The sequence below is a fragment of the Trichosurus vulpecula genome, chromosome 8 (assembly GCF_011100635.1).
Source record: "Trichosurus vulpecula isolate mTriVul1 chromosome 8, mTriVul1.pri, whole genome shotgun sequence".
In the NCBI taxonomy this organism is placed as follows: domain Eukaryota; kingdom Metazoa; phylum Chordata; class Mammalia; order Diprotodontia; family Phalangeridae; genus Trichosurus; species Trichosurus vulpecula.
In genome coordinates, this window is record NC_050580.1 from 76,686,679 (window position 1) to 76,737,619 (window position 50,941).

The window sequence follows — 50,941 nt, forward strand, 5'->3', positions numbered from 1 at the left end:
CTAGCCACAACCACAGCTTGGGTCCTCATTGCCACCAGCCTGGGCTCTCACAATGGTTGCCTCATTAGTTTCCCTACCTTGGGCTTCTCCCCCATGGCTGCCAAAAACACAGTCTGAACATTGCCATTCTAGGCCTACTCAGGCAAGTACAGTAGCTCCCTGTTGCCTTTTGGCTGAAAGATCAACCTTTCTGCTTAGTTCTTAAACCCCTCCCCACACTCTACAATTCTGCCACACTGGCCCATGTGTGGCAGCCCATCTCCATCTGTGCCCTGGCTCTGGCCTTCCCTCCTCACATCATTTCATAGCACCCCCTTCTACATGAAGCCTTTCCTGATCCTCCCAACAGCAAGGGCCCCCAACTCCTCTGTCTTCATTTATTTTGTACTTATTCTATATATGTGCACCCGCTATCTCCCCGATATAACTGTAAGCTCCCTGGACGCAGAGATGATGTAATTTTTTATTATCTCCCCAGTGCCTAGTATGGTGCCTGGCACCTATCAGACACCTGATGAGAGCTTGTCGATTACCTGGTTACCCTTCTGCATCCACAAGGTTCGAGCCTTCTATGGCATGTGTTCCCCATATCTGCTCTTCTGCAATGGAAATGACAGAATCAAAGAGGTTGGTTCCACCGGGTCTCCTTCTACCTCAGGCATGCCAGTGAGGCTTTGAAATCAATCAGGGGCCTGGGAGTTGAATTGAGTCTTCCCATGAGATCAAAGGCAGCGAAGCTGCTCCAACAAAGTCAGGTTTGGGCACGATGAATAGTTGGCCATATGCAATCTATCTTTACTACCTTAAGCCTCTCAGCTCCTGGAAAAAGCCAAACACTCAAAAGGTCCTCTGGGCTCGTGGCATTCTGGACAAGTCTTATTACCTTGATTCATAGGGGCAAGGGTACAAGCAGTCCACAATGTTCAGACATCCCCCAATTAAGATGGAAAAGTTTGCATCTGGAATGCATTCCCCTTAGAAACAATGTGAGCCCTTAGACCGGCTCAGGAAAATTGGAATTGGGGCTGTTGTAACAGGATAGAGTATAAGGAGGTGAGGAGGCCAGAACTTCAAGCTGCAATATACCCTTGAAGGAAAAAGTTTTAGTCACAAGGTCCTCATTTCATTCCTTTCTCTTTTTTTCTCCCTTGGCCATAGAGAAAAACTCACCTGCTTCTCTTCTAGCTCTAAATCCGCTAACACTCTGGAGCATCACAAAGTGAATGATCATGAGAAGCGTCAGAGGAGGAAGAATTATGTCACAGCAAGAATAACCAAGATCAAAAGGGCCAGAAGGAGGTGGTCCAAAAGGTACAGCCTTGGAAGTCTTCTCAGAAGGATGGTTGAGTTCAGGACAAAACTCTCAAACAGAATTAGGGAATCTGAAAAATTGGGCTCTCTGATCTAAGGCTTCTATTTAGTAGGGCCTCTACTATAAAAAAAATAGACTCTTCTAAAAGGAAAACATAACTAGCAAAAAGAAATGCATTATGCAAACATAATCTCTGCATGCCAGATTTTCTAAGACCCTCCCCGGCTGAAGCTAAGCATTTCAACCATCCAAGAAGCATGAGTATGAAGAATGGAACTTGAGAGTGTGACGGAAACAGCTGGGGTGTCCTCTGTGATTAGAACATCTGGAGAGCACATGAGAGCACATCTGGTGCCTACGTGACCAAGCAGCTGGAGTGAGTTTGTAAGAACAGCTGCATCGGGTGCCATTCCTCTTTGGCTCTGGGTGGGTGGGTAGAAATGGCTACCTGTTCTTCAGTAGCCACTGCCAGGGTCACATGTCTGCTACGAGCCACAGAGACACACGGCAGGTGAGGTGGGGGGGGGGGTGCACTGAAAAACTCAAGTCCTGTCCAACCACCCACCTTACAGATGATGCACTAGGAAACCCAGCATATGCACCAGGCTGAAAAGGGACAGACGTACCCTACCAGGAAAATTCTGGAAAACATGAACTATGCCTTTCATTTCATAATTGGAATCAACACAACTTTCATATAATCTTTTGACTCCTTGGGTCCAGAAATTTAGGTCTTCTGCCCAGTGGTCCTGCTCACTACTGTCCACAAAGGCAGTGATGAGGCTCCAATTTACGCACAGATGTACAGTCAAATGACCTCCTCCAGCATATGAGTTAAAGGGCACGAAAAAGGCTTCTTCTGCCCCCCAATCTCTCTCCTACCCTGCCTGAAATTCTTCACTTAATTGCCAAGCAAAATGAAATTCCACTATTAAAGATTCATTTCTTTGAGTTAGAAAAGCACCCAATACTTCCAAGGTAAAGCAGAAGGACAATGAGGTATCCCAGTGCTAGACCTGGAGTCAAATCTGGAATCAAACACTAACCGTGTAGTCTTAAACAAGTCACTTAACCTCTGTCTGCTTCGGCTACCTCATCTGAAGAACAGCCACAGTACCAGCGCCCACCTCCCAGGGCGACCATGAGGATAAAATGAGACGATATTTGTAAAGCGCTTTATAAACGTTATCCATCATTACCACCATCATTATTGTTCCTATTATGAGGTATAATATTGCAGAAATAGAAACACACTAAGCCAAGAGTTCTTAACCTGGGGTCCCTTGTCTGTGGTTAGATTTCAGGTGGTCCGTGACCTCGAATGGGAAAAAAATACGTATTTATTTTTACTAATCTTTAACTGAAAGTTAGCACTTCCTTCTATTATGGTTTTTTTTAATTAATCTGAGAAGGGGCACCAGATTTCTAAAGGGGTTCATGATTCAAAAAAGCTTAAGAACCCTTTCACTAACTAGTATTAATCTTTCACATCTTGGTGTAGCCTAGTTTCAGTCAACTGATCAGGACTAAGAGAATTCCTATTTTGATGAGAAACAGGGAGGGAAGCAGGGAGGGGGGGAAGGATGATTTTTTCTGACATTACATTATAGGCCTCTAAATGAATCACATTATGGGCAGTGCCAGGGATAAAGGAAATGGGACTGGCAGGGCACAACAGGAAGTACAAGATAAGCCACTCTATTTGCCTCACAATTTTGCCCATGCCTGGCCCTTCTCATAGAGCCATATTGGAGAAGGATGGGGGTACAGGGAAGGTGATTGACAGATCACTGGTAGAACAACGTCTTGTGGTTTGTTTTTGGGGTGGGTCAATGTGGGAGTGACTAGGTCACTACTTGCTCCTGGCAGTAGTAGAACGTGTCAGGGTGAAGGAGTTCCATTTACCCCCTCAATAGCCCTTTCTGGGCTATGACCAAGTGTCCTTCCTCCTCCTTCCAGCAAGAAGACAGGAGGATGGAAATAGATTTAGAGCAAGCATGGTCTGGTCCAAGCCCCTCTGATTATGATGAAAAAATCCAAGGTCACACATGTAATAAGTAGCCCAGCCACAATGTAATCTCGGGTCTTCTGGCTTCAAATCCAGTACTTCTGCCCAGGTAAATAGGACAATACACAAAATAGAAACAGGCAGGACAGAAAACAGTGGGATGGACCACTGAGCACCATCCAAGTCCATGCCATCTCTGGAGCCAATACCCCCTCTCTCTCCTCCTATTCCTGATCCTATTCCCTGGCTTCCTTGGGGTCCCAGCTGAGGTCCCACTGTCCACAGGAAAGCCTTTCCTGATCACCCCTAATTCAGGAGCCTTCTCTCCAGTTCTCCCGTATGGATCCCATTTGTACCCAGATGTTTGGTCTTGTTCTCTCTATTAGACTGTAAGCTCCTCCAAGGCAGGGACTGTTTTCCACCTCTTTTTGTATCCCCAATGCTTAGCACCCTGCCTGGCACACAGTGGGTGCTTAATAAATGTGGGTCGACCAGCTGGCTCCTCCGCAGAAGGCCACATGGGTTGCCACTTATCAATTTGGGGAATTTTCCCTGAAAACTCTGCTCAGGTAAAACAGTTCTATTTGTGGACCATAGATTTAGAGCTGGCCGGGAGCCCGGGGTCGTGCAGTCCAGCCCCATGTTACAGAGGAGGAAACTGAGGCAAGATCACCCAGCCACTTGGTGCCTGTGGTGGGATTAGGGGTCTTCGGGACTCAGAGGATAGAGATGGATCTAGCAGGACCACACTGCCAGCCACAGCCAAGGCTCTCCTGACCTCGCCCCTCCCTGGAATGTTCATGGGATATGAAGATCTTCCCCGCCCATTAATAGACCTCACCTGGAGACCATTAAAGGAAGCTTGCTTAGGGGAGGCTTGCTTGTAGGAAGGCTTTCACACCTTTTGGTACTAGGTTGATTTGTCACTGAATCATGAGAGCCTCCGAGAAGTGAGTTGGTATTTTGCTTTGAGGGTTGGCTTATGAGAAGGACCTTGAGATTCCCTGGTGGAGACTCCGAGTAGCTGTATGTTCAGACCCCGCCCACCCCCCAGATGTGAAGGCTCTGTGTAGCAACAACACTGCTTTGATGGGGCAGCAGAGCCCTGTCTGTTGGTGTTCTCGCCCATCTCTCTGCTCCTATCTCCTCTGACAGTCAGGATGCGGACCCTTCCCCCAGAGACTGGTGAATGTAATTAAAAGTATGACCGTGAACCCTTCTTGAGCAGTCTTTCCTAGAAAAGCTGTACTAGCAGCCATCCTGGGTGTGCTGGGGGGTCTCGCTGCTACACCCCCCACCCCGACTAAGCCTGCGCCCGCCTTCCCCCCATCCCCCACACACTCATTATGTACAGGTGCTCTGTCTCCCCTACGCCATAAACTCCCTGAGGGGAGGAACTGGAAGTGGCTGTGAGCGGGGTGGCCCAGGTCACTTCCTCTCTGCCTCAGTTTCCTCACCTGTAAAGCGGGAGTGACAGTAACGGCGCGTGTGGTGAAGGGGCTGTGAGGTGATCAAGGCTTAAGCCCAGGCCAGACGCTCAGGGTCTCACACCTTTGAACCAATGAGCCCAGCGCGTGCTCCCTCGCCACCCTCCCCCCAGCGCGTGCTCCGCCCCCACCCCCACACACTCCTCAGCCTCAGGGGCTGCGCGCAGGGGCCGGCGGGGGCGGGGCGGGTGAAGGTCACGTGGCCCGCCGCCTGCGTCATGCGCTCGCTGCCGGAAGTTGGCCTGGCCGACCCGGGGTTCCACTGCAGGGACTGCGTCCGGGTACGTCCGTCCGTGTCCACCCCCTCGCTTTTCTCCTGCTCTCCTGGAGGGGCCGGGGCTGCGCGAGGGGCTTCTCCTGGGCAGGGGCGGGGGCACAGAGCAGGCGGACGGACACAAGTAGAGAGTCCCACACAGAGGCGTGGAGCCCATGCTCAGGTTGCAGCTAGCCTGTTCCTAAGGCTTTGGGAGAGCCCCTCCCCCAGGGCGGGGTAAAGGGGGTCAGGGACCTGCTTCCTGGGAGGCCCGAGGCTGGGGCTCTGCCGCCTATCGGCCGTGGGGGAGGGGAGGGGAGCGTCCAGAGCCCTCCCCTCCCCCCATCCCCTGGGAGCTCGAGGAAGCCTTTATTAATCCGCGAGCTCCGGCGGGGCCGCAGGGGGTGCAGGTCAGCTGACCGTGGGTACGGCGGCCTACCCAGGCCACGCCCAGAATCGTGCTGCTTGGCGCTTGCTTCGGTCCGCTCCCTACTGCGCTCCCAGCAGAACTTTGTCCATCCTTTGCGTACTTGCAGCACCAGCCGCGTTTTCCGATTGCCCCGCAGACTGATCACGGCCTCACCTTCTAACCACCTCCTGTTTATTCTGTACGCACTTAAAGGTGTATGTTATTTCCCCCAGTAAGAGGGATGCGCCTTGAGGGCAGGCGCCAGTTCGTTTTTTGGTCTTTGTACCCCTAGCAGAGCGCCTGGCACGTAGTAGGCACTGAATGATCGATGGACGGATGGTTTGAAAGGATCCGTAGAAGAGAGGTCATCCGAGTGATCGGCAGCGGGAGTCAGCAGACCTGGCTTCTCTTTCAGCCTGGCTACCAGCTCGCCTCATTTTACTTCCCCCCCCCCCCCCCGGGGCTCTCATTTCTTATTCTTAAAAATAACGGGGTTTAAACTAGATGGTTTCTAAAGAACCTTTCGGCTCCAGCATTGTAGGGGTGTAGGAAGCATTGGTGAGGAAGAATGGGTGTTTGGAGAGAAAACAGATTTCTTAATCCGGAGAATAGAAATGGGCTCTCTGGGACGTGGTTTCTAATCAATCAATTAATTAGTTAATTAGTAACTAATACATACCAGGTGCCTCCAAAATTTTAAGCTGTTAAAACTGCACTTAGATGCTTGGGACATCCTGTATATAGCACACTAAGGTGTGCAAAGCACTTTACATATGTTATCTTATTTCATCTTTACAACAGTCTGTGAAGTGAGTGCTATTATCAGCCCAGTTTTGCCAGTGAGGAAACTGAGAAAGAAGGAAGTTAAATGACTTTCCGGTAGCAACGGCCTGAGGAAGGCTTTGGCATCCTCAGAAGATAGGAGATCACAAAGAGCAGGGGATGGGAACTCCGGATGTATGGAGGGGTTGCGATGCACATTGTTAATTCCCACACCCATGAAATCACTGGATCCCCAAAGTAAGAGGAAATTAAGGTGATAGGGAGGGGCCGCTTTGGTTCTGGGGCTACTCGTGAATTTGGGGGCTTCATGAGTTTTGAGAATAGGAAATGTGTTAACCCCTTCTCCCTCTACTCCAGTCCAAGCAGCTGGATGTCCGTGTCCAGAAGCATTGATGGGGACATCCAAGAGTCTTTCCTTGACAGACCTCACTTGTCTTAAGCATCCTCCCCAGCCCCTGCTCCTGCCCCTGCCCCATTTTGTTTAGGTCTAAAATAGGGGGCATGAGAATGAAACACCGATTTTCCTTTGTGTTACGTACACTCCTGGAGGGCAGGATCTTTTGTCTTATACTGTATCCACAGCACCTGGAGAATGATAGGCCCCTAATAAAATGCTTTTTGAATTAATCAGGCGATCGTGATGTGTTCGCAGCAACAGGCCTTCACCACCAGACTGAGATGACTGCCCTGCCTGTCTAAACAGTTTACTGAACTTCCTCCTCCCTAGAGGACGACTGCTATCCCCTTCAAGGTAAAATTGACATCATGCTTGAAATCCTGCTGAGAAGAATGAGCTCTTATAGGAGGTCAAACCCACCTTTGCCAGGGATATGGGGAGCAACCAAGCTAGCTTCCATGGCTGTCAAGAGGCACCTCCTTGCCCAGGGAAAAACCCCATTCTTCAGGTCATGGCCATTCAGTGTCTCTTCTCCCAGGTCCCTAGATATTTAGAGCAGCTCATCACCAGGAGATTGGCTTCCAGGTGATGTGTTGGGGGAGAGTTTTGGCCACAGCAACCCATGAAACCCACCCCCAAAGGCACAGAGCGACTGTCATTTTTGGCACAGTGAATATGGTGCTAGACATGGATTCAGGGGAAGACCTGACTTCAAAATCGGCCTCAGACACTTACTGCCTGAGTAAGTCACTCAACAACTGTCCTCCTCAGTTGCCCCATCTGTAAAATGAAGCTATTAATGGCACCTCCTTTCCAGAGTTGTGGGGATTAAATGAGGGCATATTTGTAAAGTGTTTCAGACCTTACAGTGCTTTATAGATGTTAGCTATTATTATTATACATGGCAGAGTATATAATAATAATAATTAATAATATAATAAGACGGAGGCCAAGGAGAAGTCCAGACCAAGCGCTTTAGTAAAATTCAAAGTTGGAGAAAAAGAGTTGCAGCTGGGGAAGTTCAAGGAAGTCTTTATGAAGGAGCCATTCAGAGCTCAGCCTTAAACGAAGGGGAGGATTCTGAAAGGCAAAGGTGAGGAGGGAGGTTACATTCTTGGGACAGGGATGGACTGCGCAACAGGATGGAGGTGGCACACGGCGTGTGTACTGTGTGGAAGAGGTAATAGACTGGTTTAGCTAGAAAACGGCCTAAAGGGCAGCCCAGTGGATAGAACTCTGTGTTTGGTGTCAGAAGAACAAGAGTTTAAAAACTGCCTCGTATGCTTATTAGCAGTTTGACCTTGGGCAAATCACTTAACCTTTCTGTGCCTCAGTTTCCTCTTTTGTAAAATGAGGCCTCCAAGGTCCCTTCCTATGGTAGAAGTACAGTAACAGTATGGAAGAAAGCAGGAGTCGCCCAGAATGACACAGTGGGTGGGGCCCAAGAAGCCCTCCCTCCCAACTCTGACTTTGCCTGGAAGCCCCGAGGTCCCGTTGCATTGAGCCAGATTCTCAGGGGCTTTCACTGCCAGGCTAGGGAGTTGATTTCATGCTGACTGTGTGTGCTGGGCTGAGGATGCAAGGACAAAAATTGGAAGAGCCTTCCTCACCAGAAGCTCCTGGGGAGGCGAGAACATGCACTAATGCGAATAACCTAAACATCGAGAGAAGAGACACCGGGTGTATGCAAGGTTACCCAGTTCACGGTCGTTGGGGAGGGAAGGAAGGAGATGGAGAGGCTCCCTGCAGAAGATGGAAGCAAGGGGCTCTCAAGTGAAGACGGGCTGTATTCGAGGCATGTGGGACAGTGTAGAAGAGCGCGTGGAGAGCGGACTTTAGAGCTGCAAGATCTGGATTCAGATCCACCTGTGACCCTGGGCAAGGCATGAGGCATTCACCTGCTCAGCGCTGTCTGAGAGGCGGCTCTCTGCTGATTGCTGTCGGTAAAGGAAGTTTCTCAGCAGGAGCCGAGATTTCATGATAAAATCACTCGTCCAGAGATTTCGAACAGTGCAGCAACTTAGTCAGATTTGTGCATTTTGAAGATGATTTTAGGCAGCTATAGGAAAGATGGGTTGATTTATTTTCTTGTGGGTTTTTTAGTCTTTTTTTTCTTCTTGACCTTTCTATTCATTATTTTCTAAAGAGTCTTTCTGAGTGCCAGGTGTGTTAGGCTGGAAAGAGGCGGGTTACAGAGATAAATAAGAGATGACACTGACGTGGATTATTTCAGTGAACTCACAGGATCTCACCCGCTTGCTCTCCATCTTCATTTAAATGTGGCGCCGCCTGGAGGCAGGGGGACGGACCGGGTGACTTCTCAGAGTCCTGGTTTTCAAATCCCTGATTCTCCGGAGGGCTGCCTAAAGCCTCGGCTTCATTTATTCTGGGTCAGGGTGGGGTCTCCTCTTCACAAAGTAACTAGACCCTCGCTCTCGCCAGCTGTCTTCCAGGTACGAGCTGTCGGGGAAGGCCGACAGCTGCCGAGAGCCTGAACTTTCTCTCTCCCTGGCAGATGAAGTGTGTGCTGGTGGCCACGGAGGGGGCTGAGGTCCTGTTCTACTGGACCGACAAGGAGTTCGAAGACAGTCTCTGGCAGAAGTTTGGGCTGTCAGAGGACAAGGAAGGAGAGGTAAGAGGCAGGGATGGACAAAGTGCCGGCCACAACAAGACGAGGTCTTCGGTCTTCCTCCGGGCAGAGTCCTCTCCGTACTGTGTAACCAGGGTCTCCTTGGGAGACAGTGCAGGATAGCCACAAGCACAGTGGATCTCCGTTCTGTAGAGCGTAGCTTACAGCGTAGACCTCTTCTACTTGTTCCCTCTGGGCCTTTGGACTCTCTTCTGTCTTTAGAGATGAGTTTTCTCTGAAATGGACATACTAAAATTTTCCTTCATTTCCTCATCTCTGAAATGGGCCTAATAAAAATCACACTGCCTAACAGCTGGGTGGCTCAGTGGGTTGCGCTCTGAGCCTGGAATCAGGGAGACCTGGGTTCAAATGTGACCTCACATACTTCCTAGCAGTGTGACCCTGGGCAAGTCACTCAACCACTGCCTGCCTCAGTTTCTTCATCTATAAAATGGAGAGAATAATAGCTTCTCCTTCCCAGGGTTGTGAGGATCAGTGAGATAACACTTGTAAAGCACTCAGCACAGCGCCCAGCACACGATGGACAGTTAGTATGTGCCTAGTCCCTTCCCTGTGAAGGTTGTCGTCAGGGAAGCTGGGTGTGCTGTGCCTAGAACTCTTGACCTGGAGTCAGCAAGATCTGAATTCCAATCCAACCTCAGGCACTTACCAGCTGTGTGCTTCTGATCAAGTCGTTTGATGTCTCTTTGCCTCAGTTTCCTTACCTGTAAAATAGGGTTAATAATAGCATCAGCCTGCCACTGTTGCTGTTAGGATAAAATGAGACAGTTTTTGCAAAGTGCTGTATAAATGCTAATGATGATTATTAATCCCTATAATAATAGAAAAGCGTGCACTGTTCTCTTTCAGCCTTTTTCCACATATCTCATACCACCATCCTTAGAAAGGACCAAGATTCTATTGGAATTGAAACAACTTGAGTCACTCATCAGGCCATGATGATTCCTACTTAATCATTTTTTTTCTTACAAAAAAAGGTAGATCTTTGTTTTTCACGTCTAAGCTGTCATCTTCGCAGCTCAGAAAACCAAAGCCTTCATCGATAGACAGTGCACTTACACAAGTTAAAGCAAGAGTTTATTTTGAAGTCTTTTTCCAATAAATTTTGAAGCTGCGTTGAAAAAACTAAATGATTTAGCATCTCTCATCTGCCAAAGCCAACTGAAAGAGCTGTTCATAAAAGTCACTGTGAGGTGAATAATCTCCACTTCAAAAAATTAATTACAGATATCTGGGGCATTTCTGCCATGACAGTTGGCACAGTCACCTTCATCAAAATTAAACAGAAATTATTTCAGTTATAAATTTTTCAGTAGCTAACACATGTTATTTTAATAATTATTTAATAATTTTACCTTTTTTAGTTCTAAGGGTAACATGCAGAGATTTGTTGTGTTGTGGTGGTGTTTTACATCCTAGTTGAACATAAGCATCCTGAGGGCAGGGACTATCCTGCTTTCTATTTATGTCCCCAGAACATCACAGGCAATTAATAAATGCTTGTTGCTTGCTTGGTTGGTTTTTTTTTCTCAACAAAGTAGCAAAATATAAAGAGCCTATTGGAGGCACACAGACCTGGGCTGTCGTCCTGCTTGTCCCTGCGTCATTGGTATAACTTTGGACAGATTAATTCACCACTCTGAGCCTCGATTTCATAATCTATAAAACAGGAATAACAGCTAGACTGTGCGCTTCGCAGCATCAGTGCAGGGGCGAATGAAAACATAATGTTTGTCCGGTGCTTTTTAAACTGTAAAGAAACATGCAGCTGTCAGCAAAGACAGCAAAAACTTAAAACATTGGCTTATTTCTTCCTCTCCTTATTTGTTTGCAGGCTAAGAATAACGTAGACTTTTCTGCATTTTCAGTTCCCAAATGATTTTTCCATTTAGAATAAAATAGTCTAAGGAGAGAAAAGATTAAGCTTTAATAACTTAAAACTGCCCTAAGATATTTGAATGCCCTCTTTATATACAAATATGTGTATGCACACATTTGTTATAGTTGATATTACAGAGATTTTATTGTTATTGAGGGGGATAGGGGGCTAGGCATTGAGCCTGTATGCATGGGGAGCTCCCAGGTGAGGAAACTTTCTCTGCCAATACAATACCTCCTCTGCAGCTTAGAATCTTAGAGAGTTGCCTAGCCCATTAGTTCAGGGTTTTGCCCAGTCACACAGCCATTCAGTGTCAGTGGTGGGACTTGAACTCAGGTTTTTGTGGCTTTGAGACCAGAGCTCTTTCTCCCATACCCGCAGTGCCCCTCAGTTATTCCTATTAAGAGTGTTACTGTTGCCCACGTACACCTATCACCAGTTCTGTGGTGTCTGGATACAAACTGCTACCTAACACAAAGAACCTGTCAGGACAATAAATTGGTAATAAATAGTGCCTGCTCCGTTTGCATTTTTAATGCCCATGAATTGTCTCTGCTACTGCACATTTCTCCATCCGAGGCAAGGCTTCGTTCTGTTCCATGTTGGCCTGTACTCTGCAGGCATCAGGAGAGTCCCAGTGGGTTCTGCCCTTCTCCTCAGGGAGAGTGCTGAGAACTTTCCCAGTGGCTTCAGCTCAGGCCAGTTTTTCACAAAAGCATCCACCAGCCCTCCGGTGAATCAGGGGAGACATCATTGGCTCTTCTTGCTTTTTTCTGTGCCTGTGGCATCAGAATTGCTGCCATTTACTTCCCCCCCCTTTGATGGAGGGGGATAAAAAGCTGCATGGGGGATGCTTACTTGGGCTCCCTCGAGCTGCTTTAGGGTCCCTGAGACCCAACATGCCCAGGTTCTACTACTGGGTTTAAAGTACAGTAATGCTCATTTGACTGCGCAGTTAGATTGATAGAGAGAGGTCCAGGCTATTTTACAAACCACACCGAGTAGTACAAAATAGCTACAGAATCCAGCTTGGAAGATGTACTCTTCCTTGATCTGGATAAACCACTAGTATCTTCTCCCAGTATGGAACCTTTTTGATTGACTCCTGAGGTAGTTATATTTTTGCTTTCAAAAAAATTCCTTTGGCTGCTGAGAGGTCTCAGTCCAAGTTTTTTTCTACTTAAATTTCTCTGCCTCTCATCCTCTCCTTCTCTCCCTCTCCGTTCTTCCTCTCTCTCTTTCTCATCCTCTCCTCTCTCCTTTTCAACCCTCCTCTATCCCTCCTCTCTCCTTCCCTCTTTCCCCGTCTCTCCCATCTGTCTCTTAGTCTATCTCTGTCCGTCTGCCTACCTGTCTCTCCCTTTTCCTCTCCCAGTTTTTCCCTTACTACTTCTCAGGCTTTTCTTCCTCAAAATAAAAGATTATGCCCAGATCTACCCCATCCCAGACATGACTGAAATGACTGAACAACCACAGTCCTATCCTCAGTAAACTTCAATATGTTTGCTTTCTTGAGACTTTAAACTTTTAGAGAAAGGAGTTTGATTTAACAGATTCCAAAGAAACTAGGACTTACTATTTTTTATTCCCATGAATTTGTATTGAAGTTAATAAACATGTTATTTGCACAGACTCAACCCCACTGCTTTTTTAATGGATAGAAACCCACCGATTTAGACCTAGAAAGCACCTTAGTGATCATCTAGTCCTACCCCTCATTTTATAATGGAGGACACTGAAGCCTAGGGAGGTTAAGTGGTTTGTCCAATATCACACAGGTAGAAGTGTCAAAGGCTAGATTGGAACCCAGGTCTTCCAACACTGGAACCAGTGATTTTTCTACTGCACCATTGATTAATGGCAGAGCTAGGGAATGAACCTAGCCCTCCCAACTCCTTGGCCAGCCTTCTTTCCTGCTCTGCCACACTGCCTCATGGGGTCTCCTGGACTAGCTGACTTTGCTTCTCGTTGGATAGAGTGGCCTTCCTTAATCATCCTATATAATCTAGAGAAGAGCTCCTGGAAACCCCCCATAATATCCCTGATATGGGCCTTCTTGTGACCTCCTCTAAAGTTACAGGATGATGATATGATCTCAAATACTGTAGAATTAGAAGAGGTAATCCCACTTTCAGGACAGTATCTTGATCTTTAAAATGCTAAATTGAAACTCAATATGTAGAATTTTAGAAAAATTATAAAAATCCCATTGTGATTTTTTTGTCTGATTTTTGTCCACCCTGATGAGGAGCCCTATAATGAGAGGCACCAGGGTATAATTGACAAAGTGCTGGGAGCAGAACCAGAAAGACCTGGACACAGATCTAGCCTTAGACACTCACCCTGGCCAAGCCATTCAACCTCCTCAGCCTCACTTTCTTCATCCGTAAAATGGGGGTCATAATAACAGCATCTATTTCACAGGGTGGTTGTAAGGATCAAATGTGAAATCCTCTGCAAACCTTTACAGCACTATAAAAACGCAAGCAATTGTTGTCATTAATTGGTTAATGCTGATGATCCACTCTGTTTCATCTTCAAAAAAAAAAAATTAAGTCTTAGTCTTAGCATCACAGATTTAGAGCTGGACCAGGCCTCAGAACTCCCCTCATTTTACAAGAGGGGCAGTGGAGCCATACGAGGTTAAAGGCCTTGTCCGGGGTCACAGACACCCATACGTTGCCTGGAGAGGATTTAAACCCTGATGCAGTGCCCTGGTCAGAGCACTCCCTGACATGCCTTCCGGAGGCCTGGGGGGGTTCCTCTGAGGGATCATTCACTTTCTGGGGTCAGCTAAAGAGAGAGAGCTGCTACAGATGAAACACCACCAGCAGCTGGCATGCACTTCTGACCGGTCTCCTCCTCGTCTGCACCCCAGCGCCCTGCTCTGGAGGACCGCCTCAGCACGCTTTTTGCCCCTGTGATCATCTCCTGTACAACCATGCTAGAGAAACTCTCAGACACCTACACCTGCTTCTTGGCTGAGGAGAGCAATCATCTGTATGTCCTTCACCTGGTAAGCAGGCTGCCCGAGGCCTTTACCCCACAGGGAGTCGGGGTAGATGTCCTCTCTGCAGGCCCCCGGAGGGAAGAGCCTACCTCAGAGGCACACTGCAGAGAGGGGGTATGTCTAAGGGCCTTTGATGGTGATGAGGAAGGACTGGGGCTGGCTCAGGCTTAGTAGGGGAGAGGCACTCTTCAGTATTAGCCCTTCAGAAATCAATCAGCAAGACTTGATCATGCAGCTGCTCTGTGCTTGGCACTATACTAGACCCTGAGCTACCAGTTAGTCAACCAAACAATTATCAATTGCCTACTATATATACTAAGCACTAATTGCCTTCTATATACTAGGCACTGTGCTACAACAAGCATTCATTAAGCACGTACTGTGTGCCAGGCATGTGCTGTGTGCCGAGCCCTTGCCCTCAAGAGGTTTACGTTCTAAAGGCTGGGAAGTGGGTTGAGAAGAGATGAGGGAGGGTCTTTCAGAGTCGTAATTCACTTGACTGTGCTTACAGTTTGGTGAATGCCTGTTTATCGCCATCAATGGTGACGGCACAGAGAATGAGGACGAGCTGCGTCGGAAGGTGTATGTACTGAAGCATCTGTTTGAGATGCACTTTGGACTGGTCGCCCTGGACAGTCATCTCATCCGGAAGGAGTGAGTCTTCCATGTAGGGGAAGGGTCTGGTTTGGAGGCAGTTAGGGCGATTCATTGATGTTGTGAATATCCAGTGAGGAAACGCCTTCCACCAGTAGACATCTGCAGCCTGTGGTTCTACTAGGGGTCTTCATGGCTCACCTGGAATGCTGAGCACTTATGTTACTTTACTGGGGTCACACAGCAAGTATGAGGCAGAGACCAGAACTGAACCTAGTTCTTCCTGGCTCTGAGGCTGATTCTCTAACCAGATGGGCACGTTACCTTTCAAATCTCTTAGATCAGATTAAAGCCAAATGGAGTCAACCCTCTGCCAAGCACTGTTTCCCCAGGTTCTGAGCTGCTATTTCCAGATCCTCTTTGCCCTGGCCCTGGTCCCTAGATCTGCTTTCCCTAATCATTCCAGGGTATAGAGTCAGAGCCTAGACATGGAATTTGTAGGGCATTGGAGTAACCCGGCTCATCCTCCTCACTCCTGGGAAAGAAAAAGTGACTATAATTCTATATCTTAAAGAGACCTGTTACTATCCATCAGAGACATCAAGTGACTTGTGCTGTGGACTACAGAATTTTATGGCATTAATGTGTGCATTTATAAAAAGTTATGTTTTTTAAAAAGGGTTTCTTGTGGTGCCCAGCTCTGTGTGTGGTGCTCTGGGCATCTCTCTGTTCCTATCCCTGGTTCCAGCTCTCCACACTGAGTCTATTTGCCATCTGGTGCTCTTTGGATTCCCAAAGATGAGTAGCTATTCAGAGCAGATTCTCCTCTGGGCTCCACTTTCACAGGGGCTGAGGAGGGACTCTTTTCCAGCATCTGGGTAGTCTCCAAAGTCTCCTCCAGCTCCAAGTCTTCTGAGTCTATGAATGATCGTTCAGATAGAGGCCTCCAGGATTGTATAGCAGTGGGGAAATAGACTCTGGTTTGCTTAGATCCCAAAGAGGAAAAAGATAGCGGTGTGTCCACACTCAGGAGTGAGGGTTTGGGAAACTGGATCCTTTTTCATTTGCCACAACAGGAAATGATAAGTAAATGACCTGGGATAATAGGCTATTAGAGTTTTAAGAGACCTTAGAGATGACCTAGAGCAGGGGCTCCTCACCCTTTTTGTGTCCTGGACCCCTTTGGCAGCCTGGGGAAGCCTGCGGATCCCTTCTCAGAATGATGCAAAGAACAAAATACCTGGGATTATCAGTTTTAAAATGCATAAAACAAATTACAAGCATCATAAGAGAAACCAGTTATAATGAAATATAGTTTTCAAAATACTTTAAAAAACAAGTTCATCTGTGAAGTTTGAATGCAGATTGAGGCACACTTCATGCTCGCCTTTTTTCTTCTCTTTTGTTTTTGTTTTTGGGTTTTTTTTTTTTTTGGTTCTGTCTCTTCTTTCTCATGATTCACCCCATTGGTCATAATTCTTTTCCACAACTTGACTAGTGTATAAATTAATTCAATGCGAAGTTATACATGGTAGTTATATGAGATTCTATGCCGTCTTGGGGAGGGAGGGGAGAGGGAGGGGAGAAAATCTGAATCTCAAAATTATGTAGAACCGTGTGTTGTAAACTAAAAATAAAAAAAAATAAAATAAAATAAAAATAAAAAACAAGTTCATGAACCCCGGTTTAAGAAGTCCTGGTGTACTACAACCCTTGGTTTATCCTGAAAGCCGGGGTTGCCAAGGTCCCGCAGTCAGCAACAGAGCTGGAACTAGAAGACTGATCTCCTGACCTCCAAGTCTTGCTCTCTCCTCCTCACAGGCCTGTGCCCCTCAGATGATCCCTAGGTTTGGTGCAAGTGGTGCAGGCAGCCAGCTAGGTGACCCTGTGTCCTAAGCAGGGGAGTGGGATCCAGAGGCAGCTGCTGCCCTGGTCCCTGCTGCATGTTACTCACTCTCAGTGAATAAAGTACCTGCGCTTTGAAAGAGTTTGTATCTCTGCCGCTCTTCCCCAGAGCCCAGCACAGTCCCTGAAAAGCATGTCACCTATGCTTGTTGAGTCAAACTGCATTCAGGGAGAGCATTGGCAGCTGTTGGCTAGATGGTTTCTAAGAGCAGGGGTTCTTGCCCTCTTTGGGGCTAAAGACTCAATTCTCCCACAGCCTTTAGTTTTATTTTGTCTTGGTAGGAGGGACCCTGATCTTGTCCTTTCTTTCATCTCACTGGAATAAGGAGCTCTTGGTGTGGAAACTCCTTTCATTGATGCAGATCACAATTAGTCTGCAACTGATGGTCTTTGAGCAGGAGTTTGTGTCTGGTGAAGCCTGTGACCCCTTCTTAGAATAATGTTTTTAAATGCATAAAATAAGATACATGTCATGACAAAAGAAACCAATTATATTGAAATATAGTTATCAAAATATTTTCTTGAAAAGACAAATTCATAGACCCCAAGTTAAGAACCTACCTAGAGAAAGAAAGCAGGTGTGTGTGTGTGTGTGTGTGTGTGTGTGTGTGTGTGTGTGTGTGTGTGTGTGTTTGTGTGTTTGTGAGAGAGAGACAGAGAGAGAGACTGACTGAGCCTGGGTGTCTCTCTGCATAGGTCCTACATCTGTGTGCACATGTTCACTTGGGGAGCTCGAGGCATGCCCATCCCTCCTGCTCATGCCCTAGTTACTGTCTTGTGCCTCATGCTGAGATGGGGCTTGGGGTGAGGAAAGGGAAGCAGGGTGGATTTTCCCTTTACTTACTGAATGGATCTGGTCATTTAGGATTCAGGGTTTGCTTGGGCTTGCAGCTGACCTAGTTCTCTCCTATCATCCTTGACCTTGATCCACTTCTAGGCTCCGGCCCTCAGACCTGCAGAAACGCACTCAAGTGTGGGCCCTCTTCCAGGGCCTGCTCCATACATACAGCCGCCTCCGAGACCAAGAGCAGAGCTTTATGGTGGAGGTAACTTCTGTGGGGCCCTGAGGTGGGGGTGGGGCAGGCCGGGAGCCCTGCCCTGAACTTTCTGTGAAGTAAGATTCTAGACAGTCCAGCCCTGTGGGCCATTGCAATACCACCCAAGGAGAGATTGTTGTCAGACTGAAGCAAGGAACAGTGACAGTCCTGAAAATGGGCAGAAATCCGCAATCTGAATTCTCCTTGAGTGGTGATGCACCCTGGGTACCACTGAGCTCCTAGGAAAGATGGCAAGCTCTGGATTATAAGATCACTGATTTAGAGTCGTAGGGTCTTAGAGGCCATAGAGTTCAATCCCCTCATTTTCCAGTTGAGGAGACTGAGGCAAGGGGAGATCAAGAAAGGGTCCACAGCTAGTAAGTATCTGAGGCAGGACTTGGACCCAAGTCTTTTTAACCCCAGATCTAGTGTTCACCTGCCTGCTTTCCCATCCTTATTAAACGTGCATGTTTCTGTGCCAGGTAGTAACTGCACTCTCCATTGGAGGTGGTTTTCTTTAGAGTTTCTCAAGCCAAGCCGGGGCCCTGAAGTCCATATCATGCTCCTAAACTTCCAATGTTCTCTCCCTTCTTAGTCTTCCTGAGGCTGGATACCCACCATTGGCCTGGGTTACTGAAATAGGCTTGTGGTGGGGCACTCCTCTGCCATCACTGTGAGGGCCGGTCTCACTTAGCCACCATGTCATGGGTTGCAGGGGTTGATCATGTCACATCTTGGTGGTTTCTTTACCTGCACATCCTTTCTTCCTGGGTAGGCTGTCGAGAGGCTAATCCACCCCCAGCTCTGTGAACTATGTATTGAGGCCCTGGAAGAACGTATCGTTCACCACATCAATACCCGCTCTGAGAATGGTGGGGAGGAGGTCCTCCATGCCTTCCTGCTTGTCCACACCAAGCTGCTGGCCTTCTACTCCAGGTGAGTCCCACAACTCTCTACCGGTACAGAGATAGAAGTGCAATTTGGTTTTAAGCGGGAGGCCCCTGACTCCCCACTCTCTGCTCACAACCTCCTCCACCCCCAGCCCACTTCTTGAGTGCCTGGCTCCATATAGCCATATGGCCCTCACTGCTCTCTCCCTTCTCACCAGCTTTCAGTCTGGCCCTTGGTTAGAGTCTTATGTCCTAGTCTTTGTGTCACATACGAAGGTTCTAATCTTCCCAATAAAAGCATCACAGAATTTGAGGGGTTGGAAGGCACCTCAAAGGCTGTCTTGTCCTACCCAACCACAAAAGAGATCCCTACCGTAATGTGCCCAACAAAGTGAGGGGAGGTCATCTAGCCTTCTCTTAGAGATCTCCAAGGAAGGGAAACCCACTGCCTTTCAAGGAACCCCTTTCTACTTTGAACCAGTTTCTTATTTTTAACTAAGTTTAAAAGAATTAAGTAGCATTTCAAAGTTTTCAAAAAATATTTTCATATACTATCTCAGTTGAACCTCACAAAAATCCCATGAGGTAGCTACTAGAGGTTTTTATTGCTCCCATCTTACCAATGAGGAAACTGAGTGGTTAGGTGACTTGCCCAGGATCTCACAGCTACTGTCAGAGGTAGTTTGAACCCAGATCTTCTTGATTCCAAGCCTAGTGCTCTATCCACTCCTCCACCGTGACTCAGAAAAATCATGAGCTCTTTGAAAACAGGTGCCATGTCTTACACTGATTTCACGATATGTCCTGTATTTGTGTTTGTATTTTTAATCATCATATTGACTAGCCATGGCAATCCTATCTTCTCTTCACTCTCAGTGCAAGGGACGTTGTCCAAGACACAGCCCTCCCCAGTCTTCCATGCTGCACTTTGCTTAGTATTGTCCATACCTACCCATCCACAGAGCTCCCCAGCACTCAATCCGTGAACCATTTGGAAAGGGAAGGAGCATCCCATAGACCTTTCATAACTTGTTGACTCTTTCCCTGTGTTTGCAGCCATCACGCTAGTCCCCTACGCTCAGCAGATCTCCTCTCCCTCCTTCTCATGGTTCAGGACCTGTACCCCAGTAATGGCTCAATGGAAGAGAACAGCATTCAGGTTGCCTGTCCACTCCCTGGGTTGTAGCCTTTGCTGTGGGCTGTTGAACAGAAAATTGGCATGGGGGTCAGAGGTGGGGGCAGGGCATTGCTGGTGCAAGGGGGATGGGTCATAGAGTGAGGGGGGAAGGGAGGAGTGCATAACCCCCCTGCTCTCCCTAGGCCTGCCTGAGTATAGGTAGTGCTGGAAGGAACGATGCAGAGGCCAGGTATATTCCCATGGAACACACTTCTACTCAGCTTACCCACCATCCTCTATCTCAATTTCCTTAGGCTTCCCAAGGAAAGACATCTCACCAGAGACCCAGCAACAGCCAGAACATTCCTGTGCAGCAAATAAGAAGCCATAGCCCACATTCACCAACTAGGAAGAGTTCAGAGGAGACGGTGGGTGCAGTGGGTGTGAGGGGCCTTTCTGGAGCATCAGAGTCCCCTTGGGCCTAGGCACCCAATTCTCGCTACTCTCATCTCTCATAAACTTCCACCCTTCAGAAAAGAGCAAGGCAGCTTTGGGTGAGCCAGGTGATGCATGCCTGTGACCCCTGCTATGGGAGAGGCTGGTGGGTCTCTTGAGTTTGGACATCCTGAGCTGAACAGAACTATTCCAGTTGGGTGTCTGCAGTAACTAAGGTCAGCATTAACATGGTGAGCCCCCAGGTTGTTTAGGGAGAGGCAAACCAGCCCAGGTCAGAAATGGAGCAGGTCAAAGCTTCCATGCCAGCTAGTAGTAGGGTTGGGTCCATAAGTGGCTGCTATACCTCCATCCTGGTTAAGATGGTACCATTGCTAAAAAGGAGTCTTAGGAACACCCAGGTGAGAGCCACCTGGAAGAACCTACTTTGTTTTCTAGCCCTTGCTTCCTCCTTCTGTGTTACAGGAGACAGACAGTCTCTCAATGCCTGAGGAATATTACACTCCAGCACCCTCCCCTGGTGGACAGAGCTCAGGTAAGACCTAGAGCCACAGGAGAGAGAAAGGAAACCAAAAATCCAGTTGTGGAACCACACACACACACACACACACACCCCACCCCCATCCCTTCAGTGGAGTAACAGAGACAACAAAACAGAGAGGCACACCAGGAGCCTTGAGGTGCACAAGACCCTTCCTCCAAATTGTAATGACCCCTTCTGTGAAAGGGATAGAGGCAGCATGGTGTCATGGGAGTGAGCCTTGAACTGGGAGTCTGGAGACTTCAGTTTGAAATGCTCTCTATGACCTTGGGCATAGCGCTTCCATTCTCTCTCCAGGCCTCAGGGTGCTCATCTATGAAAGGAAGGGATTGGATGACCCAGTCTCTAAAATCTCTTCTGGCTTTAAATTTGTTTGATTGGCTGGTGTGCCTATAAATACAACTTGCCATCATGCTGATGACCTAAGAAGTGGACTGTGCTGCAAAGGTTCCTGACATAACTGCCTTTTGTTTGCTGCAGGTACTCCCCTTTCTTGAAGGTTCTTCTCTCCTTTGCTCTTTGCCTAGGCCCCTGTGTCCTGGGGGCTTTGCTCCCCTTGTCCATGCCCCTGGCTGCCTTGCCTCCATCGCAGGTCCTTCGGTCCTCCCTGGCTACGCCTCTCCAGCTTGGTTCCTCATTCTTAGTCTACAGGCACGTTCAAACTGTATGAATGCAAAGCTCAGTCTTCTTGGCCAAAGTGTGGCAACCCCTGAGCGAGAAAGTTTCAGCTAGCACACCATCGCTTCTTCTCCGGCTCTCCCCTCTACCTGTTCTGGCTGTGATGAAAGAAGCTTTGACGCCCAGAATTCCTTGACTTCTTTGAGCTTATAGGTATTTGCAAAGTCTCTTAGGATCTGCCTTTGCCCCTTCTATGGCAGACTGCTTTCCTTTCTGACTCAGCTCAGCTTGGCTCTGTGGGCCTTGCTGTGGGGTGAGAGTGTTGGAAGAGATGATCCCTACGGTCCTTCCAGCTCCGAACTCACTTTGGTAAATCTCTTCCTTCTTTCTCTTCAGCTCTTGTCTTGTGTATCCCTACTCACCTGGTGGGGATGGGGCCCACTGGTCTTAGATACATCCAACTTCCTCTTTGTGACCCTGGGCAAATTCCCCTCCCCACTCTAAGCCTCAGTTTCCTCATCTCTAGATGCAATGGAGAACATTGGCTAGAGAGCTGGCCTGAGTCAGAAAGCCTTGGCTTAGGACCCCTCCTCCGACAGTAGCTGTATGATCCCTTATCTCTAAAACAAGGGGCTTAGACTCAGAGGCCTCTTATGTCCCTTCCAACCCTGACTGTGCAATCCTAAGGATGTCATTTGTGTAAGCCAGAAAAAGTTATTTAGTCTCTCTCTGGACCTCAGTTTTATCAACTATAAAATATAATAATAATAAAACATGATATAAAGCTTTGAGCTGGGAGTGAGGAGACTTGGGTGTGAACCCCAGCCTTGCCAAAAATACTCTGTGTGACCTTGGGCAGATCCCTTCCATTCTGCAGGCTTCAGTGTCCTCATCTATGAAAGGAAGGGATTGGATGACCTGGTCTCTAAAATCTTTTCTGGCTTTAAATTTGTATGATTGGCTGGTTTTTCCCATAAATACAGCTTACCATCATGTCGGCTACACCATAAATGGACTGCTGTATGGCAATTATATAACACTTTCAGGCTTGGAAAGCACTTTACAAACATCTCATTTTATCCTCAGCAACTCCAGGAAGTAGGTGCTATTACCACACCCATTTTACAGACGAAGAAAGTGAGACTGATCATGCAGCTAGAAGTATCTGCGGCAGGATTTGAAGAAGTGCCTCAGGTCTTCCAGGCCTAGCAGCCCTCTCTACTGTGCCACTTAGCTGTAGATACTGACGTACCGATATTACTGGCTTCATAGGATTGTGGTAAAGAAAGTGTGCTTTTCAAACCCAGGAGCACTGTTGAAATTCTTAGAGGATGAATGAAGGGCTCAGGCACAAGCAGAAGGGTTGGTCTCAGCCAGAGAAAAGCCAGTTCACCATCAGAGGCTGGAGCAAAGGAAGAGAGAATGTAGAGGCATTTTAAGGCGTAAGAAGGGGAGAAGAGTAAGCTCATAACATACGACCTCTGTTTTCCTCAGTGAAGGAAGAGGTGAGGTCTTGTGCAGTGAGCACCCAGTAAGCTGTTTTACAGGCTATGAAGTCTCCAACTTACAGAGGAATTACTTCCAAAAGTTCATGTGTCAGTCATTTAAACTAAGCACACACTTTCCCCTAGACGCTGTGTTGTACGTAGTGGTTGTAGGCATTGAAAACAGCACTGTAACAAATACACAGCCAGTTACTTTTGATACTTTGTCCAATTACCGTCTTTTATTAAATAGACTTTTTTGCAAGCTGGCTTGTGACCTGAACCATGTACGACATCGTATGGAAAAATGCATTCTGTACTGAATATGAAGTTGCTAGAAACATCTACGTCATCCCTGCTTTGCAGCCACTGAGTGAATTGTGGGTGACAAGATGAGAGAGGGGCCTAAGGTGAAGCGCTATTGGGAAGGGAGTGCGAGGAGTTTTGGTGAAGAAACAAGTGCATGTGTGGAAAGTGAGGGGGAGGAGAGATGAGAGAGGAGCTGTGTTCCTGCTTAGAGCCCCAAGGCTGCAGGGCCTTTACAGGACTCCTGGCACCCCGACCTCTGCCTTAGCTGCATACATGTTTCCATTCTAACTCCCCCCAAGTACTTCTGTTGTGGTGACATACAGTGAGCAAGGAGCAAGAAGGAAATATGGTCACTTAAAAATGGCCTGAACTCCAGGAAATCGCATGGTGCACTTGAGTTTGAATTGTCTGGTAATGGGCTAGGACTGCCCTCTCGAGAGCCCCAGAGCAAGATGGCCTGTTCTGCCTATTTGTACAGGGGCCCCTTTGCCTCTTCCTGATGCTGTAGTTGTTGTCTTTGTCAGCAGATCTCTCTAACTGTCATTCTGTGCTGTGCATCTGAGCTCTCTCCTTTGGGAGAGGCAGACAAACAATTCCTCTGTAACTTACAGGAAGTGCCGTCTGGCTGGAGGGTGGGACTCCACCAGTTGGTGAGGATGCCGAAGCTGCCTTTGTCCAGGTAGGTTCCTCTTAGGGGATAAGTGGACTTAGCCTGGGACTTCAGTGGACCCCTTTGGGGACAGACTCGGGGTGTACACTTTTGTACCAAGGGAGACTCCCTCACTTCTTTCCCCTGTAGAACTCAGGGTCTTCCTCTTTGTGCGCACACATATTTCCAAAGTCCATTCCATCCCAGTCTGTGGATGAGCAGTTTAGGCCTAGGACAGATCCCTTCCCTAAGCCTGGCTCATTCTGGCAAAACATAACAGTTTCTTCCCAGAATTGTATAGTGTTAGGTAGAGCCCTGGACTTGAAATCAGGATTACCTGGCTTCAAAGCCCAGCTGATACTTAACCAGCTGTGTGACCCTTGGCAAATCATTGAACCTCTCTGAGCCTCCATTTATAAAATGAGAGGGCTGGACATGATGACCTCTAAGGGTGCTTCCATCCCTGACTCCATGGGTTTTTGAATCTCTGATATTCATATGATGAATTCATTGTTCCCAAGAGCTGGGGGACAGTTGGGGTGTACTTTCCCAAATAGTCTTCAACAGGTCTTAAATATGTTCCATCAAGAATTGAGGTTCAGTGTGGCTTTGTGGTTCAAGCCCACCCACTAGTCGTGACCATGTATTCTCTTTGTTCCCTAGTTTCCACTTGCACAATTAGTTATTTTTTGAGATACTCAAGAACTAAGAGAATAGCCGAGAGCTATATAAATATTTTAATTTTAAAATTAAGTTCTTAATTTCAAGCTGTTTTGATGTTCTGGAGAGACAAGATACTATGTGTCATTCTACCACATCTTCCAGTTTTCTCCACCTTTCCTATCCTATTTCTCTGCCCATCTCACCCCATTTTCCTACCTCCCCATATCAATCTTTTTTCCAGACTGTGAGGCAGAGTAGTGTACAGAAATCAGAAAGAACAGGGTGGTTATATCTTGGGAGGTTGAACTAGGAAGCAGTGACTTAAAAGCTGAACCATTTGCATCTGGAGATTATTTCCTCCGCACTCTCCACTCATGTCTCTGTCTTCCTGAATTAGATAGCAGAGGACACCTTGCAAACACTGGTCCCCCCTTCTCCTGCACCTTCCAATCCCAGAAGGATTTTCCTTGATGCCACTTTAAAGGAGAGCCATTGTGTTATGATGCCTCACACCATGTACTGCCTGCCTCTCTGGCCAGGCATCTCTATGGTGCTTCTGACCAAGGTAAGAGAGTTGGCTGCCTTGCCTCCTAGTGAGGGCGGGAGGCTCTTTAGACCCCTCATCCCCTCTGCTTTCTCCCTGCAGAGCCCTAGCTGCCACATGGCTCTCTCCCTTTACCACCTGCTGGATGGGTTTTCAGTACTAGAGAAGAAACTGAAGGAAAGGCAGGAAGCAGGGACTGCCCTTCGTTTCCAGCCCCTTCTGGGGGACCTACGCCAGAGGATGGACAGATTTGTGAAGAACCGAGGAGGACAAGATATTCAGGTCAGACTTAAGCCTCATAGGAAATCAGAACCAAAGCTCTGCCCCCCAGGGAGAAAGAAGGGACTCTTGTGCCCTTGGGGACACCAGTGAATTAGAAAACCAAAATAAAGAAGTCAGAGGGAAATGCAAAACTTTTACTCAAAACATTAAACCCTTGGGTTGAGGAATGAGGCATTTTTTTGTTAATCAAACAGTCTGGTTAACAGGATTATCATAAATTCCAGACATGACTCACCAATTATCAAATAACTTAAAATTCAGTTCACATGTATTTTTTTAAGTTACTATCATAGACTTTATATGTGCTATATGTAATGTTACTGTGTTTCAGTTACTTGGACTTTTTAAAAAATTCGTTTAATCTCTTCAGTTAACAAAAATCTATTCCCTCTCCCTTCCATCATTCTCCATTGGAAAAAAGAAAAAGGAAAAACCAAAACCGTTGTCACAAATATGCATAGTCAAGCAGATGCCTGCATTGGCCACATCTAAAAGTGTAAACCTCAGGCTCCACACTTAGCTCATCATCTCTCTGTCAGGGGGTGGGTGGGTGGGGAGCATGTTTCATCCGGAGTCCTCTGGAATCCTGGTTAGTCAGGTTGCATGTGTTTAGGAAACACCGATTTTGAGCCTACTACTGTGCAAGGTGCTGTGTGCACTCTCAAAAAACTAACAGTAGGCCATTGAGTAACTGTGTGCCAGCAGCGTATACCCTCAGCACTATGGAGAAGCGGGAGAGAGGGAAGATCAGGACAGGCTGGAGAAGTGGGGAGGGTATCGTGGAGATGATGGCCCTTGAACAGGGGCTTTGAAAGGGAGATGGTCTCAGGTGAGGAGAGCAGTGCAGTGGCCTTGCACTTAGTAGGCATTTAATAATTATGGATTAAATGGAAGTCAGCCATGCAGCAGGGCAGAGAAGGGGAGCTGTGCATGGCCTGCTTTGGGGAAGGTGGAGAAGACCTGCCAGGCTGAAAGAGAGAATGTGACAAGGAGCAGTGGGGAATAAAAATGGAGGAGGTCAGGTGGGGCCAGGCTAGAAAGGTCCTTGAATGCAAGGATGATAAGTTCAGGTTTTGTTCTTTTGGCAATGGGATGTTGATTGGAAATTTGTAAATAAAGGAATGAAGTAGTGAAGGTCATATTTTAGGAGGGTGAGCCTGATGTCACTGTGAAAAATGAAGTGGAGCAGTAGGAGGTAAAGTATTCGGAATATTAAAACACAGCTGAGTCTTTGATGATTCTGGAGGCATTTCAGGATCTTCTGCCTCAGGGCCAACGTCTTGAATGTGCATTAGCATTACATTAGATGGACAGATGAGCTGGCCGTCAGGATGGCATAGGAGATGTTTCCTGACTCAAAAGCGATCATAAACACTTAGGAAGCCCTGGGGTCTCAGGCCTAGCTACGGCATTGCTGGGGCAGCAGCAGATTCTTTGGGGCGGGGGGGGGGGGGGGGGGGGGGGGGGGGGGGGGGGGAGGGGGGGGGGGACGACTCTATATCCCCAAAGTTGTCTATCTTCATTTCAGAGCTCATGGCTAGAATTTAAGAACAAGGCTTTCTCCAGAAGTGACCAAGGATCATACTTGGAGTAAGCACGGGCACTAGAGGAAATGGGTTGGGGGCAGAGGGGAGGGTAGGTGGGAGGGAATAGTAAAGGTGAAAGTAATGGGAACCCTTGGATGGGCTGACTTCTGAGGGTCTATACTGCTCTCATTCTAAGATGACAGAGTGTTAAAAGACAGAAAGGAGCCATGGGGAGCTCAGTAAGCTCAGAGTAAAGAGAGAGAATTCCCAGGAAAGACTATGATCCAGGAAGAGAGAACACTGGGGACACCAAGGCTCTAGTATGTGGGAGAGGGAGTGGCCAAGAAAAATAGGCACAGCAGAACTAGGGGAAAAGGGGCTTGTCTACTCAGCATCAGCCTTCTCTTCAGTCCCAGCCCAGTCTTCCCCTCTGAGCTTATTGTCGGTCTGCTGTGTACTGGATTTACACATTGTCCCTCCCATTGGAATCTAAGCTTCTGGGGGGCAGGGACTGTGGCTAGCCTTTCTTGGAGTGCACAATAAGTGTTTAATGAGTATTTGCTGACTGATTTCTTGATTGTCAGGATCATCCAGGCCTGTGCAAAGGTAAGGCGGCAGCTTTGCTCCGTGTACCGAATCTACTTCCTGAGCCCAGTGCCTGGAGGGGGAGGGCCCTGTCTCCCCCAGAGCCTACAGAAACACGCCCAGAGTGTCATCCAGTAAGTAGGGGAATGACTGGAGGTGGGGCCTAAGCCTTGGGCTGGAGCCTACAGCCACAAAGTCATCTGTGCTTCTTCTGGTTTCTGACAGAGACATCCTGGTGGACTGGAAGGACTTTCTGATGGTGAAGAGTCAGAGAAACATCACCTTGGTATCATATCCTGACTAAGTAAGGGGGAGCCAGGGCAAGGAAGCGCCATGTTTAGGGTATCTCTTCTGCTTAATCTCTCAGAAGGGTCTACAGGGCATAACGTGACCTTTTTTATTATTATCATCATTCCACTCTTATCAATAACAAGCATGTTGGTCACTTACGAGAGGCTCCTCACTCTGTGCCAAGCGCTGGCCTTACAGGGAAAAAACCAAAACATTGTCTGCCTTCAGGCAGCTTCTGCAGTAAAGGGTGAGACGACCTGTACAGAACAGGCATACACAAGGTGTATGCAAAGCAAAGACAAGGTGACCTGAGCAGAGAGAAGACTGAATTTGAATCCTGCCTCAGACACTTATTAGCCATGTGACCCTGGACAAATCACTTAATGGAGCTCAGCCTCAGATTTCCTGATCCGTGAAATGGGGATAATTAATGGCACCTGCTTCACAGGGTCGTGAGAGTCAAATGAGATAATATCTGTAAAGTGCTTCACAAACCTTTAAGGGTGATACACAGACATATACACACAGTAGTATTTAGGGTATATATGTGTATATGTGTATATATGTGTGTGTTGAGTGTGGACATTTATTGAGATACGAAATATATAAAGAGATTGCATGTATATATATATACATAATATTGAGTATATATAAATGTATGTATATGCATGTATATGAGTATTGAGCACATTTGTTGTTCGGTCAGTCGTGTCCAGCTCTTCATGACTCCATTCAGGGTTTCCTTGGCAGATACTGGAGCGCTTTGCCATTTCCTTCTCCGGCTCATTTTACAGATGAGAAAATTGAGGCAAACAGGGTTAAGTGACTTGCCCAGGGTCACACAGCTAGTAAGTATCTGAGGTCTGATGTGAACTCAGGTCCCCTTGACTTCAGGGCCAGCACTGTATCCACTGTGCCACCTAACTGCCCCATTGAGTATTTTACATGGATATATCCGTATAATATATAGCTACAGTATCTGTCTATATATCTGTCTGTGTGTATATAGGCATATTTACATACTACCTGTTATTATTAGAGGGGAAGGCACTAGCAGCTGAGAAGGGACCCAGAAAGACCACCCTAGAATGTATTTTTGAGATGAGTCTTGAAGGTAGGCAGAGATGAGGAAGGGGAGCGTGTGGGCATGGGAGGCGACCAGGGCAGAGGCTCTCGGGTTAGTCTTCACGGTGAGCCTGCATGAACAGAGCCCTTCCTAGAGAAGCCTTCATGCAAAGGCCCCAGGGGCCTAGAGCTACAGTGGAAGGCTTCTGGTCCCACCTTCTCCAGGCCCAGGAAGGGGAAGCAACTTTCCCAGATCCTGTAACTTATGAGGAGCAGAGCCATTAGACTGTGTGAGCCTTGAGAACACAAGCTGGTTTTTGCTTTCTTTGTATCCCCAGTGCTTAGCACGTGGCATACAGTGGTGCTTAATAAATGCTTGTTGATTGACTAAGCCATTACTAGATATCCTGACACCCAGAATGGTGATGTTGCTCTTCCACCACACTGCCTCAGTTTTCATAAGCCATGAGGTGGTAAAATGCTAGGCCTAAAGTCAGGAAGACCTGAGTTCAAATCTGGTCTCAGACACTTCCTAGTTGGGTAACCCTGGGAAGGTCACGTAACCTCTTTTTGCCTCAGTTTCCTCGTCTGTGAAATGGGGCTATAATAGCACCTACCTCCTAAGGCTGTTGTGATGATCAAGTGAGATCTTATTTGTAAAGTGCCTAGCACAGCGCCTGACATTTGTAAATGCTTCTTCCCTCCCTTTACAGTATCAAGTACTGTCCTTTAGGCATAATTTCCTGAAATTTGTTGGGGAAAGATTTTTTTTTTCACTTTTTTAGAGGCGAGAAAGACAGAGGTCGCCCTGTGCCCAGGACATACCTGGCTAATGTTGGCCAAAGTGACTGTTTCTTTCTGTGGATGTTTGTTCTTTTATCTGTAAAATGAAGATGAACATCCTCCAGCCTGTGTCAAAGTGCTCAAGTTCCTGGATCAAGGGAACAGATCACATTTAAACTAATGGCATCAGCCAGAACCCTGTGCCCCGCCTGCTGTTGCAATGGCCTCAGCACATCGTGGTGGTGGGGGGGGGGGGGGGGCGGCGCTGTCGAAGTACAGAGGAGAGACCACACCTCTGATGGTCAGTGTCCCAGGAACAGGCCTGAAGAATCATCATGGTGATGACAGCTGCTGGTATTTATAAGATTTGCAGGTTGCTGTACATACATTGTCTCATTAGATCCTCACAACAGCCCTCCGAGGAAGGCTCAGGGATTATCCCCACCTTCAGATGAGGAGATTGGATCAGCCAGCAAGTGTCTGATGGCAGCATTCACACCCAGGTCCTGGTCTAACTCCAGCACTCAGTCTTCTAAGCCATTCTGTCTGGGTTAGAGCAGTTCATTAACTATCTCCCCTTAACCTGTCCCTCCTCTCAAATACATGAGTCTCAGACTTCTCATGGAACTCCCAAGACTGAGAATTAGCAGGAATTAAGAAAAGAAGAAGGGAAATGGAAGGGGTGCTCTGAGGAGAGGGATGAAGTGGAACTGGAATTCAGGTGAAAGGCACACCAGAGAGCTCCTGTCTCCTACTGCCTTTGGTGATGGCCTAGTGAATATAGGATTTTTCCTGGGATTGTCCCTAATGGCCAGGATTAAAACCTCCTTAACCTTGGCCTTCACTTACCTGGAAGACTTCCCAGGGTTGGTACATTTCATCTATGTGGATCGAACGTCGGGGCAAATGGTGGCTCCCTCCCTGAACGTCACTGAAAAAGCGACGTCAGAGTTGGGCAAGGGACCCCTGGCCGGCTTCATCAAAACCAAGGTAATCTCAGGCTCTCCCCTCTTTCTATTGCTGCTCCTAAATATCTGACATCCTGCCTGGTGTGGTCATTAGCAAGATTTCCTCAGCACCCTGGGCACACATAAAATTAGCTAAAGCAAATTTGAGACAAAAAAACCCAAAACAAAACCGTCATGCTATATTTGAGGAAACTGGAAATGTTCAGCCTGGAGAAGTAAAGACTTAAGTGACAACAGGAGGATCATCTTCAAGCGTTGGAAAGACAGTCCACCAAAGCGCAGAGCCTGTGACCCAGCCATAGCTTATGACACACAGCACTCCATTTCCCACCTCCATACCTTTGCACTAGCAGTCTCCCCCATCCCCTCCAGTACACTCCATCCTTACCTCCTACCTGTTAGAATCCCCGCTTAAGCCCAGCTGCCTAAATGCAGCCCTTCCTGAGCCTCCCAGCAACTCGTGCTTTCCCTCTCAGACTGCTTTACCTATAATTGTCCACATTGCATTGATTTGCACTCAATAGCCTTCATATTTATTCTGTACATAAAGAGGAAGCAGAGAGGAAGGGGGGCAATAAGCATTCATGCAGCACCTACTATGTGCTGAGCTCTGTGCTAAGCATGTTACACATGGCATCTCATTTGGTCCTTACGATAACCTTGGGAGATAGGTGCTATTATTATCCCCATTCTTCAGTTGAGGGAATTGGGGCAGACAGAGGTTAAGTGACTTGCCCAGGGTCACACAAATAGGTAGTGTTTGAGGCCAAACTTGAACTCGGGTCTTCCTGACTCCAGGCCCAACACTGTCCACTGTACCACCAGATCTTGTGAAGAGCTGTCCTTGAAACCAAAAAGACCTGGGTTCAAGTCCTACCTCACACACTAGCTAAGTGACACTAGATGAGGAGCTCAACTTCTCTCTGCCTCAGTTGCCTCATTTGGAGAAGGAAGGCTTGGACTCACTGGCCTCTGAGTTCCCTTCCAGCTCTGGAAGTATCCTAACAATTAGAGCCGCCCCACTCAGGACAACCTGTGTTGGAGCTTAGGTCTCCCTCACTGGAGATCTTCAAGGACCACTTGGCCAGTCGGCTGTGGTGGGGACTTTCATGGAGGGTCCAGAGCCCCTTTCCTGAGAGTCGCTACAGGGAAGAGAAGAATTAAAGATGCATTGATTTTGGCATAGATTTTCACATAACATTTACAGGTGTTTGCTGAATCTGGGAGGTATAATCCATTGGAAATCTTTATAAGTTTTTGTTCCACATCCTGATTCGCAAGAAGTTCATTCACAATGACTTATTCCTGTCATGCATTTCCCCTAAATATATTTTTATTGCAATAGCAGCAAAATCCATCCTGTTCTCTTGCATCTCCTCTCAGAGATCCTGAAGCTGGCCACTATTACCGCCACCGGAGGCCACCTGCCTCTCTGATAGTCGCTGCCACAGCCAGGCACGTGGGGTTAAAGCAGAGGCAGCCAGGTGGTGTAATGGACAGAGCCCTAGGCCTGGAGTCAGGAAGACCTGAGTTCAGATCTTCACTCCTTCCATTCCCTTCCACGACTTACTAGCTCTGTGATCCTGTGCACATCTGCTTCTTTCAACCTTGTTTTCCTCATCTGTAGGTAATAGCTACTTATTGTCAGGCTCACATGAGATAATATACGTCAGGTACTTTGTAAACCTTTAAGCATTACATAAATGTTAGGGATGATGGTGGTGGTGATGATGCTGGGAGATCACTCTTTTCCTGAGCTTGGCCAGGATCCAGAGGCTCAGAGCAGTTAGAGGTCAAAATGTGTCACTGACCCTGTCCCAGGTCTAACCAGCCCATCCAGTTTCAGAGGCCCTAGCTGACCCATGATTGCCTGGTATCTAACTTCCTAGAATATGAGCAGGAGTTCCCAGTGGCCAGAAGGAGACTCTGGGTGATCAGAGGTCATTCTTTTTAGTCATAAAATATGTAATGTCACTTTAAAATGTCACTTATGGTATAAATTATTCATTTGTTGAGATTGGTTAAAAACCAAATAATTCATCAAAACAGTGCCCTTTTGTGAGACTTTTTTTTGAATGGTGACAAGCAAGACAGAGAACAGTTGAGGAAAATAAAGAAAAGAAAATTGAAAGCCTTAGCTAAAGGAAGCTGGCCAGGACTAGAGGAGAAGATAAAGCCTTTAGCTTGATCCATTTTCTCCTGTGTCCTTCCCCACAGGTCTGGGCTTTAGTTGGTCTGGCCCGGCGATACCTTCAAAAGGGCTACACAACTCTGACGTTTCGAGACGGTGACTACTACTGCTCCTACTTCCTGTGGTTCGAGAATGAGACGGTTTGTATAGCCACATTCCTAGATCAGAAAGATGGCGTGTTTGTGGAGTAATGTGGATGTTGTTGTGTTTCCCAAAACATTTTCCATTTTTGGTCTCATTTTAATTTCACCATGGCCATGTGGGAACTTAAGACCACGTAGCTCAGTTGCATTAGAGCACAGGGCTCATGAGGTCAAAGATACATGTGACACCCCCTTTGTCGTGTTTTATGGCTGTAGTCTATATATAGCCTTGCTTCAACCCAGCTCTCTTCTGAAACATGCCCTGAGTTGAGGGATGGGGGGAGGAGGCAAGAGAGGAAGCTGTGCCCTGCTTTGTGTGGGTGAGTCATCTCCAGTACTGAAAAGGGGCATCAAGAACATAAACCAGTGATGTCAGGTAACGCCATCTTCATAGGTGAAAGTATTCCCATCAGTGTTCCTGTTTACACGTGGGGAATGCAAGTTTCGTTGCTAGTTAATATCCCTAAACTTGAGGCTTTGGTTTAATTCTTGCAACTCCTAACCCTGTGTTCTTTTCATGAGGCCACACTGCCTTCAGCAGTATAAAAATAAGTAATGAGGTCTTACCTCCATATCTTTTTCTGCTTTCTTTTTCTGTCACTTTGCTCTCTAATTCCTTTTTTCTGGCTTTTTTCTTTAATTCTCTCTCTCTTCATGTAGTTTTTTGTTTATTCTTTTTTCCAGCCCCCAAAGAGCCATCACTTCAATGTCCAGCACTCACTTGAACCTGTCGTTGCTTCCATTATCCAAGCCTTTTATCCGCCTCTGCCTGTCCTTTCTATGCCAGAAATTACTGACTTCTCCCTCGCTGTCTCCCAGCCACGATAGGCATCCTTCTCGACTCCTTCCTCCTCTTCTCTCACAGGAGAACTCTGGACCAATCAGTGTCCAAGGTAATAGCTGATAAAAATAATCGGACAAAAAGGATTGGAGAGTTCTGGCAGAATGACTCATTGAGAAGTTGATTCTAAGCCCTTGCTCTCCTCCATCAGCTCAAAACATCAGGAAATGTACCAAGTAAAGTAAAAGAAAAATTCAATTAATGCACCAAGGTATTCCAGTCCAGATTACCTAGACCTAGGCTAGAAGGATTGTTCTCAATTCTAGAATTTCTCCCTTGGTATAGACCTTTACTTATTAGAGAGAAACAGAAATTGTTAGGAAGGAAGGAAAACACATTTTTTTTTTAAAATAGTACTTTTCCAATTACATGTCAGGATAATTTTTAGCATTCATTTTTACAAGATTTTGAGGTCTAAGTTTTTCTTCCTACCCTCCCCTCTTCCTAAAATGGAAGGCAATTTGATATAGGATATACATGCGCTATCATGTAAAACATATTTCCACATTAGTCACAGTTGTGAAAGAAGAAACAAATCAAAAGAGAAAAACCACGACAAAGAATAAAGTAAGTGAAAAGTGCATGTTTTGATCTATATTGAGAGTTCATTAGTTGTTTATCTGGATGCGGACAGCATTTTCTTCCATGAGTCCTTTGTACTATCTTGGATCATTGTGTTTCTGAGAACTGAGTCATTCATAGTTGATCATACAATGTTGCTGATACAGTGTTTTCCTAGTTCTGTTCATTTCACTCTGCATCAGTTTGTATAAGTCTTCCAGGTTTTTCTGAAATCTGCCTGCTCATCATTTTTTGTTTCACAGTAGTAATAGAATTCCATTACATTCGTATACTACAGCTTGTTCAACCATTCCCCAATTGATGGGCATCCCTTCAATTTCCAATATTTTGCCACTACAAAAAAGGCTACTATAAATATTTTTGCACATGTGGGTCTTCCCTTTTTTATAATGTTTTTGGGATACAGATCTAGTAGTGATATTGCTGGATCAAAGGGTATACAGTTTGGTTGACCTTTGGGCAGAGTTCAAATTGCTCTCCAGAATGTTTGAATCAGTTCACAGCCCCACCAACAGTGTATTAGTGTCCCAGTATTCCCACATCCTCTGCAACTTCTATCATTTTATTTTTTTGTCATATTAGCCTATCTGTGAGGTGTGAGGTGGTACCTCAGAGTTGTTTTAATCTGCATTTCTCTAATCAAAAGTGATTTAGAGCACTTCTTCATATGCCTCTAGATAGCTTTGATTTCTGCATCTGAAAACTGCCTGTTCATATCCTTTGACCATTTATCAGTTGGGGAATAGCTTGTATTATAAATTTGACTCAGTTCTCCATATATTTGAGAAATGAGGCCCTTATCAGAGACACCTGCTGTAAAGATTGTTTCCCAGCTTTCTGCTTTCCCTCTTATTCTGGTTACATTGGTTTTGCTTGTGCAAAACCTTTTTAATTTAATACAATCAAAATTATCTATTTTACATTTCGTAGTGCTCTCTCTCTCTTCTTTGGTCATGAACCCATAACTCACTTAACTTCTTTAAGAATTTGGATTCTGTCAGATTTATGGGTAAGGGAAGAATTTAGGATCAAAGAAGATATAGAGAGCATTACAAAATGTAAAATAGATGATTTTGATTATATAAAATTAAAAAGTTGTTGCACAAGCAAAACCCATGCAACCAATATTGTAAGGAAAGCAGAAAATGTGGGGCGGGGAGGGGAATTTGCAAGTATATCTGATAAAGGCCTCATTTCTTAAATATAGAGAAAACAGTCAAATTTATAAAAATACAAGTCATTCCCCAACTAATAAATGGTCAAAGGATATGAACAGGCAGCTTTCAGACAAAGAAATCAGAGCTATCTATACTCATGAAAAAATGCTCCAAATCACTATTGATCAGAGAAATGAAAAAACAATTTTGAGGTACCACCTCATACCTGTCAAAGTGGCTAATATGACAAAAAAGGAAAATTTTTGAATGTTGGAGGGGATGTGGGAAAATTGAGACACTAATGCACTGTTGGTGGAGTTATGAGCTGATCCAATCATTCTGGAAAGCAATTTGAAACTCTGCCCAAAGAGCTATAAAACTGTGCATACCCTTTGATCCAGAAATACCACTGCTAAGTTATATCCTAAAGACATCCAAAGAAAAGGGAAAAGGACCTGTTTGTACAAAAATATTTACAGCAGCTCTTTTTGTGGTGGCCAAGAATTGGAAATCGATGGGGTACCCATCAATCGGGGAATGGCAAAACAAGCTATCGTATGTGGTTGTAATGGAATATTATTGTGCTATAAGAAATGACAAGCAGGATGTTTCATTCAGAAAAACCTGGAAAGACCGACATGAACTGATACATAGTGAAGTGAATAGAATCAGGGAACATTGTACACAGTAATAGCAATATTGCTCTATGAAGAGCTGTTGAATGACTTAGCTATTCTCAGCAATACAATGATTCATCACAATCCCAAAGGACTAATGATGAAGCACACTATCCACCTCCAGAGAAAGAACTGATATTGATTCATTGCAGACTGAAGCATACTTTTTTTTCACTTTCATTTTTTTTCTTTTATTTGACTCTTCTTGTGCAAAATGACTAATATGGAAATGTTTTACATAATTGCACATGTATAACATATTGCTTCCTGTCTTGGGGAGGGGGAAGGGACAAAATTTGGAACTCAAAACTTTAAAAATGTTTTTAAAAATTGGGGAAAAAAAGAATTTGGATGCTGTACCACTTGGTGCATATGTTTAGTATTGATATTTAATCAGGTCTGTTTTTGCTTTTGCTTTGTCTGAGATCACAATTGCTACCCCTGCTTTTTTTTTTACTCCAGCTGAAGCATAATAGATTCTACTCTAGCCCCTTATCTTTACTGTGTGTGTGTGTGTGTGTGTGTCTGAGTGTCTGAGTGTGTGAGAGAGAGAGACAGACAGAGTGAGAGTGCTTCAGGTGTGTTTCTTGTAAACAACATATTGTAGGATTCTAGGTTTTGATCCACTCTGCTCCCCGCTTTTGTTCACCCCATTCACATTCACAGTTATGATTACTGTGTATTTCCTTCCATCGTATTTTTCCTCATAATTGTGCTCTCTCCTTTCACCCTTTCCCTTCACTACATTGTTTTGCTTCTGTCTACCATTTCCCCTGTCTGCCCTCTCTTCTCTCAGTCCCCCCGCCTTTACTTAATCTCCCCTACTACTACCCTGTCAGTAAGATAGATCTCTGTATTCAACTGATTGTGTACATTATTCTCTCTTTGAGCTAATATTGATGAGAGTAAGGTTCAAGCAATGCCCATGACCCACCCTCCCATCTTTTCCTCAACAGTAATAGGTTTTTGCGCCTCTTCATGTGAAGAAATTTACCGCATACTGCCTCTCCCTTCCTCTGCACCCAGTGTACTCCTCCTCATCCCTTAATTGTTTTTTTATGTCATTCCCTCAAATTCATCTTATACCCGTACCCCTGTCTATGTATATTCCTTCTAGCTATACTATTAGTGATACAATTATTAAGAATTACAGTATCACCTTCCTATGTAGGGATGTAAATAGTTTAACTCTATAAAATCCCTTATGTTTTCTTTTCCCTTTTAGGCTTCTCTTAGGTCTTAATATTAGAGATCAAGTTTTTTGTTCAGTTCTGGTTTATTCCTTATGAAAGCTTGAAATTCTTCTATTTCATTGAAAAACTGTTTTTCCCTTGAAGTATTATGCTTAATTTCCTTGATAATTTTCTTTTCGTTGATAATTTCTCAAAAGATGTTGTCCAGGTCCTCCTTTTGATTATGGCTTTCAGGTAGTCTGCTGATTCTGACATTGCCTCTCCTGGATCTGTTTTCCACATCAGTTTTTTTTTTTCCAATGAGGTATTTTACATTTTTTTCTATTTTTTCATCCTTTTGAATTTGTTTGATTAATTCTTGATGTCTCATAGAGTCATTAGCTTCCGCTTGCCCAATTCAGTTAGATTTTGTACTTTCTTTTCCATTTGGTCAATTATACTTTTTAAGGAGTTGTTATTTTCAGTGGATTTTTGTATCTCTTTTTCCATTTGGCCAATTCTACTTTTTAAGCAGTTGTTTTCTTTTTTCCAAGACGTTGTATTGGGGATCCAGATGGACTTTTAGCACTTGTTCGGCCAAGTGCCTTTGTTTTCTTTGATTAATTCAGTATCTTTGATTGAGTCTTACTAGGTACTAAGCCCCAGGCCCAAACCCCTATCTGTTAGGTGCTAAGCCTATGTGGGTGTGAATTGTTAACTAAGGTGGGGCTCCAGGTGGGGCCAATGAAGGGAGGTGCTAACACCAGAGCCAATTGAAGGAGCCTAAGTCCTTGTTGCTCAGACGTTTGATGTCTGAAACTGTATAAAAAGGGAAGACAGAGCTATTTGCTTAGGGCTCTCACTGTTGCTGGCGCCCTGATGTGGAGGCTCCAGGCAGCTGTAGCTAAGAGCCCTCCAGCTCATAAACCTGGATGTCAGGACTTTGTTAAACTCTGGTAACTATGTATTGGGATTTGAAACAGGCAACGTCTGTCTGTTGATGTTTGTATTCGCTCTGAAGTTCAGAGTGCTGGCTTTTTCCCCTGAACTAAGTGAATGATGTCTGTATGCTGAATTAAAGTAAGCTTGTTAACCCCTTAACATTGCTTTCCTTAGTAAAGCAGATCAAAAGGACCTGGGCTTGCAGCATTCTGTGAGCTGGTTGTTGTTGGTTTTACACCCCCACAGCAGCTGCTAGCTGGATTGTTGAAACAGATGTTGACTCTTTTTTATAATTCTCTTGCATCACTCATTTCTTTTCCCACTTTTTCTTCTACCTCTCTTATATGATTTTTAAGCTCTTTTTTGAGCTCTTCCATGAGTTCTCTCTGGGCTTGAGACCACTTCCCATTGTCCTTTGGGGTTTTGCCCATAGGTGTTTTGACATTGTTATCCTCTTCTGAGTTTGTGTCTTGATCTTCCTTGTCACCATGATAACTTTCTGTGGTCAGATTTTTTTTTTGTTTTTTGCTCATCTTTTTTGGCCTTTTTCTTTTCTTTTAAATTTGAACTCTGCTTCCAGAGTGGAAGGGGTACTGCCTTGGGCTTTTTGTGCCAGGGGCTATAGACCCTGACTGTTTACCTGTGCTGCACTGATATTGCCCTGAGACCCACTGAGAACCCTGGTGCTGCACTGAGAGGGTGGAGGGTGGCTTGCATTGCTGGAAGCTGGAGGGGTCTGGCATCTTACCTGGTGCTGAACTGGGGTCCTAGTGCTGGTATCTGGTATGTTCTGGGACTCAGGATCTCCCACTGATTTGCTGAGTTGGGGCTAGCTGCTGGCTTGCTGGGATGCTTCCTGCCTTGTGTACCCCTTTTACCCAAGTGAGACAGACCTTTCTTAACAATCTTCTGGGTTTCTTGAGCTAAAAGATTGTTTTACCCTGTCTTTTTGCTGTTCTGCTGTTCTGTTCCAGGATTTGTTTTGGGGCAGCATTTTATGGTTGTTTTGAGGTGAACATGGACAATTATGGTGATTTACTGCTAGTGTTGGGGATGCAAATACAGCAGGATGGTCCTTTACCTAAAGGAACTTACATTCTTATGGGGAAGATGATACATTTAGGGGGCTAGTGTTGGAGGGTGGAAAATAGGGTGCTTGTGGGGCAGTGTCATTTGGAGGTGGCCGATCTTATTTTTTTACATTAAAGAAATGGCCCTTTCTGAAAGGGTAGAGGCTCTGAAGAGCCTCTACGTTGCACAGCCCCTGGCTTCTCGTCACCAGTTGCCCATGAAGTTTCTTCCTATGCCTCCTTTCAGGCTCTTCTCACAGCAGTTCTGGTCTTCTTTAGGGGCACAAACTACAGGCGATAGAGGTACCTGTCCTCTCCGATGACTCGGCTCCCATTGGCGTGCTTGGGGGAGACTATTACAGGTAACACCCTTCCAGATTGAGGTGCAAAGGCCAGTTCCGGAGAGGGAGAACTGGGGGAGACAGAGAAACAGAGAGAGAGAGATTGTGTGTGTGTGTGTGTGTGTGTACACATATATAGATAGATATGCACATGCATATGTATACACATATACATATACTCCTGGGCTTGGAGGAAGAATGGCTTTTTTCCCCTTGGGGAATTCTGTACCTGACCTGGAGAGCTAGAAATCTTATCGTGAGGACGTGCCAGATGTCTGACTCAACTTGATGCTCTGTCATCAAAGAAGCCAGTTAGGAGGGCACTTCCACATGTGGCCACAAGGGGAGCTTCTCTCTGACCCTGTGCTATCACCCTAGTAGGCACCATGGATTCCACCAAGCTCTTACTATAATATAAGACATGTGTGGGCCCTGGCAGATTCTGTTTCCTGTGAGATTAGTGCTGGAATCCACAGGATAGGGGAATTACTGTCAGGGAGCCAAGGGAGAAGCAAGTACAATTCTAATTGGGTGGCAGAGAGCTCAGGAAACCTGAGGAAGAAGTCCTCACTGACCAAGGTGCTGGAAACCTTGTCCTCCAAGTGAGAGGTCAGCATTACCCTTAAGGAGAACTGGACTGGATCTGGAGCTTTGAGACCAGCCAGCCCCTGTGGATCCAGCCCTTGGCTGAGGGGAAGACGGCTACTTCTCTCTTGATTCGTATTTTCTTTTCTAGGAAGCTTCTGCGCTACTATAGCAAAAGCCACATGGGAGAAGTAGTGAAATGCTATGAACTAATGACCATCCATCTCTCTGTCCTCGCTGTGGACATCGTGGTCCAGCAGGCAGGCGAGCTGGCCCGGCGGCTGTGGGAGTCATCCCGTATCCCCTTGCTCTAGGAGACTGGACTGTTTTGTGGCTCTTGGGTTTCACAAGACATTTGTTTGGTCTATTCCACGTCTTCCCTCTTCAGTACCTGCCTGAGGTCCCCAGATGCTCCACTTTGGGGATGGGTATGTCCCACCTCAGGTTCTTAAGTCCTCCAGTGATGCAGATGACAGCTGATCCATGCCTGCCTGTCTACCGTCTGGAGAAAAATGCCCTACTCAATGATGGCCCTGAGGCAACAGGATGAAACCCCCATGCCTACACATTCTTGGAAAGCCCGACCCTGGCTGGTCCATGGAATGCATGGCACACAGAGAGGCCTGCAAGCCACGAGACCTATCGTGCTGCAGATCTTGGCATTGATGATACAGGTGCCACTTTGTGTTTCAGAGAGCAGGTTGGGAGGCAGAGGTAGGGGCTGGGCCTCCCTAGAGTCATTCCTGCTGCAAGAGAGTGATGCGCCTCAAACAGAGGCCTTCCACATTGTGTCCTGAAAAGTTACAGGGATTTTCATGTTGAAATTCAGAGCCACTAAACCTAGAGGTGACTCTCTACATCTTCACCCAGTGCTTGATAGCCAGGGTTTTGTGACCTTAGCTCCCTGCATGGCTTAGAGCACCTACTTTCCTGTTGTTCCTCACTCGATTCCTTAGGCCGTCTCACAGGACAGAAAGGAAGAGCTCGCTCGAGCATTTGAGATTCCTTTCTCTGCTTCTCCACATCCAGGCTGTCTTATTGGCCTATCATGTGGCAGAGTGGGGAGGAGGCTTAGTGTGGGCCCATTCCCAAAAATTGTTCACTCCCAGCCTTGTCAGTGCGCGGGCTGGGACTCAGCGCTTCTTGATTCCCAGTAAAGGTAGGCGATGAAGGAAGGAGAAGGCAAGGGCTGTTTGTCCTATTAATGGCGCTCCGTTGGATGGTATGTCTGTCTTCTGTACATGCAGTTTGTACTCCAGAACCTGCATGAAGGAGTAGAAGGAAACAAGGAACTAAATTCCGGGTTTTCCACAGAGGTTCGCCAAGGAGAGAGGTGCTGAATTGAAAAGACATCGATTGACAGAAATAAAATGTATAAACTACCTTACTGCTTTATCGCATTGTAAACCTCACCCCACCCTGCCCGTTTCATTTCTGGGTACAAACAAGACCACAAGTGAATGTATTCACTGAGGAGGTTTGAGTAGCTATGGGTGTCCTGGTCCGGCAGATAGAGGAGACCAAATTCCAGGGTTGAGATGTGCCGATGGAGCCCTGCAGCACACGGGACAATCCAAATGGAGGTCCGTAGTCTCCTTTCACCAGGATGAAGTAGCACTGGCTTAAAAAAGAGATAAACTTAGCAAGAGCCTTAGAGGTCTGGGGCGCCCAGAAAGGACCGATCACTCCGGGTTAATCATTTGGGATTTTGAGTGCATCAGGCAAACCTTGTCCTATGAACCTACATTCCGTAAGAATTTCCAAGAAGCTGCCAGTTGGGCAACAGCACAATAAATCAATCTAGAATTCAGGGGTGGGGAACCTGCAGCCCTTCTCCTGAAGTTTGGATTCAGTCAAAGGGCTGTACTTGAGAACCTAGAGGGCCACGCGTGGTTCCCCATCCCTGGTCTAGACTGTTTAAATAAGAATTTAAATAATACCACCGATGAGCTTCGCACTGCGTGCTCTAGGCCGATTGGGATGCAGCATTTGATTGCTCCTCTGGGCTTTCCTACTCCTGATGGGTGTAGCAGTAAGACATATGTCATTACTTATTCAACCATGCAAGAGTTATCTCAAAGACCCGGGTCTAACTTGTAAAGGAAACACACTGGAAAACTGACAGTTCAATTACAGAAGAAGAATGAGAAAAAAAACTAATTTTCCTCTGTGGCTCTTGGCAGTATTAGGGCATGCAGGAAGAATCTGGGAGGGAGAATCTGTGCAGGGTCCCTGCAAATTCATAAGGAACCCCAATCCAACCAGCTGCAAAATCCTACATTTTACCTCCATGATATCTCTAGAGTCATTCTCAACTCACGATGCCACCCCCTAGTTCAAATCTCCATCGGCATTTGCCCGGTCTAACTGGTCCCGCTGCTTCCATTCTCTCCTAATCATCTCACCTTCCTTCTAACCATTTTCACCACCTGCTCAAAGACCCTCAGTGGTCTTTCAAAGTTACTTTTCTTCATGTTGTTGTATCAATTGTCCTCTTTAAAAATGCACAGACCAAAAAAAGACAGAAATGGGGCTGTTTTGTTACTATCTTGTTAAATTAATGTTTACTTTTAAAAAGATAAACTATACATAATGGAAGTCAGGAGAGTTTTTTTTTAAATAAAATCTCATGTTCTTTGTAATGTGTTAAAATTGTTGTCTTTGTTGATGATTTTTTTTTTGGTAAGGCAGTCGGGATTAAGTGGTTTTCCCAGGGTCACACAACTAGTAAGTGTCAAGTGTCTGAGGTGGATTTGTGCTCAGGTCCCCCTGACTCCAGGTCCCGTGCTCTATCCACTGCACCACCTAGCTGCCCCTTTTTGATGATTCTTAAAATCAAAATTTAAAAAAAAGGAAAGTCAGTGACTCTCAAGTGCCTCAGGGATGAAGCAACCCCTCAACATTTACTCAGGCCCCTCCGCATTCCAGCCAAATAACCACAAATTGTTTCCTACTCTCACCCTAGACACTTCCAATTCATCCACGGCAGGCTGGGAGTGATAAATTTGGCTCCTTAAGGAGGGTCCTACAAAGGAAGCAGAGAGAGATTTAGGCTAACAGGGCCAGCTAAGGGCAAGGTTTGCCTGGGGAAGCCCATCCCCCATTACTGGAATGCTCTCTCTTTTCTTTCAAGGTCCAGCTCAGGTGCCATGAAGACTTCCTCACTTTTTCAGTTTCTCCTCCATCCCAGCTGAAACTGAGGCCTCCTCAAATTATCTTAGAGGACTTTGTCTAGCTCTCCCATCCCTGGCACAGTCTGCTTCATACCTTATTAATGTATGCTAATCTGACTGGCCAACAAGGTGTTAACTGGGTCAGCCATGCCCTTGAATAGAACTTTAATTAAGAGTTAAGGTTTGAGCCAAGAAAGTGAGGTAACAGCATTTGGTTGATTAAAACTTTATTGGTGAGAACACTCATTAAGAGCCCGGGTACTCTGCCTAGTCTCTTCTGGCTGCCAAACAGATGAACACCCTGGGGTACACTGAGTCACAGCACCTGCATCTGCCAGGAGCCAGCTCTTCCACAACTTGGCTTAACATTCAGCTGGGTGGCTGGTAGTTAGGGGGTTCAGTGTGAAGTCCACCACCTCCACTGAAGATTCCTTACCCCGCCTCAGGAACTGCTATCCAAGGCAAGATAATACTGTGAGCTGGACGAATGCTTAGAATTTTATACAGTTTCTAGTGTGATGGGAAAGGGGGGGAAGGGTTGTAGAATTAATCCCACCCCCAACAACAAGTAGCTGATGTAATCCCAAGAGAGGATGGGCAGATAACAGGTAAGGAGGTGAGAAAACAAAATCCTGAAGACAAGTCAGCACCTTCATGCCTTTATGAAGTGAAATGTAGGAGTTCCCTCTGGTAGAATTAGATGGCTGGTTTTCTATTGGCCGGCCAAAGACTGGCCACAAACCTGTCAGAGTCTTGTAGGAGAGCCGCTCATATCACAGCCAATAGACACGTATTGAGAATCAGGGATGAGTAGAAGCAGCCACAAGGAGAAGAATGCCGATTGTGGAGCAGAGAGAAATTTAGCACTGGAGAGTAAAACTCCAGCTGTGGAGAGGAACAGACCTGGAGAACCCAGGTGAGCAGCTCACAACAGAAACACTATTGGGGGGAAGAGGAGAACCACAGTGTGAGGACACCATGGAGAGAGAGGACACTGGTGCCCTGCAGTCCTAGAGGCACGAGTTTCCACAGATGTCCCCCATGCATATGCCTCATTACCAACCTACTCTTAAGTTTGTGCCCACCTCTATACCTTGTCTGCCATATGTCCTTATGGGAGAGATCAGGAAAGGTTTATGGGGAGAATATTTTGTATCTACTGGTCTTACAATGCAATCTTTTTTGAGGAGAAAGGGGCAGCAATTGGGGTTAAGTGACTTGCCCAGGGTCACACACCTAGTAAGTGTCTGAGGCCAGGTTTGAACTTAAGTCCTCCTGACTCTGGGACCAGTTCTATCCATGGTGCCACCTAGCTGCCCCCTTATGATGCAATCTTATGCCTTTGCTTTGAGCTACTTGTCTCTACTATCTATTTACCCTTATATGTTTACTTGGTGGGGACTTGTGAGCTATAGTTTTGGGGGTACAGGCCCACAGAATACTTTTGAATCTGAGAATAGTCATCTCCTGGGGATCCAACCTATGAACCTCTTAAGTGCCAAGTTGTGAAGGTAACCCAAAAAGGATACTACCCTAAGGGTATGTATGAACAAAAGCTGCGATTCCAAAGTGCTATGGAGAAATCTAACAATTCTCAAATGCTGTTTCTAAAGGGTATGCTGTTCAGTTTACATTACAAACAAGCCAGCTGGTACAAAATTATATATCAGAATGCAAAATTATAGCCCCTCAAACTTAAGGTAGCTTAGACAGTGTTCATCAGGCCCATCTGCCTTTGGATAAGGGTCCTGGACCAAGTGAGGGACAGAAACACCAAAAAAGGAGCAGTTTCAGCAAGTGAAAGAGTGAGTGTCTCAGGCTAGGGAGTATGACAAAACATGAAGCAAACAACCTGTTAAAAATACACTTCATAAAAACCTGGAAAGACTTACATGAACTGATGCTGAGTGAAGTGAGCAGAACCAGGAGAACATTGTACACAGTAACAGCAACGTTATTCGATGACCAACTTTGTTAGACTTGGCTCTTCTCAGCAAGACAATTCTAAAAGACTCATGATGGAAAATGCTCTCCCTATCTAGAGAAAGAACTACGGAGTCTGAATGCAGATCGAAGCATACTGTTTTTTCTTTCTTTTCTTCTTTCTCATGGTTTTTCCCTTTTGTTCTGATTCTCCTTTCACAACATGACTAATGTGGAAACATGTTTAATATGAATGTACATGTATAACCTGTATCAGATTGCAAGCTGTCTTAAGGAGGGAGGAGGGAAGGGAAGGGAAAATGTTAAACTCAAAATCTTATAAAAATCTATGTCGAAAACATAAATAAATAAAAATCAAATCATCGCTCACAGAGGTTTAAAGGACCAAGGCTCATGAGTTGTTACATTACATGTAGTCATAATATCATCCCCCTCTATTGCTCTTTGAATGTAGGCGTTGCTGTTTTTTCATCTTTGTATTCCTGGCCTCTAGCACTGAGCATAGGCATTTAATAAAGTCGACCTGAATTGAATTAGCTGAGAATAGAGAGATTGTATGGGGGCTGTTCTTAATTTAGGGTCCGGTCCCGGTGGTTAGGCTTCAGAAGGTAGACGGAAAAGAAATATACCTTTATTTTCACTAATTTCTTACTGAAACTTAGTATTTCTCTCAGTTATGAATACAGGCAATAAAATATTATTCTGAAGGGTTCATAGGTTTCATCAGATTGCCCAAGGGACCATAACCCAAAAAAGGTTAAGAATTCCCTGCTCTGTGGGCTCTGCGACTGTGCTGCTGGGGTCTGTCTTCAGTCTTGTCGCATTCATTTTTCATCAGTTATTTGGATGAAAATGTGGAAGGCATGTTTATCAGACTTTCAAATAACAGAGCTAGAAGAGATAGCTACCTACTATAGATAACTGAATTGGGGGGAGGGGTGGAATCCTGTGATTCCATCATTGGCACAGGGAACTGCTGGTGAGGAAACCCCCTCCACCTATGCAGACCCGCAATTCTTCTGTTTACTTCATCTTAGAAAATTGCCTGGATCTAAGGCGGAAATTTGTTTTGCATGTCCACACATATGTGTAATGGTCATTTGTAATTCACTCCATTTTGCATCTGCTGCTCTGCCTGGCTTCAATTCCATCAAACAAGATGGCCCTTCTAGGTTAATTTCATCTATTCTAAACTGACCACCTTGTTGCTAACTCAAGTCTCTCCCTTCTAATTGGAGGGCTGGAAGGTGGAGTGCCAAACTTCTCCCATTGCCTTCCTTTATAGAGGGCAGAGACTGGACTCTCAGCTCATGGCACTTGGCCTGCGCTGCCCTGCCTGGTTTCAACTCTATGAACAAGATGATCCCAGGGCAGCTAACCCCTGGTATCCCTCTCTCCCTCTCCTGCCTTCTTTTGTGTGCTATCTCTCCCTTTAGATTGTAAACTCCTTGAGGGCAGGGATTTCTTTTTATTAATTGTATCCCCAGGACTTAACTCAGTGCTGGCACAGAGTAGGCACTTAATACATGTTTATTGGGTTGGTTTTTATTTTTCTTGCTTTCTCAATGAGTGGGAAAAGGGGATGGGGAGAGAAAGAATTTGGAATTGAAAATAAAATTTAAAAAAAGAAAGTTGCCTGGGGCACTGAGAAATTAAAAGACTTGCCCAGGGTCATACAGCCAGTATGGATCAAAGGCAGAATTTGAACCCAGGTTTTCTGGACCTTGAGACAGTCCTCCATCCACCACTGCTTCTCTTGACAACAAAGTAAAGAAAACTGTCTTGACAACCTAGAACACTGGCTTAGAACTAACAAGATTCAACGTAACAAGGATAAGGTCACTCAAGTTTTGAATGCTAAGTCAGCAACCCCCATCAAGCCTAGAAAGGCTTCCAGTATAGAACTGTCTGAGGACTACTCTGGCTGCATCCGGAAGCCCACCACCACTGACTACAGGGGGATGATTATTTTTGGCTTCTATCTATTTCCTGAGCCATAGAGAGATTACAAGGTGTATGAGCAAAAGGAGAGCTGACCTTGACCAAATCACAGATCCCTAAAGTACTGAACATGCATAGGGGGAAGGAGAGGAGGGGTGGGGGGAGAGAATTTGAAACTCAGAATTTTTAAAAATGAATATCAAAAATTATATTTATGTGTAACTGGAAAGAAATGCCAATTATTTTCATGTGTAACATTAAATTGTGCATATAGCTTATAAAAATAATTACAGAAATGAAGGATGGCAGAAATGGAACTTGTCAACGACAATACTAATATCTACCATTAATATAGTGATTTAAGGTTTGCAAAGCACTTTGCATGTTATCTCATTCGATCTCACAGAGACCCTGGGAGGTGGGTGCTGTTATTATCCCCATTTTATAGACAAGGAAACTGAGGCAGACAGAGGTTAAGTGACCTACCCAGGATTGCACCACACAGCTAGTGTCTGAGGCAGGATTCAAACTCAGGTCTTCCAGACTCCAAGTCCAACACACACACTATATACGGTACTGCTGTGCCACCTAGCAGACTCTAAGCTACAGAACATGTGAGAAAAGATGAGGGTGCTTAGATGATCACAAACTTAGAGTGAGGCAGCCATGGGACACAGCCGATAGTTTGTTTTTTTTAATCAACACTTTCTTGGGCTATACAAATAGAAGAATATTGTCCAGATCGTTGGAAGTAATAATCTTCCTATCCTTTCAACTCTTCATACCACCACATCTGGGAGGTTGCATTTGCCCCATTGTTTGAGGGATAGTGATAGCATCCAGAGGATAGCATCTGGGATGAGGAGGGGTCTAGATGCTCCAAGGAACAGTCAGAGGATCATAGGGATAGAAACTTAGAATTGTGATTTCATTGATATAGGGACCTCCCAGGTGAGGAAACTCCCTCTACTAATACAGTTTCTACACTTCCACAATTTATAATGTTTGAAAGTTGCCTGTGGCATTGAGAGCTTAAATGACTTACCCAGGGTCACACAATTAATATATGTCAGAGAAAAGAATTGAATACAGATCTTTCTGGGTTTGAGGCCAGTTCTCTATCCATCCACTATACCACAGGTTCTCAAACTTTTTGGTTTCCCTTTATACTCTTAAAAGTTACTGAGGACCTCCAAAGAGCTTTTGTTTAAGCGGATTAATTATATCTAGTGATATTTTCTCTATCAGAAATTACAACTGATATAATTACAACTGATATAATTCATTTATAGTAACAATAATAAAGTCATTAATGTTAAATATTTTTATGATAAGTAACTATATTTCCAAAACAAAACAAAAATTAGTAAGAAGGTTGCATGGTTTAACGTATTTTTGCAAATCTCTTTAATTGAATTGAAGACATCTGGGTTCCCATATCTGCTTCTATGTTCAATCTGTTACATGTTTTTTTTGGTTGAAGTAGATGAAGAAAATCCAGGCTCATGCAGATATGTAGCTGGAATTCAGAGGAGTATTTTATTAGGCAAATAACATCTTAGTATTATTATGGAAATGGTTTTGACATTGGGGACCCCTTGAAAGGTTCTCTCAGCATAAGGAATGATGTTGTTGGGGTTGTTCAGTCTGTCCAATTCTTTGTGACCCCATTTGGGGTTTTCTTGGCAAAGATACTAGAGCGGTTTGCCGTTTCCTTCTCCAGATCATTTTATGGATGAGACAACTGAGGCAAACAGGATTAAGTGATTTGCCTAGGGTCGCCCAGCTAGTAAGTGTCTGGGGCCAGGTTTGAAATCAGGAAGATAATGATTCTTCCTGATTCCAGGCCCAGCGCTCTATCTCTGTGACACCTAACAGCCTCATAAGGAATGATAGAATCACAGATTTAGAGCCAAAGGGGATTTTAACCATCATTTATTTCCCACCCTCATTTTACATATAAGGAAATAGAAGCTCAGTTAGACTTAGGTCATGACTTGCAGGAACCATGTTGGTTTTTCTTAGGAGAGAAGGCCAAGGGAAGACAGATAGCTGTCCTCAAATATTTGGAAGGTTATTATACGGAAAAGGGAACTGACTTGTTTGAGCAGGCAAAACTAGGACACACAGGTGGCAGCCTTTGGCTCTGCATGGGAATTTCGATTCATAAAACAATGGGACAGTAAGGCAGCCATAGCAATGCTGACATTGTGCACAGCACTTTGAGGTTTGCAAAGCTTACCTCATTGATCTTCGCAACCCTGGAAGTAGATTCTATTACTATAGAATGCAGGTGGTGAGAGGGTGAGCCCTCCCAAATATTCCACCATGTAAGCAAAGAGAAGATGGCTCTCTGCTTTTGTTGAATGGGAGTTGAAATTGATGGGCTCAAGGGTCTCTTGCTAGTGTGGTACCATTTTGAAAATGCAAATCCCCTCCGAGAATTCTAAACTGGTGGGTATTCACACCTTACTATCAATTACTTCAAGGCGACAATTAGATTGCTTTCTTCCTAATTGAGATCCGCTGAACTGGAGGGGGAAAAGGGGAAGCAGTGGTTGTTGGTAGGGTAGGGAATCTAGAGGATCTGATTTTCGAGCGTTGGTTACTTTGGGCAGGACACTGCAGTGTCGGAAGAGAGTCAGAAGGCATGAGAACAAACATCTGGATAAGAACTACAAAGAGGAAGAAGAGGGCAACAGTAGGGAGGAAGCAGACTTCCCAAAGGCATATTGCAACAACTTAGCCATTTTGCCTAGAACCTGAGTGGTGGTAAAAGAAAATTAGCTTTTGTGGGGCCTTCTTAGGTGGGCTTAGTTGCCTGCTTCAGGAGAAATATGAAGCATGTTCCCTTTGGTCCATTTCAGCCTGATCCTATAAGGACAAAAGGAGAAGACTTAGAGAGTCTGGGATATTTCTGCAAAGGGTGGGTCTTTGGGGTAGACCTGTATCTGGGCACCTTCTCCCTGGACTGCATCTCTTAGAAGACATTGGGAATAAAAAATTCTTCATAGGGAGGGTCCATTGAGAGACCATTGAGAGGGGATTTTTGTGAGGTGTGCCTGTACACAGGTCTCTGGAGGGAATCTTAAGAGGGTAAATACATCAAGACGATGGGAAGCATCTCTCCCCTCTTGAACCTGCAGCTCCCCACTCCATTCACCTGCAGAGATGTGCAAGCATGAGTTGGACCTTGGTGTTGGAGGTGGAGGAGGGTGGCCCAAGCAAATCACAAGCGTGAGTCATGGAGTGATGGAAAAGAAGGCAGCACATATTGCCCTACCCACAAGGACAAAGAGGGGGCTTTAAGCTGCAGCAGGTGGTCACAAGTCACTGGTGTGATGACCATGAATCTCCTCTCTTGCAATAAGTGGAGATAGGAGACTTTTATTGGTTAGGTGAACTTCCTTGAAACACAAGGTTTGCCTTGAGGCTTGTAATGTCACATTTTATGATGCAAATGGCTAATATTTCTAGAGTTTCCTATGCTTTTACTCATCAAACTGTTTAACCTTGACTTTGAGATTTGTGAGGCTGAAAGACGCTTCAGACCTGGAAGGAATAGGTCAGTGGGAGCTGAGCATGTAAGTGACCAGTCATGACCGGCAGATGTAGTGCTCCAAAACGTAATGGTAAAGGAATGGCGGGTGACTGATGGTCAGCCGCCCCCAATTCTGTTGATAGGGATAA

At 45.7% G+C, this 50,941-nt stretch overlaps 1 protein-coding gene across 5 annotated transcripts; it reads left to right on the forward strand.

Moving 5' to 3' along the window:
* Positions 1 to 5,033: 5,033 nt before the first annotated feature.
* Positions 5,034 to 42,791, forward strand: HPS1 (HPS1 biogenesis of lysosomal organelles complex 3 subunit 1). Of its 5 annotated transcripts, none has more exons than XM_036734882.1 (20): positions 5,034 to 5,088; positions 6,884 to 7,003; positions 9,165 to 9,281; positions 14,057 to 14,194; positions 14,700 to 14,842; positions 17,625 to 17,733; positions 18,500 to 18,660; positions 19,671 to 19,773; positions 20,046 to 20,159; positions 20,650 to 20,719; positions 23,748 to 23,815; positions 24,846 to 25,013; positions 25,095 to 25,274; positions 26,803 to 26,864; positions 27,385 to 27,519; positions 27,611 to 27,676; positions 30,370 to 30,514; positions 32,710 to 32,823; positions 39,547 to 39,629; positions 40,345 to 42,791. In XM_036734882.1, exons 3-20 carry the CDS (start codon positions 9,165 to 9,167, stop codon positions 40,505 to 40,507), a joined length of 2,139 nt encoding a protein of 712 aa, XP_036590777.1. In that variant the 5' UTR covers positions 5,034 to 5,088; positions 6,884 to 7,003; the 3' UTR covers positions 40,508 to 42,791. The 5 variants fall into 5 exon arrangements, with proteins under 5 accessions (XP_036590777.1, XP_036590782.1, XP_036590778.1 ...); XM_036734883.1 differs by having other exon boundaries at positions 5,039 to 5,088; positions 9,092 to 9,281; XM_036734885.1 differs by having other exon boundaries at positions 5,039 to 5,088; positions 6,905 to 7,003.
* Positions 42,792 to 50,941: the final 8,150 nt, after the last annotated feature.

Bases quoted from the DNA above. Each gene is read 5' to 3' on its own strand.
- HPS1 (XM_036734882.1), top strand. From the start codon at position 9,165: ATGAAGTGTGTGCTGGTGGCCACGGAGGGGGCTGAGGTCCTGTTCTAC. The intron at 18,661-19,670 runs GTGAGTCCCACA...CTGTGTTTGCAG, and splicing joins CTGCTGGCCTTCTACTCCAG to CCATCACGCTAGTCCCCTAC. The intron at 20,720-23,747 runs GTAAGACCTAGA...TGTAACTTACAG, and splicing joins CCCTGGTGGACAGAGCTCAG to GAAGTGCCGTCTGGCTGGAG.